General features: G+C 37.8%; 2 protein-coding genes and 1 long non-coding RNA gene across 3 annotated transcripts; 2 read left to right on the top strand and 1 right to left on the bottom strand.

Moving 5' to 3' along the window:
- Window positions 1-19,221: 19,221 nt before the first annotated feature.
- LOC114298694 (MDIS1-interacting receptor like kinase 2-like) lies at window positions 19,222-21,118 on the top strand. The gene is made up of 2 exons (XM_028243314.2): window positions 19,222-20,609; window positions 20,694-21,118. The coding sequence occupies exons 1-2, from the start codon at window positions 20,198-20,200 to the stop codon at window positions 20,819-20,821; spliced, it is 540 nt and encodes a 179-aa protein (XP_028099115.2). The 5' UTR covers window positions 19,222-20,197; the 3' UTR covers window positions 20,822-21,118.
- A 7,013-nt stretch (window positions 21,119-28,131) lies between these two features.
- On the bottom strand, window positions 28,132-29,322 carry LOC145793762 (uncharacterized). The gene is made up of 2 exons (XM_082876633.1): window positions 28,661-29,322; window positions 28,132-28,543 (listed from the first exon to the last, which is right to left on the bottom strand). Exons 1-2 carry the CDS (start codon window positions 29,320-29,322, stop codon window positions 28,132-28,134), a joined length of 1,074 nt encoding a protein of 357 aa, XP_082732759.1.
- Window positions 29,323-34,811: 5,489 nt separating this feature from the next.
- On the top strand, window positions 34,812-36,181 carry LOC145792450 (uncharacterized). The gene is made up of 2 exons (XR_014331850.1): window positions 34,812-34,987; window positions 35,941-36,181. It is a non-coding gene; the product is annotated as an uncharacterized LOC145792450 (long non-coding RNA).
- The last annotated feature ends 35,908 nt before the right edge of the window (window positions 36,182-72,089 follow it).

Here is a 72,089-nt window from a genome sequence, read left to right as displayed (position 1 = left end):
TATCAGTCCGTGGGAAGCATTTTTCAATCACTTTTTCAACTCTCTCTCTCTCTCCAGCTTTGCAAAACCCAAACTTGAGAGCTTCTCATTCTAGATTACACCTTCTCTCTAAGGAATCATCTAGCTCTAGTGATCTTCCACCCTAGTCCCTTTGTAAAAAGTATGGAGCTTGGTGTGGGCTACATTTTGATCCGAAAATCTTTAAGTTTGGAGCACCTTCGAATTTCTTCATCTTCTCCTTTGAGCTCCGAAATTTGAGGTAGGGATTACTACTCATATTTCTGGTCTTTGACATAAACTAGTAGTCATTTTGATTAAATGTTTAATTTGGGAAATTTTGGGTGTTAGGGTTTCAAAATGTATAAAGAAGGGTTTTGTTCTTTTGACCAATTCATGTGTATTTTGGGTCATGAAATAAGGTTATTGATGATATTTGGACCTTTGGGTCAATGTTGAGGAAAATGAGGAGAAAAGCCCTAATTTATTGTTATGAATTAATTGGTATAATTAATTTGTGAAAGTTGTGAAAATATGAAATTGAGTTGGGAATGATGAAAGTGGATAATTATGAGATTTAATGGTAGAGTTGGATTGATTAATCACTCACCCTTCGAAATTGTAGATAATTTATCTGTTTGATGATTTATTATTTGTTTAGAAATAAATGTTTTGGGCTATCGGTGGAGGATAGTCTTGATTGTTGTAGACACTGCATGATGATTAAGTGAATTAAAACTAATCATATGAGTATGTCATTGAATATGACGGATGAGATAACACATTGAATATGTGCTTTGCTTGATCATTGTATATGATAAGTGTTTAAATACATCGCATATGTATGTTGTTTGGGAGAAGATAGGGGATGTAACGACCCAGAACCGTATACCATGATTACCAGTAATTAATTATGTGTTAGTATGATTTAATTGAAGATTATCTGTTGAACTTAGAAAATACCTGTTGAGATTACGACTTCGGGACTGAAATTGATGACCGTAATGGGTTCGGAAAATGAAATTGAACACACCTATGTGATACCGGGAATTTTTAGAACCATTTGAGGAAAAAAATTAAGGACTGAATTTCGTCTGATTCGTAAGTCATGTTTGGCTTAAGTGTTTTGAGCATAATGGTTTATTTTGTTATATAATAGATAAGGATGGATGTTTTGACTCATTTGACTCAAACTAAAGAAAAAGAGAATATCTGGGGAGAGAAAGAGAGAGAACTCGGGGAAGAGAGAAAGGAAAGGGAAAGAAGAAGAGAAAAGGGGGTTAAGCTCAAATCTTCTCCAAACTAAGTGGTTAAGGTAAGATTCCCATGAAATTGATTGTTGATTCGTGGTATTTAGCATGTTGAACACAAGATCATGGCTTTAAAATGGTATGATTTATGGTTAATTGGCATTGTTGAAGGAAACCTCCATGGATGTTTCGAAATGAAGCTTTTATGCTCAAGTTTACGATTCTCTATTTTACTCCAAGATTTGATCTTCTATTGTTCCATATGGGTTTTGATTTGAAGTTTTGATGTTGATTTAAGATGGGCTTTATGTATTTTGGGTCTTAGATTTCATAAATGTGGAAAGTGATTTTGTAAAGAGAAAAATGAAGCTTGGAAGAAGAACCAGAAATTCGGATTTTGCTTTGTACGCTCGAGCGGAGGGAAACCCGCTCGAGCGGTGAAAACAGCCTCCCAGCAGTTTTGGGACTTTTTACAGTACGCTCGAGCGGCCAAAGTGGCGCTCGAGCGGGAAGGCCTTTTTCAAGAAAATTTTGGAGAAGTTGCAGACTTGATTTTATCATGTTAATTGCATCATTTATCATCCTATAAACATGAAATGAATATGAATCAAAGTAAAGAAAAGAATGAAGTGCATGAATTACAGGATTTAATGATAATGTGTATTGAGAAATGTATGACAAGTTGATATTTGCAGGTCAAGATTTGAAGACCGTGCATTCGGTTTCGGAAACCCTCTGTGAGTAACATTTCTGTAAAGATATGTTATTATGAACTATGTTTTAAATGTATTACGTTATGCTATGCTTTGAAATGAGAATGTTTTCCGTGAATGAATGTCCTGATTTGCGAATCTAGTATGGCATCCATAGATAGTTGGGTCATGGGGGCGGGAACATGCAAGCCCATGCGTCATGAGTCATGGGGAACAGCATGGAAGGACAAACCCATGACTAGTTACGAGATCTCGTAGACTGTTGACTGATAGACTGTTATGAAAGGTTCTGTGGAGTATGCCATTACGTATGTTCTTATGATGACTGATGACTGATATATGTTTATGATTGATTTATTATGGATTTATGAAAATGTCGGACTTCGTTCACTAACCTCTTTACTGTTATGTTACTTGCTGAGCTCTAGCTCATTGTTTGTAATTATGTATTATAGGTGAGCATTCTGGAAGTCAAGCCTAGGCGGGTTCTCGAGCCGAGCCGCTGTTTTGAAGCCTAACAAGTGTTTTATGTGCTCCGAGCCGGGGCTAGGCCTGGAAGGCCGTTTTGTGAGCTTTGTCTTGTTGTATCTGTGGCTTTTGCCTATGTGTTGTATATGAATTTTGATTATATGTGATGTAATGTAGTGGGTAAATTAACATTTTTGGCATGTAAAGTATGTTCATATAAATGCACAGCTCTTTGGACTATTAGTGGTTATTGTTTTCGCTTCCGCGAGCCCCTTTTATTTATGTTTTGTATAGCAAGGCCTGTGGTAATCTAGGATTACTGGCCGGTCTCGTTGCCAAACTTTTAGGGGCGAGTTTGGGGCGTGACAGGGGATGTACTCCACGATTTGGGAAGAGATAGGGAATGGACTCCTTAACCGGATTTGGGAGGAGATAGGGGATGGACTCCAGTGATAACTAAGTTGGCCGGAGTGTCCAGGGTAAAAGTCTCGAAATTTGAATTACGTTTGTATAACGTAGATGATTGAAGTATTGGAATGATGATAATTTGAATTGTAATCTCATTTGAAATGAAAGTGCTGATGTGTTAATTATATGAGTTGTAGGCTCATCGTGAACTGTTTGGCTGAATAAGGAACCATATTTATGAATTGGTTTGGATAATAAGATGGAAAGCGATATTTGTTTGTTATACGAGTTAAACATTTATCAAATGCCTGTGTTGTAGTTATTGCTCATATTATGTTTAGCATATCTCTACTGGGCATTAGCTCACCCTATAAGGGACATCATTTTTAGGTTTAGGAGCTATGCCACATCCAAGGACGTAGTTTGGATGGTTTTGGGAGTCGAAGACTCTTTTGATTATTTTGTAATTTTGGTGTTACATGTAAATCAAAGCCAAGGGCCTATTTTTGTATAAAGAGTTAGGACTCTTCTTTTGTTGTAACCAAGTGTTGGCTTGGAAAGTTGTAAGCCTACAGGGCATTTACTTTTGTTGTCAACATGTATTACTTTTTGTAAGAATACTCTGATGAATGGAAATATGTTTTATGTCTTGTCCATGTATATCATGAATGTTAGCTTTAAGTGTATTATTTTCAGGGTGTTACAACTTGGTATTAGAGCGTATCGGGTTTGAATACTTGGGTATGTGGGAAGTGGTTAGTACCACAGTGGGTTTGTCTCGCCTGTTAGAGACTTAGATGTAATGTTATGTGTTTATTTGATAACGTGTTTATGTGACTAAATGGATATGGAATCTAGTTTCTAGGATGTTGATTGGCTCATTGGGTTTCTGGGAGTCCTATTGGAAAGGCACTTGAGCACTGCCGTTTCTAACTAGAACTCTAGCAACGCCTCGGGACTGTCATTATCCGAAAATAAAATTTGTAAGTGCTTATGTGATTATGTGCTTACGTGGAGTGAATTACTATTGTCCATTGCATTAGGACGTGAGTGATATAGCTTCGGCACATTTGTAAATGTGCTAATGACTTCGTTACCTTATTAGGATGTCAAGACAAGGACGTGGTGGTAGGCGAGGTAGGCTTAGGAGGCAGGAGATGCCTATACCGGATGAAATTCCGGCGCAACAGGAGGGTATTGGTCAGGCCAATATGGCCGAGCCAGTAGGTCAGCAGGCCATGGGCGCTTTAGCCCGCGAGATGGCAGGAGCGTTGAGGAAATCTATGGGCATTTTGAGGGCTGAGAATCAAGCCCAGGCCCATGTAGCTGAGGCAGGGCTATGACAACCCTCACCACTGTTTACTGATAATACCACTAATTACTGCTAAACTGTGACTGAACATGATAAGTAACTGATTAGGATGAAATCCTAAACTGATTGCATGAATGTGTTATGTTAAATGCATTTCTATTTGTTTGTCATTGATTTATCTGTTCATGTTTTAAGTTTCGAACTGTAATTTGAAGGCCTTATCGGCGGCCGAATCCGGAACTGATTAGTGTTTTGTGTTAATTAGAATTAATGTGATTTTATGGTATGTTTAATTGAAATTTGATTTGGTATGATTAAATTGGATTAAATAATGGTAAATTACATTAGTTGGCTTATTTACCAAAATGCCACTTAGTGGGCCACTTTGTTAAACTTTGTCTAGAGCTTGATTTCATGTCATTTTGCTCATCTTTGAGAGACCAAAACCGTAAGAGAGAGTGAGAGAGGAGAAGTTTGCTTTTATCTAGAGAATTACTTGGAGAACTTGAAGAATTGAAGAGTAGATTGCATAATTGAGCTTCCATTCTTGAAATTAAGGACCTAAGGTAGGAGAATCACCTTCTTGAACTTGTATTTAAGCTGTTCTTGCATGATTCATGGAAGATTAGAGTTTTAAAGTCAAGAATTGGTTTATATGTTGAATTGAGTAGGAATTCATGCATACATGTATGCATTGTTGAGTTTTGAGGTTGATTTCATGGAAATCCTCACATGCATGTCCATATTCTAGCTTTGGTCCATGAATTTAGTATGTTTTTGGAAGGATTGGCTCATTTGATCAAATATTTGAAGTTTTGAAGTTGATTAAATTCATGCATGTTGCATGTTCATCACGTTCTTGAAGTTTTGTTTGGAAATGGGTTCAATTGAACTACCTTTGGGCTTTGATTTTGCAAATTGATCTTTGAAACATGTCATATTATGAGTTTTAAAGTGTTTTCCAGAAAATTAGCTCAAAAGGATCGAATTTGATGCTTTAAATGTTGAGTTTCATGCTTGGAGACAAATCTGGAAATTCCAGATTTTGGATCCATGCTCGAGCGAGGAACTTCACGCTCGAGCGTACACTCTGAGTTCATGCAGTCCGCTCGAGCGAGTAAAGTAATGCTCGAGCGTGAAATGCGTGTATCCAGTACTTTGCATGTGTTTACAGTCCGCTCGAGCGAGGGAATGCACGCTCAAGCGAGGATTTGTGTCTCACGGTTGAGCGTGGATCGAGCGCCCATCGAGCGTGATTTTTGTGCATCCAGTACTTTTACTATAGTTTACAGTCCGCTCGAGCGAAGGAAGTCACGCTCAGGCGGAGCTCCTTTGTCTGCATGTCCGCTCGAGCGTAGAAAGCCACGCTCGAGCGAGACCCCTGTTTTCTGAAAATTTTGAAAAGTGTTTTAAAGTGCATCTTTGTGTCCTCATTCCATCCTAGGCATTCCTAGGCCATGTTTAAGGCATTTTAATGAAGATAGTGCTATAGAACCACACCGAGTCAAGATAGGAACTAAGGTATTGTTTCCCAAATGTGTAACTTAGTGTGTGTTCATTCTGTAACTGTGTAGGGTTGGCATTTGAGGACGCTCTAACCTATCTGTAGCCTAGTGCTCTATGAGTAACAATGTTGTAAAGATATATTCAATCATGAATATTTTCTGAATGATCAACTGTACTGTTTTCTGAAATGATATTTCTTACTAAATGAATGTTTGTCCTATTTGCGAACTGTATTCGTGGCGTCCATAGCAATTTACTGTTACTGTACTGTACTGCTACTGTCACAGAGATCTCTGTCAGTTCCCATGTTGCAACCACTACTGTTTACTGATATGATGGCCATCAACTGACTGTTCGGTCTGTTAAGACCTACTGTACTGTTTTGCTATTGGATGTACCACTTATGACTGCTATGATGGAATAACTGATATACTGTTCAAATGACTATTTTAAATACTGAAAGGACATTCATTCCTAACCTCTTTACGCACATGTTATTCACTGGGCTTTAGCTTACTGTTTATATATATATGTAGGTGTTCAGGCACCGGATTGGAGCTAGGAGCGTTGGGTTTAACTCCATTTTTGTCAAGCCAACCACTGTGCCTCACTGAGAGGTTCCAAGTCCTTCAAGTTAGGGCTTTTGGGGTGTTTAGATTCATCCTTTCTGTCTCTTTTTTTGTATAGATTGACTGTACATGTACTGTACTGTTCTAATAGGGATTAGGTCCCTGTCCTGGATGATTGTATATGTATGTATATACTGTTTTGGTTTCCAATGTGAATATGTATGAAAAGTCTTTTTTTTTTACATACAGACTGTCACAGCTCATTGGATATCTTTTATTACTGTTTTGACTTCCGCCAGCCCCTGTACTCTGTATTACTGTCTTTACTGTTAAGCAGGCCTTCGGTAATCACGGATTACTGACCGGTTACGGTGCTAAACCCATAGAGACGGGTTTGGGTCGTGACAGAGTGGTATCAGAACGATATCAAACCATGAGTTATACCGCACACACCTGTCCAAATGAGCTATAGAATGTCCTAGAAAGTAATTAGGGCATTGCATGAGCATGGAAAGTGTGTGTGGCCATGACATGAATATATGTGCTAATGTGTTAATATGTTAAGTATGCAACTGTCTATGTTTATAGTTGCCATAATTGTCTATAGTGAAATGGATAACGCAAGAAATGCTGATGAACCTGAATCATCTGAGGCCAGAATGGCAAGGCTAGAAAGAACAGTTGAACTGCTAACTGAGGCCTTGAGGCTACAACAGAACCAACAACCCCCACCTCCTCCGGTACAGCCGGAACCGCGAATGATGATATAATTGCTCTAACGCAGAAGTTCAGTAAAATGAAACCACCATCATTCCAAGGAGGCCTCGAACCGCTAAAAGCCGAAGCATGGTCCTAGAGACTGAGAAATTATTTGAAGTCTTTCTGTGTCCTGAAGCACACAAAGTGCTACTAGCTACCTTCTCTTTACAAGAAGAGGCCAGAAGGTGGTGGATGTTGGTCTGCGACACCAATACTGCCATGAATTGGGCTCAGTTTAAGGGAGCCTTTTTTGAGAAATACTTTCCACAGTGTGTCAGGGACCGAAAAGTGACTGAATTTGAACAACTTAAATCTATAATCCAATAGCTATATCAAACAGATTAACAGTTTCTGATTAAAGTCACAATCTATAATCTGTTAAGTTATAATTTATAATCTGTCTTAACAGCTACACCAAACAGGACCAATGGATAGTTAGATAGACATTAAAATATTATTTAATCCAAGACATGTTGCCAAACAAGCTCCACTTAAAATATATTTCTAAGAAGAAAAATGCTTGGGAGCACTAACCTCCCACTAATTAGGTGGCAGTGGGTCCCGCCATTAATGATGTGATGTTTTGGTCTTGGAGTTGTATTTTTTTTTTTTTTTTACTTTTTTAATGCATTAGTGCTATTAGTGGTGATGTTTTTAGTGGGATGAATCATTGTTGTTCTAAGAATGTAAATTCAAAAGAGCAAATAATAAAAATAAACTAAAATTCCATGTGCATCGTCATCATTGTTACGAGTTGATGAATTGTGATTGGATAGTGTCCAATTAATCTATCAAATTTAAAATAAGAGGACTACTATTTGTTTTCATCTTTTTACTTAGGTCTCATTTTTTTGAATTCATACCCAAAAAAATAAGTTCTCTCCATTTTCTCTTTAAGCTCCTACCTTAATACCAACTATATTCCTAACCCCAAACCCTAGCCCCTAACCCTAATCTCATCTCCATCAACTCCGACAACCACCATCATTATCTCCAGTGGCCAATCCGCAACCCCTCTCTACTATTTCACAGCCTAGACCTAGGGTTTTTAATAATCAATAATGTCAACAATAGCGACTTAGGGCAGTGATAACGGCGGTGGGTCACGATTTGGGTTGTGATAGGAAGAAGAAGAAGAGAAGGAGGCAACAGTAGCGATCAGTAGTCCCACTCCTCTAGCGGCCTTCTAGCACCTTCTCAACCGGCAGCCACTCTTCCACAACCTTTGACCACTACGACCCCTTTCCTTTTCATTTTTTTAGATTTGTAGCGGAGATCACGGCGGTGGTTGCGACTGTTGAAGAATCAAAATGGTGACTGCCAATTTTCTCTCTCTCTCTTTCTCTCTCTCTCTCTCTCTCTCTCTCTCTCTCTCTCCCGTGTAGTGGCAACGATGAAGGGCTATGAAGGTAGTGGTGGTTGTGAGATAATATTGAGAGGTTGGTGGCACTGGGAATGGCTGAAGAAGAAGAAGAAAAAAAAAAAAAAAAGAGGCAGTAGCGAGGTAGAGCAGATGAGATCTGGTAATGACAGGGTGTTACCGACTGGAGTAACATAGAAGTGACGGTGGAGGTAGAGATGGGGTTGGGGTTGGGTTTAGGGTTAGGGTTAGGGTTGGGGTTGGAAAGATAGGGATGGGGTCAAAATATAGAAATTAGTGTTAGGACAAAATTGTTATAAAACAAAATACAAGAGGTGAGGGTCCAAAAGGAAAAAATAGGAGTATTTAGCAACCTTCTAAAATGATTCTAAATTTATTCATAATATTACGTTTTAACCCATGCTTGGGACCTCGCCAACTTCATCTCTGTAAATTCTCAAAGGCCATCTCATATTTTTGAGTCCTCAATAATAACTTGACAATCTATGAAGATAGTTTGTAGATTGGATTTGGTTTGTTTCCAGTTGAAAGTTGAACTAAATTAGATAGTTGAGATCTCTAATCGGAAAAAATTATTAAACGGAAGACTTTTACTAGTATCGGTAAAAATCTTTGAAATTTTTTAATGAGCGGTAAGAGTCTTCTTTTTAAAGATTCTTTCCAATCAAAATCTTCTTTTTAATGACTTTTCCTCGTCAAAAACCTCAACTATTTGGTACAGTTGAAATTTCAATTAGAAACAAGTCATTCCTTGTCGATTATAGTTCAAGGCCCCTAATCAGAACAATGATATTGATAGATAGATTCCCTTTTGATGTATCCAAAAAAAAAAATTTGATAGATAGAAAAATATTGAGTAAATTATATTCACCATCCAAAATCTATGAATTAAATTTGAATTAAAGAAAATTATACAATAGTTTTGGAGCATCACGTGGTCATACTCCCTTACAAATTATCATTTATTATGCTCTTCATATTTCTCAACCACCAACACACATAATCAATATTCTATCTTCTCCACAAATCATATTACTATAAAATATCAAGTTATTGTACTCTGCAACTATCAAATAATTATCCATTAAATATTATTATTTTTTATAATAAATTTGTTTATGACTTTTTTGCGAATAACTTTATTCCTACCCGATCATTTAATTTCTAATTTATTGTCGCCCACAACTAGGCAGTAGTATGTGTTGGAAATGGTTTGAAAAATCTGGGTAAAAAATAGATTTTTTCCTAATTTTGGTCTAATATTTAGGTGGGTCCCGTGCGTCGATTTTCGCGAGTCAAAGTGGTAACGCGTTCCATGCCGCGTTGTGATTCACGTGGTATTTTTGGTTGCTCAAAACCATTACTGAGTGAATGGAAAATTGAAGCCAAAGTATGCTCCATGAAAATGGAGTTTTTGTGGAAAATCCTTAAAGGATTGAATAAGGCTTGTCCCACATTGATTTGGTGGGAAGTTTTGAATGGATTTATATGGCATGGGATTGAAACTTGGGATGTGCCTCAAGGGGTACCCAAGTGTTTTAGAAAGGAAGGTTATGGGCAAAATGTGCTAGACCCATTGGACCTAAAAATCACCACACAAGCACGCGGGCGCCGTCGTTTGTCCGATCGGGCTGGGCTGGACTTGGGCGCGGATATGTGGTGTGAGGTTGGGTTGGGCTTGTCCGGCCCAATTCTTTTTGGGTAAAAAATATTTGAATTTAATTTTATTTTTTGGTAAAATAAAATCTAGAATTCAAATTAATTCTGGAAATAAACTGGTCCGGTTTTACTGTACACCCAAATAGGGCCCTTCCCGTTTTTATCTATTTGAATTGTGAACCCAACAGATTCAAATCTGTTTAAATTCAAAACCAAACAGATTTCATACCTGTCCAAAATAGGTTTGCACCTGTTTAATTCAAAACCAGCAGCCACCACTTCACCTATATAAATAGGCAGTCCCTCATTTGGATTTTGGAACTCTAATTTTCGTCCTTCATAATTCTGCAAACATTCTTTTCATATTGCTGCATTATTTTCTTCTGTGAGAGAGTATAAATACTTAGTGTGCTCGTTAGGCAAAAAATTTGTAGTGCTGCTATTGTTTGTAGTTGATCATTTCATCCTGGGAGATAGACGTCCACATTTTGAAAGCACCGCGGAGAGGACGAATCTGTCTTAAGAACACAATGTCAAACACTGTACTTGATCAGAATAATATTCAAGATATTAATCAAGTAAGTTATTTATTTATTTTTTGATTTTATTATTATTTATTTAAATTAGATTTTAATTTTGTTTTGGTAACAAAATAAAATTTGTTTTTATTTATTTAATTCTATTTTTAGTTTAATTTTTGTAATCAAACATTTTTCTCACCTTTCTTTTATTTCTTTATATTCTAGTTGTTGTTTAGTACACAACAGAATTTAATCTATTTAAATACAGTGAAGATTGGCCTACAATCTTAAAACAGATTTATTTTTTGTATCTTTATTGTATTTAATTTTCTGTGTTTTCAAAGTGATATTCTGGTTGGAAAATACAAATAGTATTATAAATTATTTGACAGATAGTAGTAATATACTGTCTATTTTCTTTGACAACTAGTAGTAATATACTGGTGTCATTAACAATTGCAGAATATTATTTGGTGTTACAGAAAATTATTGTGGTATTTTATTTTTCTGGTTTTAGTAACAAGAAAAATAAAATTATTTTGTGTTATAATTTATTTTCTGATTTTTGTAACTAAAAAATCAATTTATGGTATTTTATTTTCTAGTTTAGTAACAAAGAAAATAAAATTATTTTGTGTTACAATTTATTTTCTGGTTTTAGTAACTAGAAAATTAATTTTGTTAATCAATCATGTAACTTTGTGTCTCGGTCACAATCTGTAAATTTTCTACGTGACTTACGGTTTTGTTTGGAAGACCACTTAATTTTGAACCCTTTGTGAAAATGTGTTAATTCTTTTTACTTTATCATAGTTCGTCGTGAGTATACATGGAAGAATTTTTTTCCGGAGTAAAATATTAGTTTTACAAACTAATTTCATTTTTATTACGAAGAAACCTTTGTGGCAAGTTTATTTTCTTTATTGTTTTTTTGAATCATTTTTTTTTCTAATTTCTGTGTGTGGATTTGTAATCGTGAATAGTTTCTACATATGACTAGGAAATATATATATATATATATATATATATATTCACAAGAACATTTTAATGTTTATATATATAATTAGTTTATTTGTGTACAAATCAAACTGATTAAATCAAGGTATGTTTTGTCGGTTTTGGAGTTTATAGTTTAAAACGTGTTGTTTTACTTACGTTGAATTTTTGGGTTGAGAATCTTTTTATCTCATGATGCAAGTTTTGGGATCATGCATGATAAATTTATTTTGTTAATTTATTCTTTTATTTGATGCGTTTGATATGCATATATTGATATCAACTCAAGTTATTTCTTAAAAATAATCTCATGTGATTTGGAATGATAATTGATATGATTCACTTTGTACATAAGTAGATTAATTTGAGTATTTCTAATCAATTTGAATGAGTATTTAAACACCTGAGAAATTTCAATAACATGAAGATTTGAGTAGTTATATCATTCCATTTAATTGGAAGTAATTTTGAGAAATCTTTTATGTAGATTATTATTTGTTGAATTTGTGACATAAGATGTTGTCAATCATTATTTTACTTGTGTAGTAGAATTTGTTAAACCATAACCACTATTTTAATATGGGAGTGTATCTCTTGCATTAGAAGAGATAATTTAGTTTTCTTTTATCGCAAATATTTTTGTGACAGTGATACTTATTCGTAAATGAGTTGCAAGAATTTATACAATCAAATGAGATTTTTGATTTATTCAATTCTTAGGCAAAATCTTTATGAGGATATGATTTTGTCAAAGCATTAATTCTGACTTGTGTAGTCATAATTATTTTGGTTTTTTCTTGAATTTATTTTGAAATTTATTGATTTATATTAGAAATGATAGGGTGGTGAATATGATGCATCATTAAATGAATTTTGTACACAACATGACATTATTCACCAAACAACAGCACCTTATTCTCCACAACAAAATAGAATTGCTGAAAGGAAGAATAGAACCCTAAAAGAAATAATGAATGCCATGTTACTAAGTTCATGCTTACCACAAAACTTGTGGTGGAAAGCAATTTTGTCTGCTAATTATGTTCTTTAAAGAATACCTCCCAAGAAAACCAACAGCACTCCTTATGAATTGTGGAAAGGTCGACCACCTTCCTACAAATATTTAAAAGTGTGGGGGTGTTTGGCAAAAGTTGAAGTTCCTGTTCCTAAAAAGACTAAGATTGGACCAAAAACAGTAGATTGTGTGTTTATTGGTTATGCTCAGAATAGTAGGGCATATCGGTTTCTGACTTTTAAATCAGAAATACCTGATATAAATGTGAACACTATTATAGAGTCAAGGAATGCTGTATTTTTTGAACATGTCTTTCCTTACAAGAAATGACAGGAATTAAGTTCACAGAAAAGAACTTATGATTGTATACAAAGTCAAGAGACTAATGACAATCAAACACAAGAGACTAGTAATGGTCTCGACCAACATGATTTAACTGATGAAGAACCAAGAAGAAGTAAGAGAGCGAGAACATCAAAATCCTTTGGTCCAGATTTCCTAACATACCTGTTAGAAAATGAACTCAAAGCTTTAAGGCAGTAATGACAGGTCCTGAAGCACCTTTGTGGAAAGAGGCTGTTAATAATGAAATTGAATCCATTATGCAAAATCATACTTGGGAATTGGTGTATCTTCGACCAGGTTCTAAACCTCTTGGATATAAGTGGATATTCAAGAGAAAAATGAAAGTAGATGGTTCAATAGACAAGTATAAAGCAAGACTTGTAGTAAAAGGTTACAGACAAGATGAAAGTCTGAACTATTTTGACACATATTTTCCTGTGACAAGAATGACATCCATTCGCATGTTTATTGCTATAGCAGCATTGTTTAATTTAGAAATACATCAAATGGATGTTAAGACAACTTTCTTAAACGGTGATCTAAATGAAGAGACCTATATGGAGCAACCCGAAGGATTTGTAGTGCCGAGGCAAGAAAAGAAAGTTTGTTGGCTTGTAAAGTCTCTTTATGGATTAAAACAAGCACCTAAGCAATGGCATGAAAAATTTGATCATGCAATGCTTACAAATGGGTTTAAGATAAACGAATGTGACAAATGCGTCTATGTTAAAAACACTGACTAAGGATATGTCATAATTTGTCTTTATGTGGATGACATGCTTATCATTAGAAGCAGTCAAAACATGATCAAATCAACTAAGCAAATGCTTAACAAAAGATTTGATATAAAAGATATGGGGGTCGCAGATGTTATGTTAGGAATGAAAATTACTAAAGCATTTGACGGATATACGTTATCTCAATCTCATTATATTGAGAAAATTCTTGATAAATTTATCAAGGATGATTTGAATGTAACTAGAACACCTGTAGACATCAATCTTTATTTATCGAAAAATAAAGGTGATGCAGTGTCTCAGTTAAAATACTCTCAAATCATTGGAAACCTAATGTACCTAATGAACTGTACTTGTCCTGATATAGCTTATGCTATCAGTAAATTGAGTAGGTACACTAATAACCCTGAAGAAGACCATCGGAAGGCGATCATTCGGGTTCTTAGATATCTGAGATTCACCCGTGATCATGGTTTGAACTTTACTCGATATCCAGCAGTACTTGAAGGTTATTGTGATGCAAATTGGATATCGGATACTAAAGATTCAAAATCCACTAGTGGATATGTCTTTACTCTGGGAGGCGCTGCTGTTTCTTGGAAGTCCACGAAACAAACATGCATCGCACGATCCACAATGGAATCCGAGTTCATTGCTTTAGACAAAGCAGGAGAAGAAGCAGAATGACTTTGTCACTTCTTAGAAGACATTCCAATGTGGCCAAAACCTGTGCCAGCTATTTGCATTCATTGTGATAGTCAATCTGCAATAGGCAGGGTACAGAATCATATGTATAACGGTAAGTCACGACATATTCACCGTCAACATAATACCGTTAGGCAATTGTTGTCAAATGAAATAATCTCAATAGATTATATAAAATTTAAAGAGAATATTGCGGATCCGTTAATAATAGGTTTGACAAAAGAGCTAGTGTATAGTTCATCGAAGGGGATGAGATTAAAGCCTATTACATAAGAGTCGTCATAATGGTAACCCTGCTTATATGACTGGAGATCCCAAGAACTAAGTTCAAAGGGACAACTAAGTTATGTGTGGCTCGCCAAAAATCACTAAGGGATTAAAATTCCTTACACATTCCTATGATGAGAGTGATATCTGCAACATAGATTGTCTGCAGGGGTATAAGGATAAGCTTTGCTTTTAATGATTACTTATATCTTGATTTAGGTATAAAAATCAAGACAAGTATAAAGAGATACTTACAATAAGAATCACCTATATGAGTATCGAATTGGGATCGGTTCTATGAGAATGAAGAGGCTAAAGTCTCTAGAAACACTCATGAAAACCAGGAGCGTTCAAAGCCAAAATGAACACAACAGTGAGAACCACGATGTGTTAAAAAATATTTTGTATGAAATCTATTGTCTTGGCTTACACAAACGGCTGAACAATTCAAGGCATCGCGTCCATTGGTTAGCCATTAAGTCCGATAGGTTATTACTAGGGAAGGTTCAAGGCCGAAAGCTACCTATCGTGATGCAAGATATTTTCAACTTATACTCTTTCGATAAAGTCTACATATTGTTGCATTTCCGTTGTCATCAAATTCCATTCATGTAGGGGATTGTTGGAAATGGTTTGGAAAATGTGGGTAAAAAATAGATTTTTTTCCTAACTTTGGTCTAATATTTAGGTGGGCCCCGTGCGTCGATTTTCGCGGGTCAAAGTGGTAATGCGTTCTATGCCGCGTTGTGATTCACGTGGTATTTTGGTTGCTCAAAACCATTACCGAGTGAATGGGAAATTGAAGCCAAAGTATGCTCCATGGAAATGGAGTTTTTGTGGAAAATCCTTAAAGGTTTGAATAAAGCTTGTCCCACATTGATTTGGTGGGAAGTTTTGAATGGGTTTATAAGGCATGAGATTGAAACTTGGGATGTGCCCCAAGGGGTACCCAAGTGTTTTAGAGAGGAAGGTTATAGGCAAAATGGGCTAGAGCCATTGGACCCAAAAATCACCACACATGCGCTCGCGTCACCGTTGCCGTCCGTCCGGTCGGTCAGGCGGGCGGGCTGGGTTGGGCTAGGCTTGGGCGCGGGTGCGTGGTGTGAGGTTGGGTTGGGCTTGTCCGGCCCAATTCTTTTTGGGTCAAAAACATTTAAATTTTATTTTATTTTTTGGTAAAATAAAATCTAAAATTCAAATTAATTCCGAAAATAAACTGGTCCGGTTTTACTGTACACCCAAACAGAGCCCTTCCCGTTTTTATCTGTTTGAATTGTGAACCCAACAGATTCAAATCTGTTTAAATTCAAAACCAAACAGATTTCATACCTGTCCAAAACAGGTTTGCACCTGTTTTAATTCAAAACCAGCAGCCACCACATCACTTATATAAATAGGCAGTCCCTCATTTGGATTTTGGAACTCTAATTTTCGTCCTTCATAATCCTGCAAACATTCTCTTCATATTGCTACATTATTTTCTTCTATGAGAGAGTATAAACACTTAGTGTGTTCGTTAGGCAAACAATTTGTAGTACTGCTATTGTTTGTAGTTGATCATTTCATCTTGGGAGATAGACGTCCACATTCTGAAAGCATCGTGGAGAGGACGAATCTGTCTTAAGGACATAGTGTCAAACACTGGACTTGATCAAAATAATATTCAAGATATTAATCAAGTAAGTTATTCATTTATTTTCTGATTTTATTATTATTTATTTAAATCAGATTTTAATTTTGTTTTGGTAACAAAATAAAACCTGTTTTTATTTATTTAATTCTATTTCTAATTTGATTTTTGTAATCAAACATTTTTCTCTCATTTCTTTTATTTCTTTATATTCTAGTTGTTGTTTAGTACACAACAGAATTTAATCTATTTAAATACAGTGAAGATTGGTCTACAGTATGATCATTGATTAAATTCTCAAAGGCCATCTCATAATTTTGAGTTCTCAATAATAACTTGACAATCTATGAAGATAGTTTGTAGATTGGATTTGGTTTGTTCAGATAGTTGAGATCTCTAACCGGAAAAAATCATTAAACGGAAGACTTTTACTAGTCTTTGAAAATTTTTAATGAGCGGTAAGAGTTTTCTTTTTAATGATTTTTTCCAGTCAGAATTTTCTGTTTAATGACTCTTCCTTGTCAGAAACCTCAACTATTTGGTACAGTTAAAATTTCAATTAGAAACAAGTCATTCTTGTAGATTATAGTTCAAGGCCTCTAATCAGAACAATGATATTGATAGATAGATTCCTTTTCAATGTACCCAAAAAGAAAAAAAAAATGATAGATAGAAAAATATTGAGTAAATTATATTCACTACCCAAAATCTATGAATTAAATTTGAATAAAAAAAATTATACAATAATTTCGGAATACCACATCGTCATACTCTCTTATAAATTATTATTTATTATGGCATTGTTTGGGAACTTGGATTGGGGCTAAAATAGTCATAAAAAACAAAATAGGCTATTTTAGCCACAAAAAACAAAACATCAAATTCAATCTATAATCATTACAATCCTCTCTCACAAAAAAAGTCAAAAAAACCAAAAAGCCAAAAAGCCCTTCCCAAACCAGGTTAAAATAGCCCAGGCTAAAATAGCCAAAAAGCCAAAAAGCCAACCCACTTCCCAAACGGAGGCTATATCTCTCATATTTCTCAACAACCCAATATAAATAATTAATATTCTACTTTCTCCACCAATCATATTATTATAGAACTTCAAGTTATCGTACTCTGCAACTATCGAATAATTATCCATTAAATATTATTATTTTTTATAATAAATTTGTTTATGACTTTTTTGCGAATAACTTTATTCCTACCCGATGAGTTAATTTCTGATTTATTGTCGCCCACAACTAGGCAGTAGTATGGTCAAGAAAGGCGATTTTTTGAAGTCTTTTTCTCTCCGGTTAATCTGGTAGGATCGCTTGATTAGAACAATTCACACTTGCCGATTAAAAACAAAAATAAATAAATAAATAAAGTCAGACTCGCTCCTTTATGTTTTTCCTTTGTAGTGGTACGTATTGTTTTTTTTTATTTATTTTATTTTTTTTTAACTTCTACTGAAATAATTTATATAAATTGATTATTTAAAAGTTTAGAGAAAAATATTTTGAATTCCTCTTTATGATTATCAATTTTTATTTTTTTATAATAAGTTGTACCAATTTATTTATTTTTTTGAATAGCGAAAATTTTTTATTGATACAAATAAACGTACAAGATAAGAACATCAATACGAAGGGTGAAGAAGTATCATAGCAAAATTAAACCATTCTAATTAAGTTGGCATCAAAGGCCTCCACTGTTCAAATGTAGTCATTTATTGGGAAAATTTCAAATCAGTACAAGTCTTAAAAAATAATTATAAATAAGTGATAAATTTTGTAAATATTAATAATTCAAATCATAAGTCTTTCAATGAATTTGTAATAATTTTATAAAATTTCCAATTAATGGTAATTTCCCCTTATTTATTTCAAGATAATTTTGTAACTAATATATCTAAAAGTTATTATGTTACATGTTAGTTTATTATTAAATAATAAGATCTCAAGTTAAAAATAAGCCGTAATGTATTAATTGTATCAGTTAATAAGTAATATTTTTTTGGTTGAACCGATATATGGCTCGCCATCGAAAATTCATGTTGACTGACAATGATCATCAATTCTATGATCATATTTGATTCATAGATTTGAGAAAAAAATTAAAAATATATTAAAAAAATGTGTAAAATATTAGTGAATATGTAGTTATATTTCTAGGGCAATGGTAGAGGGCCACAATTTTTGTGGCTCAAATGGCTTAAAACTGTCAAAACGACGTCGTTTTGAGCACAAAACATGCCAAAACGACGTCGTTTTGACAGTTTTGAGCCATTTGAGCCACACAAATTGTGGCTCTCAAACATTATTCATATTTCTATTCGGTTTGTCCTACCCACGAATGAGATGAGATTTGCTTTTTAAGTTCTAACACAAAAAGCATTTTGGCCTTGTTTGGTTTGTTTCTCGAATAAAATTTTGGAAAAAATTCTTTACAAACAAATTTTCAAGAGTAATCAAACTAAATAAATTTTTTCAAAAAAAATTTCAAAATTTTGTTTGATTACATACTTTTCAATATCACTCTCTCATACACATCAAATCAATCACTTTTTTTTAAACTCTCTTCCCAAAACAATTTTCTAAAACCATTTCTGAAAAAAGACAAATCAAATAAGTTTTCGTACTTTGTGTTTCAGAAAATCAAAAAACCGCCTCGGAGCAAACCAAACCTCTACTCCAAAGCAATGACCAAACAAGGAGGAGCTCCTTGTTTGGTTTGTGTTTACTAAAAATTTTTGAGAAAAATTCTCTACAAATAAGTTTTCAAAAGTAATCAAACCAAACAAATTTTTCCAAAAAAATTTCTCAAAACTTGTTTGGTTTACAAGTTTTCCAAACAAATCTCTTTCTCATACACATCAAATCAATCACTTTTTCTAAAACTCTCTCTCAAAATAATTTTCTAAAACATCTTTTGAAAAAAACCAAACCAAATAACTTTTCGTACTTTTTATCTCTAAAACTCATCTCCCAAACTCAAACCAAACATACCCCTCAGCCTTTTTGCTACCTTTTTTCAGTTGAACCAACTGGTTGTTCTCGACCTTTCTTCTAATCAACTTTCAGGGAAAATACCGGTACAACTTGGAAATTTAACTGAATCAAGCTACTTAAGCTTAAACGCTAACAAACTTTTTGGTCAAATACCTTCACAAATTGGAGCATTGTCCAATTTGGGATATCAAGATCTATCACTGAACATTTTAAGTGGTCCAATTCCAAATCAAATTGGGAATTGCATAAAACTACAGTTCATGAGTTTGAGCAAGAATGGCTTGAATGGTTCAATCCCAGACCAGATTGGTTATCTTGTAGCCTTACAAACTTTGCTTGATTTGAGTTACAATTCACTCACTGGAGAGATATTGTCCGAGTTTGGAAAGCTTGTAAATCTTGAAAATTTGAATCTCTCCCACAACAATCTCTCTGGTTCCATACCCAATTCTCTAGTTGACATGGTTAGCTTGTTGTCCATTGACTTGTCTTACAACGATCATGAGGGTCCTCTTCCTAATACCAAGGCCTTTCATTCTTCTCTGAAATATTTTGCTATTAACAAAGATTTATGTGGTGAAATCCAAGGATTGAGGTCATGTAACACATCATCATCTCCCAAAAATACTAGCCATAAAAGTGAACACACTCGTATGGTCGTAATTGTCATCACCTCTTCCATTTTGTTACTATTTCTCATATTCGTGGTTGTTGGGATCATTGCACTTTACCGCAGAGGACACCAAGTGAGTGTGCAAGAATACCAGTCCCAATCAAATAACGAAGTTTTCAATTTGGAATTTTGATGGGAGAATTGTGTATGAGGACATCATCAATGCCACAGAAGATTTCAATGATGAGTATTGCGTTGGGGTAGGATGGTCAGCAAGAGTTTTCAATGCTAAGCTACCAAGCGGCCAAGTTGTTGCGGTGAAAAAGCTGAGCACCACAACCGAAACAATGGAGATTGAGGATTGCAAGAGCTTCACGAATGAGATAGCCACGTTAACAGAAATAAGGCACCGAAACATTGTGAAACTCTATGGCTATTGCTCTCATGAAAGGCACACATTTTTGGTTTATGAGTTCATGAAAAGAGGAAGCTTGGCAAATGTGTTGAGCAGTGATAAGGAAGCAAAGGAGTTGGATTGGTTCAAGAGGGTGGAAGTTATTAGAAGTGTAGCTCATGCTCTGTGTTACATACATCATAGTTGCATGCCTCCAATAATTCATCGTGACATATCGAGCAAGAATGTTTTGTTGAACTTGGAACTTGAGGCTCATGTCTCGGATTTTTGCACTGCAAGGTTTTTGAAGCCTAATTCCTCACATTGGACCACGGTTGTAGGCACATATGGATATCTCGCGCCAGGTAACTTCAATAAATTCATAAAAATGATATCAGTTCTTTTTATCAGTGAAATCTAACCATTTTATTTGAAATTTTTTATTACAGAATTGGCATACACAGTGGCAGTGATAGAAAAATGTGATGTGTATAGCTTTGGGGTTTTGGCAATTGAAGTTTTGATGGGATCACATCCAGGAGAACTTATTTCAAGCCTAAAATCATTGGTTGATTAAAGACTAGAACTTGAAGATGTGTTAGATCATTGTCTTTCGCCTCCTTCTGGTCAAAAAATTGAAGATGAACTGAATTCCATTGTGAAGCTAGCACTGTGGTGCATACATGTTGATCCACAATCGCGACCTACCATGAATGCTGCATCTCAAGTGCTTGAAAAAAGGTAGGCGATCACCAGGTGCTAAGCAAGAACAATCAAGCTTGGCCAAAGTTAATTTCAAATTTGAATAATTAAAAATGTGTACTTTTGTAATATGTGATGATTGTATGCGTGAACTATGTTGATTCTTTACTTTTTATCTTACGCTTTGAAAGGAATTATCCAAATGTATAATTTTCTCAATAAAATTTTAGATATAAAAGGGATAAATTTATAAATCTATTAAAATCAATTCGGCAAATGGTCTTTAATCGAAGAGTTATTTTTCACCTTTTAATTTTTTTTTTCATTTTATAATTTTTTTTTAAATTAAGGGAAATTTGTGTTTTAATGGCAACAATTCAAAACGTGAGAGTCGTGTTACAATTTTCATTTGTACCCAACGCAGATCGATGTGAACTTCAATAAAAATTGTAATTATTTTAATTACCCAATAATAAAGTAGGTGGATCCCCATAAATTGCAATCATTCCCCTTTAAGCTGAATTGCTATGGGTTCATGAATATCTTATGAATCACATAAATGTGGCAACTCTACTTTTTCTGTTTTGATTTGAAATCAGTGTTGCTCAGTGAAGCAGAATTTACTTAAAAGGCAAAAATCTGAAGTTTTCAAATGAGATTTGAAGTGCAAGTGCTGAAGTATAACATGGATGGTGAGAGATGGTAAAGTAACCTCTATACTGTGTTTGGTTAAGGGATTTGAGGAGGGATTTAGAAAGAGAAATGGAAGAGGTAGGTGAAATATGAAAAAAAAATATGCCTACATTTCACATAGTTTCATACACCTTTTTCCTTTCCCTTTACAAATCCCTCCCCAAATCCCCTAATCAAACACAGCGCTAGTCTCTCTGTCCCTGATTAAAATATTCATAATTTTTAGACCATCAAAAATTTTGTAGTGTGATAATCTTGAGATATAATGGATAAGTGTGAATGTTACAACGTACCTAGCAGGCCTCGAAGCATTTTGTTATCTTCTTCTTTCTTCCATTATTGAAATTCAGCTCCAAGTGGTAGTAGTCCCAAGACTTGTAGCATTAGGCATTTAGCTTATGATGTCCCTCTCTTCAGTAGATGCATGAACTTCAAAAATGACGGAATTAAAAAAAAAAAATTGACTTTTTTGTGCACTGATAAGTCCAAGTCCATGTCAACGCGTGCCGAGCTAGGTAGCTTGTGCAAACGCAATCTATAGTTCAAAAAATTGATTTTCTTTGCACCGAAACGTGTTAAATCGATGGAAAGTGGAAGGCGATTACACCTGGGTCATGTTTGTTTGGGTAGACATGAGCTTGGGATTGGACCAATAGTCCAATAAAATTATTAATCCGATGTTTGGTTAAACAATTGAAGTAGGAATTAATTATTTTAAACTTGACTATTAGTTAAGATAGGATACATAATCCAACAAATTTATAGTGCTAGGACTATTAATCATGGGAATGCTAATCCAGTCCGCCCAAACAAACATGGCCCTGGGGTGTGTTTGATTGGACGGACTGGATAAGGAGAATTAGAATCTATCAGACTTGAGTTCTGGATTGTGAATCTCCGGACTATTTGGTTAGATTGGATATGTATCCTATGTTAGTTTTTTCATGAGATTAGATGTCTGGAAATGACTATTTTTAGTAAATCTAACGTTTGGTTGAACGGACTGGATAGGATAAATGAACAAAAGACTATTTTACCCTTTTTTATTTTTACTGAGTAATAGCAATATTAAACATATCTTTAATATTTTAATTATTTTTAGCTAGATTAAATTAAAAATTTTATTTTATTTTTTACACAATTAAATAAATTTATTTTTTAAAAATTAAATAAATAAAATATCAATAAAAATTTATATTATTTTTTTAATTAAAATTTTAAATAAACTTGTTTTTAAAAATAATAATAATTAAACAATGAAATTAAATAAAACATCTATTAACATTTAAATAATGAAATTAAATAAAATATAAACAAAATTTTAAAATAAAACATCAATAAAATATCTATAAAAAATTATTTAAAAAAATAAATAAATAAAACATCAATAAAAAGTTAAATAAAATTATTTTATTTTTAAATTGAGACATTTAAATTTTATTAAATTTTACAAAATATAATACATAATTAAATTATAGAGGGTCAAAATGGTCATTTCACCATCTAATACCAACAGAAAATAATCCCCCCCAAATTGTCCCACCCCCCTGTAGGATAGTATAATCCCCCATATGGGGAATAAGGAGTCTGGCTGGACTCCATGTCCGGCGGACTAAAAAAAAAACTAACATCAGATTGGATGATTGCCCTGAATTACAATCCGCACAGTAAATAATCTCCCCCTTTATCCCCCCAATCAAACACACCCTCGGGGGTTATAAATTGGGGGGTTGAGCACCATTCTGAACCAATTAAAAAATAAAATGGATTTTAGGAAGTTGGTCGTTTTTTGTAATGTTCTCTTGATTTTTATCATTTTTTTAGGTGTCGTTTGGTAACATACATTTTCAGTTTTCAGTTTATATTTATAAAAATTTTAAAAACTAAAATAAAAACTTATTTGGTAAATTTTTGATTTATAAATCAATGGTCTCAGTTTATAAAATTTGGCCAAAAAATATAAATTCAAAAAATGAGTTTACGTTTTGAGTTTTGAGTTTTTTTTTTTTTTTACCACCCAACACTAGCCACCACCTGTCACAATTTTCCACCATTGTCTTCCGCCACCCCCACCCACCACCCACCCCCCACCACTACCTGCCACCACCACTCATCACCCACTCGCCACCACCACCACCCACCTCCCACCTGCTACTCACCCGCCACCACCCACCACTTGCCACTACCATCCGCCGCCCGCCACCACCACCCGCCACCTACTTGCCACCACCGCTCACCACCCACTTGTCACCACCATCTACTACCCGCCACCCAGCTACCACCACCACCACCCACCACCCACCGCCGCCACCACTACCACCCACCACCCACCACACGTCCACCCACCACCACCACCGTCCACCCGCCACCACCCACCATCACCCGTCATCCGTTACCCACCTGCCACCACCAACCACCACCTGCCGCCGCCGCCACCACCACCACCCACTCGCTACCACCCACCACCACCCGTCATCCGCTACCCATCTGCCACCACCACCCACCACCCGCCGCTACCACCACCTACTCGCTACCACCCACCATCCGCTACTGTCACCCACCCACTCACCACCACCACTATCCGCCACCTACCCGGCGCCACCACCCACCTGCCATCACCCGCCATCCGCCATCCGCCACCAACCTGCCACCACCCACTTGCTACCACCTACCACCTACCACCCGCCACCATCACCCACCCACCCACCACCACCACCCACTCGCTACCATTTTCTACCATCGTCTTCCGCCACCACCACCCGCTATCATTTTCCACCACCGTCTTCCGCCGCCACCAGTCGTCTCCACCCACCACTTGTCATTTCTTACTATTTTTTATATTTTTAAACATTTTGTCCAAACCAAACGCGTTTGTAGTTTATTTTTTTCAAAAAATAAACAAAATCCAGTTTATAAAATTTTTGTAAATATAAATTGAAAACGTAAGCATTACCAAACAGGCCCTTAGCTTTTCAAGTGGCTAGAAGGGAATTGCTTGAGCATTCCACCACTTGTGTCACAGGTAAATTTAAGGAAACTTACATGTAGGTCTTAATAAGTAAATTTATTATCCTATAGGTCCTGTGATAATTAATGATATTTTTTATGAAATACTATTAGAAAATGTCACTAATTGTTAATTTTTAGAGACAGTTTGAAAATTGTCACCAATTATAAGTTTTAGCGACAGCTTGAAAAAAGTGTCACAAAAAAGTCGCTAATTTTTAACTTCCAACAACAGTTTGAAAAAATTGCCACAAAAAAAATCACTAATTGTTAGTTTTAGAAACAATTTACAAAAATCGTGAAAAAAAAAAAAAATCATCAATTGTCCATTTTCAGTGACATATGCAGAAAAATCATCACAAAAAATTATATTTAGCGATGATTTTACTAGAATTTATTTTCAATAGAGCTTGATGGCAATTAAGTCAAACTATTAGGATCTAGTGATAGTTTTTTCTAAAATTAACTTGTTTATGAATCTTATCTGTTATGTTTGGATCTTAAATTTACTTACAAACTATTTTTATAAAATAATTTGTTAAATTCTTCTTTTTTTTTTCTCTTTTGATTTTTTTTTCAAATCAGCTAATTTTTTTGATAACTTGGCTCGGTGGACCAATTAATTTGGGATCAATCCTACCGTTTATTAGTAGAGATCCAATTAAAGTCGAAATAAAGTCCCGTATAAATTGGCCTTAAAAAATTATTCAAACTTAAAAGATTTCGAATGTGAAACATTGAATGAGTACATCCCAAGCCAGGCCAACCCCTTGGATTTTTTATTTTTATTTTTCCAACTTTTTTATTATTTTTTTTTTTTGAGAGGAAGAACGAAAATTTCATTACTAGCCCAAGGCTAAAGCCTTACATAAGCCAACTGGGGGATTGATCACCCAATTGAAGGGGAGAACTCCATTTAAAAAGGCCCTCGCTATCCAATGAGCAGCACTATTAGCCTCACGAGGAGTCCAAACAAAGGAAAGATTACATTGTTTAGCTATGATTCTAATATCCCTGATAATAGGAGCACACTCCCATGGAGGATCATCTTCAGACACACACAAACAAATCACAGATTTATTATCCCCAGCAATTTCCACCTGAGAGAGATTCTGCGACCTAGCCATAAGGCATGCCCATCGAATTGCCAACGCTTCACCCTGCAAGGTTGAGCCCACCTCCTCAAAGCGAGCTGCTCCTTTCACCACTGAGCCACTGCTGTTACGAAAAATCACCGCCACTGAAGCTCTGGAGGTTCCCGGCCTGAGAGCAATATCACAGTTTGCTTTGTATCTGCCCTGCCGAGGGGGTATCCACACTCGATCCGGAGTGCGACGGGAATTCAGCCGAGAGGGAGTAGGATAAGAAGCCTGTAGTGCCAAAGCATGTTCACATGAGTCCTTGGCTGCACGAAATATGACAGAGTGAGGGTCGATGGGCTGTTGGTTGAAAACCATGTCATTCCGACACTTCCATATATGCCAAGCCAACCAAATTACCCGACAAAAATAATCCACCCTCTCAGACTTATTTGAGATATTCTGATACACTTCACAGGTCCATCTTTGAATCGAAACAATTGGGCTCAGATTTGTCGCAATGTTCAAGCTACTCCCAAACCACACCGCCCGCGTCCAATCGCAACCGCAAATCAAATGCTCCACTGTTTCAGTTTCCCGATTGCAGACTGGACATAACGCATCCCGAGCACAATGACGTCGGAAAAGGTTAGCTTTGGAAGCCAACAGATTTTTACACGCCCGCCACCAGAAGTTCCGGAGCTTTGGAGGTATTGGGAGGGCCCACAAGAATTTCCAGACTTGCTCGGGCATCTGAAATGAGGATGACGGTCGAGTGTTGGAGTGGTGCACTGATTCCATGACTGTCACCCGATATCTTGACTTAACTGAGTAGAGTCCTTTCGGATCATGATGCCAAATGAGACGGTCATCTTGAGGCTCAGTCGCAATTGGAATCGAACAAATCTTATCCACCTCATCCTTTGAGATCACACTCTGCAGCACATTTACATTCCAGCAGTTGGTATTGTGGTTGATTGCCTCACTCACTTTCGTTAGCTGACAACCCAAAGGTTTCTGAGATTTGACACAGAAGTTTAGAGAGAAAGCTACCCATTTATCATTCCAAAAATTGATGGATTTTCCATTAAAAACTTGCCACCGAACCCCTTTCTGTAACACCTCTCGACCCACTAGAAGACTGGTCCACGCCCATGATGCCCGCGGTCCTTTTCTGGCAGACCAAAAAGTTGACTGAGGGTAATACCGACCCTTGAAGATTTGAGCACAGAAGGAATTAGGAAACCGACTGAGCCTCCACCCTTGACGAGCTAACAGAGCTCTATTAAAAGAACAGAAATCTCGGAAACCCATTCCGCCTTGGAGTTTAGGCATTGTTAGAGTGTCCCACGCTGCCCAATGAATACCTTTGTTGTCGGAGTCACCTTTCCACCAATAATTGCTCAAAAGTGCATTCAATTCAGAGCACAAATTCTTGGGGAGTAAAAAGCAAGACATTGCATAGGAGGGAATGGCTTGGGCGACTGATTTAAGAAGAATTTCCCGTCCCGCTTGGGACAAAAGTTTAAGCTTCCAACCTTGTAGTTTATCGCGCACCCTTTCCACAATGAAATTATATGTCGCCCGTTTGGATCTCCCCCAGAAAGATGGCAGACCCAAATATCTGGATCCCAGATTAGCAGGGGCAATGCGCACAAGATCAGAAATTTGCCGTTTACATCCTTCACTGGTGTTAGCAGAAAACTGAAGGCCTGACTTATCAAAGTTAAGTTGTTGGCCCGAAGCTTGGCCGTAAATAGCCAAAACTCGGAGGATTTCATGACAGTGAGCCACATCCGCTTTAAGAAATAAAAGAGCATCATCGGCAAAGAAGAGATGTGAAAGTACTGGGCACCCTCGACTGATCTTAACGCCTGAAAACCTACTTGTTGCCAAACTTTTTTGAAGTAGTTTGGATAGCACCTCAATCACCAGTAAGAATAGGTAAGGAGAGAGAGGGTCCCCTTGGCGAATGCCCCTAGAAGGTGTAAAAGTCGTTCGCACAGCCCCATTTACAACCACAGCGAAGGTAACTGTTGTAATACATTGCATCACCCAGTTAACCCAGATATCATGAAAGCCCATCTTACGCAGAACCGCTTCAAGAAAATCCCATTGAACCCGATCATAAGTTTTGTTAAAGTCGAGCTTTGCAACCATGGCCGATTGGCGGCCCCGCTTAAGCAATTTAAGGTAGTGAAAGGCTTCATGGGCGACCAGTATATTGTCTTGGATCATACGACCGGGAACAAACGCCGATTGATAAGGGGAAACAATCTTTCCTAAGATTTCTTTCAAGCGATTAGCCAGAATCTTGGTGATGATTTTAAGATTAAAGTTGCATAAGCTGATAGGTCTAAATTGTGAAAGGGATTTAGGAGCTATGACCTTCGGAATCATAACCAAATTAGTTTGGTTCCACTCTTTCAGCAGAAATCCACCCACAGAAATTTCGGATAGCATTACAGACCTCATTCCCAATTTCAGCCCAAAACCGTTGGTAGAAGAACCCCGGATACCCATCTGGTCCAGGGGCTTTGAGAGAGCCCAGTTGGAACACCGCTGACTTAATTTCGTCATCTGTTACATCCCTGGTTAACCGAGAGTTCATCTCATTAGTGATAACAGAATCCACTCCATCGAAGGCCTCTTCCATATCTCGACTACCGACCGAAGAGAATAAATCAAGATAGTAAGATTGCAAATGGTGGTCAATCTCCTCATCAGACTCCAGCCACACCCTATTTGCACCCTTTAGGTGAACTAATTGGTTTCTCTGACGACGTTGGTTGAGGGTGGCATGAAAGAAGGCCGAATTTCTATCACCAAAAGATAACTAATTAACCCGAGACCGCTGATGTAGGAACATCTCCTCCCTCATCATATATAATTCCATTTCAGACTTAATAGAGGTTTGGTCCTTAATGTTTTGATACGTGGGAGCAAGGCTCTGAAGATAATTCAACTTGAGTTTGCAAGCTGCAATTTGTTTCTTGTTATTGCCAAATTCATGCCGACTCCAGGATAATAGGCCATTACTACACAATTTCAATCGCTGGACCAGTTGGAACACGGGGGAGCCAGTTTGTGGAGAGGCCCAGGACCGTTTAATAACTTCCCCACATTCCGGACTGGAAGCCCACATAGATTCAAACTTAAACACCCGAGGGACTCTTTTAGGAGGAACGCAGCAATTCACAAGCAAAGGACAATGGTCAGAGCCGAAAATGTTTTCATGGAAGACTTGGGCATGAGGAAACTTATCGCACCACTCCACCGAGGCAAAGGCTTTGTCCAACCTCTCGCGAATATTGGCTTCCCCAACTTGATTGTTCGTCCAGGTAAATGCATTACCTTTAAAGCCGAGATCCATCAAAGTACATTCCGATAGCATACCTTGGAACCCGTCCATATGAGATCTAGAACACTCCACACCACCTTGCTTTTCCCACATGTAGCCCACTTGATTGAAATCGCCCACACATAACCATGGATATCGATTTACCCGAGCTTGATGAATCAATAGCTGCCAAAATTCTTTCCGTTGGTATCTATTAAGAGGGGCATAAACAAAAGAAATAGCCCACGCTTTATCCATATTTTCTGTTACCTAAAATGCATCGAAGGAGGTGTTTAGACTTGAATCGAACATCCAAATTCAGCTCTTCCACCCACCAAAGAGCCAACCCACCAGAAGCCCCAATCGGGTTCACATAAAAACTGTGCGCGAATTGGAGTCTTCGACGGGTCTGCTCTAGTTTGGAGGCTTTATTCTTGGTTTCCATTAAAAACACCACAGAGGGGCGATGGGTTGAGCACAACCCTCGGAGGATCTGGACTGTCAGGGGTCGCCCCAGCCCCTGGCAGTTCCAGCTCAAAATCAGCATGGATCACGTGGCTGTTGAGGGTCAGCTACCAGAATCTGTTCTAAAAGGATCGAAACTTCATCCGGAAAGCTACTAGGAACTTGAGAACAGCAGAGCTCCTCACCATATTGACTCCACGAGATTGGAGCCTGAACCAGAGCATTATCATCTAACTTCCTCTCCAAGCTAGCCCAGTGCCGCCACTCAAAACCGAGTGTGAGCTGTGCCCAGGTCGTCTCGACCGTGAGGAATTTGGCCATTTTTCAATTCGATGAGGTTTGCCCTTTCTGTTTGAAGCCACAAAAATTTTGCAGTCATCATGGACGTTATCCTGTTTGAGCCGTTTATGTTGGGTTGCTTCACCAAGCTCGTCCTGGGCCTTCCTTTTAATAGATAAGTCTTGGAAACAAATGGCCATACTCTTATCCAGAGCCTGCTCCATAAAAGAAATGCTAGTTGGGCTAGAACTAGGGCTGATTTCCTCAATTCCTATTTCATAAAGAGGCCCAATTCCACTTCCGTAGCTAGGCGAAGGCCTTACAATCAAAGTATTGTCCAAGGGCTCAGTGACAAAATAACTTGGTCGAGGCCCACCAAGAGATTGGGCTGAGGATATTAAAACTAGACCAGAATGATTACTTCGAGTGGCCTCTGTCTGACCCACAAGGATGGGTTTTTCCTTCAAATTGGGTATAGTAACATTCACCCCTGCCACCTCGGCCTGTGGCAAGGACGTGCCACCAGGGCCACTATCCTTCCCAGGTTCTGACACCACGATTTGCCTTAGAACATCAGCTCGATCCACATTGCCAGCCTCTTCTGGGGTGGGTATGCTCGTGCTGTCCTTGGGAGGCACCGTACGAGCGTCTTCCCTCCGCTCCGGCACCGGTCGGTTACCAACCAGGTTGTGCACCCGTTTCCCCGCTTGGTTCACCCAATGATGGACCTCCTTCAGCGATATATTCAACTTAGGAGCTTTGTTGGTACGTAATTCAGGCTCATAACCAGACTGCTGGCCTCCCGCACGAGACACAAATTTGCAGGAGGAGTTATCATGGCCTATCCTGCCACAATCATAGCAAAAATCAGATAGTTTTTCATAACGATAGTAGATCCAAGATTCCTTTTCCTCATTCCCTGGCTATTGTAAAATGAATCCCAGAGGCAGGGGTTGAGTCACATCCACATCCACTCTAAGTCTAAGGAAGCTCCGATGTAAAAGAAGGCCATCATGAAGGGCCTCAACCCCAATAAGATTCCCAATTCTTCGACCGATAATCTCGCCATTTTTGCGTGTCAGTTTGGCCACTGGAAGACCATGTACCTGAACCCAGAAAGGGCTCCATTTGAACTCCATATCTTTAACCGGCTTTCCGAGTGATAGGGGCTGTAGGACTAGCAAATAACCCATGATAGACCAAGGAGCTTCCAGTAAGACTCGATGACGGTCATCGGCCTGTTCAAATTGAAACATGAAAACATTATCTAACCATGACGAGATCCCCAGATTTTCCCTCGGCTTCCAGGCTTTCATAATAATATTGGTGACTGCAGACTTATTAAGGGTTTTGGGGGCTAAGATCTTCCCAAACAGACAGAGGTGCGAGACATCAACACACTCGGCAGACCCCTCCTGGAGTTCCACAAAGGCCAGTCCCTCCGACGAGACCAGGGCACGATCCATGAAAACTCAAGGAAGAGAGAAAAGAAAGGAGAAATGGAAACCTAAGGAAAAGAAAAGAGAAAGGAGAGAGAGCGAGGGGAAAGATCCCAGCAACTGCACTACGACAGTATAACTCTCATTCTAGAGAGAGATTAGATCTAGTTTGGTTGCTAAGAAAATGTGAATTTTGAATCACATACTTATTAAGCACCCCTATTTATTTTTCCAACTAGTTAATGGTATTTGGTGTTGAGTAGTTGATTTGCAACTTTTTATAACATCAACAAATACAAATATATAGAAAGGTTTCTGCATCATTTTTTAAATCCTTGGAAAAGTGAAAATTGGTTGGCAGCAAGGTCTTCCCAACATTTTTTAAATAATAAGTCTATGAACCCTATTTTAATTATTGTAAATTTACTTTGAATGTAAATGTGTGGTTGAAATTAAATTTGTGTAGTGTACGATCTTGTGTAAAATAATCTGAATCATAAAATGATAATTATGAATAATTTCTGAATTTAAGTTCGAGTTTATAATATTATTATTTTCTAAAAACTGCTGCAAGAAGACTTCCCATCAGTCTTTGAATTGAGTAAAAATTCTTGGCATTTTAGAAACTAAAAAAAAAAAGAAAGAAAAAAAAAATCAGTAGCAAGATTCAGGTGCCAGAAAAAGTTTGCCAATGTTTATTTATTATGTTTATTTATTTAACAAATTTTGTTGCACGGTCCTAACATGAGAATTTGGATGGTAATGGTTGTTGTTGGAAACAGGTAAGATGGATAGGGAGATTAATGTTGTGTTTGATTGGAGGATTTTAGAAGTGATTTGAAAAGGAAAAAGAAAAAAGTGCTTGAAATTAAGTGAAATATATGTATATTTTATTCACATTTCACATTCCTAAATCTTCCAACCAAACCCAAGTGTAAAGAAACCAATAATTCTGATGATCCCTGGGGCCACGGTTATATTCACAATTGATATGATGATGTTTCTTCATCCTAATCTTGTTGCTTGGTGTGGTATTGTATTGAGCCCTTTGTGGTTCACTACTACTCTTTTCATATAATTGTAAGATGGTATTTTGTAAAACCATGATGGGCTATTATTATGAATAAAATTCAACTAAAGGGTTTCCAGGGCTCTTGTTTTTCATGGAAAATTTGTAACAATATAATAATAAAATATAAAGTAAATGGTGGGACAAATTCTTAATTTTAGATGATACTTTTATCTTTTTCTTGTCTCCTTGATTATTATTGAGCATATTTAAATGCTGAATTTTAGTTTTTAAATTATTTAAGATTGATTGAAATGGTGAAGGAAATTTTTTTATTTAATTATTTTTCCTTTTCCTTATCTTGTATCATTTATAAGAATAAAAAAGAAACTAAGTAAATAAATTCACCTTTAAAAAGAGGTTTCTAGTTTTAGGGGTTTTCCCACATTGATCTTAATAATAGAAATTTATTTTGAAAAATACACCAATAAGAGCACCTTCCACTAGGAATTTCATATTCACGATATACTTAACTAATAAGAGGAGCCTACATGGCCTTACAAATAAGAAAATAATGAAGAAATGAGACGATATTATTGAATGGACACACAGCCACGTGATCGTCCTGACTCATAGAATAATTCCTACTAACTCTTAATGCGATGTTGTCATTAGTAGAGGAGGAGTGGGGTCGACAATTTTGTGGTAAGTCATAAAGAACAACATGGGCATGGTGTTTAGTGAAAGGTGAGGGGAAATAGGAAAAAGGTTGGGACCCCCTTTTTGGGAAACCACCACCACCCCCAATGTATTGTCGTTGACCAACTTTTTTTTTTTTTTTTTTCCCTCCTATCTTTGCCTGACATGTATTTGTAAGGATTGTGAAGGTAAAAAAAAATGAGGTATGTATAATTTCTGAGGAGATATAATAGAGAAATAAGACTATATTATTAGATGGACACACGACCACGTGATCATCCTAACCTATAGAATAATTTCTATTAACTCTTGAAGTCGTCCCACAATTTTGTATTGGGTTATAAGGAACCACAACGGCATGTTGTGTGTTGGATCATAGGAACCACAAGAGTATGGTGTTTGGCGATTGATGAGAGGCATTGGCAAGTGGTGCGGTGGACCGCCAAATAATTTTTCCTCATGACACATAAAACGTATTTGTAGGCATATATGGGTATAACACACTAGGTAATTCTAATAAATTCATAAAAATGATATTGGTTCCTTTTATTAGTGAAATCTAACCATTTTATTTGGGGTTTTTTTACTTCAGAATTGGCATACACAATGACAGTGATAGAAAAATGTGATGTGTATAGTTTTGGAGTATTGGCACTTGATCACATCCAGGAGAACTTATTTCAAGCCTAAAATCATTTGTTGATCAAAGATGTGTTAGATCGTCGTCTTTTGCCTCATTCTAGTCAAAAAATTGAAGATGAACTGAATTCCATTGTGAAGCTAGCGCTGTGGTGCTTGTGTTGATCTGCAATCGCGACCTATCATGAATGCTGCATCTCAAGTGCTTGAAAAAAAGGTTGGTGATCATTGTGTGCTGAGCAAGAACAATCAAGCTTGGGCACAGTATAAAATGTGTAATTTTGTAACATGTGATAATTGTATGTTTGAACTATGTTGATTATTTACTTTTTATCTTATGCTTTGAGAGGAATTATTTTTCAATAAAATTTTGGATAATAAAGGAATAAATTTATAGATCTATTAAAATCAATTCTGCAAATGGTCTTTAATCAAGGAGATTTTTTTCACTTTTTAAATTTTTTATTTCATTTTATAAAAAAATTTAATCAAGGAATTAATTAAGGGAAAATTGTGTTTTAATTTAATGGCAACACTTCAAAAAGTGAGAGTTGTGTGACAATTTTCATTTGTATCCGGTAAAGATCATTTTGAATTTCTATAAAAAATTATGATTGTTTTAAATTACTTCTGATTACCCAATAATAAAGTTGGTGGATCCACACTAATCTCTATCATTCCCCTTCAAATTGAACTACTTTTTCTATTTTAGTTTGAAATCAGAGTTATTTTTAGAAAACATAATTTACTTTAAAGGCGAAAATCCAAAGTCTTCAAATGATATTTTTGAAGTGGTTAATTATGAAATTGATATTGACAAGTGGTCAAGTATTCTCAAGGCTCTCCGTCTCCTATCTTAAAATATTTATAATTATTAGATCATTGAAAATTTTAGAATGTAATAATCTTATAACATAATCGATGAATGTAAATGTTACAAATTAAAATGGGTCTAACAGGCCTTGAAACATCTTATCGTCTTCTTCTTCTTTCTTCCATTATTGAAATTCAGCTCCAAGTGGTAGTTGTCCTGAATTCAAAAATGAAGGAATTAATTTGTTTTTTGGACTTTTTTCTGCACTGATAAGTCCAAGTCCACGTCCACACATGACCAGTTGGCTTGCTTGTGGCCCAAACGCATATTATAAGTTGAAAAATTTGATTTTCTTTGCTGTGAAACGCGTTAAATTGACTGAAAACGAAAGGCAACTACACTTGGGTTGGGGGTTATATAAACTGGGGGGTTAAACACCCATTCTGAATCATTGAAAAACAAAAATGAATTTGAGGAAGTTGGTTGTTTTTTGTAATGTTCTCTTGATTTTTATCCTTTTTTTAGTTTTTCAAGTGGCTGCAAGGGAATTACTTGAGCATTCCACCACTCGTGTTACAGGTAAATTTGACTTGGTCCATGAATTTTAAATGTTAGGTTTGGATCTTAAATTCATTTACAAATTATTTTTATAAAATAATTTGTTAAATTCTTCTATTTTCTTTTCTTTTCTCCTCTATTTTTTTATAAGTTTGTTTAAATAGTTTTTTTAATAACTCAGTATTCATCATACTTGACTGATTAATTCGGAAGGCCAATTCTACCATCTACTAGTGGAGGCCCAATTAAAGTTAGAATATAGCCTTATATGGATTAGTCTTAAAAAATTATTTGTACGTAGAAGGTTTTAAATCTAAAATCTTGGAGGGAACCCAAACCAGGCCAGACCCTTGGGTGTTTTATTTATTTATTTATTTTTCCAGGTAGTTAATGGTATAGGAGTTGAATATTTGATGTGCAACTTTTTATAACATCAAGAAATACAAAAGATTTGTAAAAAGGTTTCGGCATCATTTTTTAAAGCGGAAATTGTTTGTCAGTAGTTGGCAGAAAATATTATCAAATTAATGATTCTTTATAAATATTAATATGTAATATTATATATTTTTCATCATTTTATAATTAAAATTTGAAAATATCACGAACATGTAATTTTCTTCTTTTTTTATTTTTTTTTATTTTTTAAATCCTGAAAAAAGTGAAAAAAAAATGGGTTGCAGCAAAAGTCTTCCCAGCATTGTTTGAAAAATAGTGCAGGAAGAGTTCCCATAACTAACTCGAGTGAAAATTCTTGGTGTTTTAGAAACTCAAAAAATCAGTAGCATGATTGCCAATGTTTATTTATTATATTTTTATTCATCTCTGATATGGCATATTGTAAACTTTTATATGTCACTTGAAAAACTTGAGTGTCGCTTATATAAAAATAAAAAGTCTAGAATAAAATTTTGACAATTTTTTTTGCGAAGTCCTAACATGAGAATTTGGATGGCAATGGTTGTTGTTGGAAACAGGTAAGATGGATAGGGAGTTCAAACAAACCAATAATGCTGATAATCCTTGGGGCCACGGTTATATTCACAATTGAAGATGATGTTTCTTCATCCTAATCTTACTGCTTGGTGTGGTATTGAGCCCTTTGTGGTTCCCTACTACTCTTTTCAAATAATTGTAAGATGGTACTTTGTAAAACCATGATGGGTTACTATTATGAATAAAATTCAATTCGAGGGTTTCCAAGGCTCTTGTTTTTAATTTGTTTGTCCCCATCATTTGTTAGGGAAAATATATGATTCTCCACAAGTAAATCAATCAATGGAAATAAAAATTAATGCAAAAAATTAAATCAAAAGCAACACAAGAATTTTACATGATTCCCTCAATGTGAGGTACGTTTACGAGATCGAAATTTGATTCCACTATCAACCAGATAATTTCCAAACGATTACAAACGAGACACGAATGGTTTCACACAACCACCCTTAGGTGAATTCTAAATAATCACAAATAAACAAGAGGAAAGGCCTCAACTAATAGATGAACAAAAATCTTCAAACCAGAGTTGTAGAAGATCCAAATAATAAACCCAAATCAGAACTGAAAACTGAACAAAGCAGAGCACCACTATTTTTGTCACAATGATAACCCACTGAAGATGATAAAAAAAAAAAAGGTTACTGCTGCTGCTCCAAGTCAAACACCAGCCGGATATAATGTTGTAGCCGCTGTATATCATGCTTCAGAATAAACAAAGCCATATATATATATATGGTTGAGTCTTGGATTTTTTTTATAGAAAATTCTAGTTGTTACCAAATAGAATTAGGTCTCCAAACATTAGATATAATATATTAAAATATATTATACCTAAACCAAACTAACAAATCAATTAGGTCTCAAACTCCAATAAGGAGATATACTCCAACAATTCTCCCCTTATCGACTTAGGTGGAGATATCAACCATACCTGCCAAAGTTCGACACTTTAAGTGTTTATCCCTTGACAAAGTCTTAGTCAACATATCTGAAATATTATCATCTGTGTGAACCTTTTCGAGTTGCAACAATTTTGAATCTAACACATCACAAATCCAATGGTATCTCACATCAATGTGTTTTGATTTCGAATGAAAAGTAGAATTTTTACTCAAGTGAATAGCACTTTGATTATCACAATAAAGCACATACTTTTCTTGCTTCAAACCCAACTCTTGCAAAAATTTCTTCAACCATAACTCTTCTTTACAAGCTTCCGTAATGGCAATAAATTTAGCTTCGGTAGTTGAGAGAGCAACACATTTTTGTAATTTAGATTGCCATGCCACAGCTCCCCCTGCAAAGGTCATCAAATACCCCGAAGTAGATTTTCTAGAATCAACATCACCGGCCATGTCAGAATCTGTGAACCTATCAAGCATCGGCTTACCATCTCCAAAACACAAACACGCCTTCGAAGTCCCTCGAAGATACCTTAGAATCCATTTTACCGCTGCCCAATGTTCTTTACCCGGATTAGAGAGAAACCGACTCACCACACCAACGGCGTGAGCAATATCCGGCCTTGTACAAACCATGGCATACATCAAAGAACCAATTGCTGAAGCATAAGAAATTTTCAACATCTCTTCTTTGTCTTTCTCACTTGTAGGACATTGATTCGAACTAAGCTTGAAGTGACCCGCAAGTGGACAACCAACCGACTTTGCTTTATTCATGTTGAACCTCTCAAGAACTTTCTTAATGTAGCTTTCTTGAGACAACCAAATTAGCCCCTCTTTGCGATCACGAACAATTTTCATACCAAGTATTTGCTTTGTCGGTCCCAAATCTTTCATAGCAAAAGACTTGCTCAACTCCAATTTCAACCTGTTAATCATGGTAGAATCTTGACCCATAATTAACATGTCATCAATATAAAGTAAAAGAATAATAAATCTGCCATCCGAAATTTTTTTCACAAACACACAATGGTCCAAAGTAGTTTTGGAAAAACCATTATTCATCATGAAAGAGTCAAATTTTTTGTACTATTGCCGCGGAGCTTGCTTAAGGCCATACAAACTTTTCTTCAATTTGCAAACAAATTTATCTTTCCCTTTTTCTAGAAAACCTTCCGGTTGCTCTATGTAAATTTCTTCTTCAAGGTCACCATGAAGAAATGCGGTCTTCACATCAAGTTGCTCAACTTCAAGGTTCAAACTTGCAGCCATGCCAAGTACAACCCGAATGGAAGACATCTTCACAACCGGTGAGAAAATCTCATCAAAGTCAATACTTTTCTTTTGCCCAAAGCCTTTCACAACAAGACATGCTTTGTACCTCAGATTCTTGCTATCATTCTTTAATTTGAAAACCCACTTATTTTTTAGAATTTTCCTCCCTTTAGGCAACTTCACTAAATCATAAGTGTGATTTTCAAGTAAGGAATTCATCTCCTCTTCCATGGCCTTTTTCCAATCATCTTTCTTTGCATACTCAATTGTTTCTTGGTAGCTCTCAGGCTTCCCTTGATCGGAAATCAACACAAATTCATTGGGAGGACACTTTCTTAAAGGTTGTCGGTCCCTTGTAGATTTTCTTAACTCAAGTTGTGGTGGTGATTCTTGAGTTGGATGCTCTTCCTCAAGTTTTGGCTCAAGTTCATTAGGATTAGTATCATCCTCTGTATCTTCAGTAGGTGGCTGCACATCTCTCCCATTTTCATTATCAACTGAAGATGAAGGAGATGGATCCATGTCAATGAGATCATTAGGTTTTGGCTCCGGTTGATCAACTTTGCCAAAGTCTTCAATTGTTTGGTCTTTAAGAAACACAACATCACGGCTTTGAATGACTTTCTTGTCGACTGGATCCCATAACAAATACCCGAATTCATCATGCCCATAGCCAAGAAAAATATATTGTCTTGACTTGCTATCAAGCTTGGACCTCTCATCATTTGGAATGTGAACAAAAGCTCGGCAACCAAACACTCTCAGCTCATAAGACACATCTTTGCCAGTCCAAACTCTTTCAGGAACATCACCATTCAAAGGATAGGAAGGAGACAAATTGATCACGTCAACCGATGTCTTCATTGCCTCACCCCAAAAGGATCTTGGCAATTTAACTTGTGAAAGAAAACGCCTTGTTATTTCCATAATGGTGCGGTTCATCCTCTCGGCAATGCCATTTTGTTGAGGAGTCTTCTTAACTGTCTTTTGGTGCCGAATACCTTGGCTGCGACAATACTCATCAAATGGCCCAATGTATTCACCACCATTGTCTGATCGGATGCACTTCAATTTTTGCCCTGTTTCTCTTTCAACCATGGCCTGAAAATGCTTAAATACTTCTAGAACTTGATCTTTAGTTTTTAGTAGAAAAGCCCAAACTTTCCTTGAATAATCATCAATGAAAGTAACAAAATAAGGTGCACCACTATGTGTTCTAACTTTCAAAGGACCACAAACATCCGAATGAATCAACTCCAACACATTTTCTTTTCTAGAAGCAACATTTTTATGAAAAGAAACTCTATGTTGTTTACCCGCCAAACAATGAACACAAGTTTTAAGATGTGTACCTTTCAAACCAGGTAGAAGCTCTTTCTTAAACAAAACTTGCAGTCCTTTTTCACTCATGTGCCCAAGTTGCTTGTGCCATAATTCAATAGAAGTATCATCTTCAAGTGCATTGACAACACCTTTACAAATTTTTCCTTGCATCGAACAAAGTGCATGAGTTTTCTTGCACTTAGCCACCACCAAAGAACCCTTTGTGCGCTTCCATATTCCATCACCAAATTTGTTGTTGAAGCCTTCATCATCTAGCTTATCGGTATAGATCAAATTTAGGCGAATGTCGGGAACATGCCTCACATCTTTATGCAACAACTTGTAGCTCAAATTTGTTTCCAAGCAAACATCACTCATGCCAATAATCTTGGACAAACCTTCATTACCCATTCGAACAGAACCATAATCTCCTTTGGTGTAGGTAGTGAAGAAATCAACTCAAGAAGTCACATGAAAAGAAGCACCAGAATCAATCACCCAATTGCTCTCTTGGCCCACAAAATTGATACAATCATCTTCACAAACGACCATGAGATCACCATTGGTAGTCACTATTGTTGTGTCTTATTGCTTCTTATCCACACTTTTGTCATGCCTTTTCTCCTTGTTCTTGAGCTTTCGGCATTCCCTTTTCATGTGCCCTTTCTCATGGCAATAATAGCACTCAATGTCTTTCTTTGAAAAAGAACCATCTTTTGATTTGTCATGGCTTTGATCACGACCATGAGGAGTTCTACTCCTCCCATTTATTTTACTTTGGCCTCTCACAACAAATGCTTCTGAATGAGAGGAACCTGCTGATTTTCTCCTAGTTTTTTCATTCAACAAGCTACTAGTGACTTGGCCCATTGCGACAACTCCATCGGGCGCCGAATTACTAACTGTCACAACCAAAGTCTCCCAACTTTCAGGCAAAGAACTAAGTAGCATCAAAGCCTGCAACTCATTTGTAAAATAAGTTGAGAGAGGGATATTGAGAGAGTATGGTCTTTGTGTTTCAATAAATTTAGAAACTGTAAGGAGAGTCTCCATTTGTAGGAGCTGTTGTACAACATCATCATGTCACAAAAACATATAAAAGAAAAAGGGGCCGAAAGCAGCCGAAAGGGGAAGCCTATTTTAATCCTATAGCTAGCTGGTGATTACATTAATATATTATACAATTAATATAGTTATATATTATATATTACATTATGTGATATATTACATTAATATGTTAACATTACATTAATATATTAACAGTCCCCTTCAAACTCAAGGAGGACAAACATCAACCAACTGGAGTTTGGAGACAAGTTCAATGAAGCGGCCATGTAAATGAGCTTTAGTGAAGATATCCGCAGGTTGATGGCTAAGAAATTTGGGCTAGATGGCTAAGAAATGATGTCTAAGAAACTGTTTAAGGCGAAGAATACCATCAATATCATCACCTGTGATAATCATGTCATCCGCATAAAGCAGAAGCAGGGTGATCCCTTGAGCTGTTTTCCGGATAAAAAGAGTAGTATCATAAGAACTGGAGGTGAAACCACATTCATGAATAGTAGAGCTAAACTTGGCAAACCAAGTGCGTGGAGCTTGTTTTAGACCATATAAAGCACGCTGAAGTTTGCAGACTTTATGAGGTGGATAAGTAGACCTAGGGAGAGGTTGCATGTAGACCTTCTCAAGAAGAACACCATTAAGGAAAGCATTTTTCACGTCTAGTTAATAAAGATCCCATTGGCGGGTTGTAGTAACAGCAATCAAGCTGCGAACAGAGGTGAGACGAACAACATGAGCAAAGGTCTCCTCATAGTCAATACCATATTCCTGGTTGAAGCCTTTGGCAACAAGGCGAGCTTTATAGTGCTCAATAGATCCATCAGAACAAGTCTTGATTTTGTATACCCATTTGCAGCCAATGGCAGTCTTGCCAAGAGAAAGATCAACAATGTCCCAAGAATGAGTTTTGTCTAAAGCCTGCAATTCATCAGTTATAGCATGCTGCCAAAGAGGATTAGAGCGAGCCATACGATAGGAGGTTGGTTCATTAGTAGAAAAAATAGTAGAACCAACAATAAAGTCACGAAGATGAGTAGAAGGTTAGTTACTTGGTGTGGTCGAGCAGAGGGAGGAGGAGCCAGAGAAAGAGACTCAACAGGAGGTGAGGATCCCGAGGGAGCAAGAGCAGGACCACCAGAGCGAGCAGGTGCATGAGAAAGACCAGTAGGCAAGGCGGTCTCGAGAGAGGCTGGCAGGGGCGGTGGAGTAAGCTCATTAGAAAACAGATCTGCGGAAGGGTTAGTAAAAAACAGAGAGGGTGAGGGAACGGACAAGCGGAAGAGAGAGAGTGAGGAAAACATTTTGTATTCCCAAAAGACCACATGACGAGAGATACGGAGGCGTTGGGAGAGAGGATCCCAACAACAATACCCTTTATGTTCAATACCATATCCTAAGAAGCAACAAAGGTAGGAACGGCGTTCAAGTTTGGTACGTTCATGAGGTTGGAGAAGAACAAAACAGGCAGATCCAAAGACCCTAAGGTTGGTGTAAGGGAGACAGGTGCCATGCAGACGCTCATAGGGAGTGTGATTATGAATGACAGGTGTAGGGATACAATTGATAGTGTAAGCAGCAGTGAGAGCTGCTTCTTCCCCAAAATTTTCCGGGCAAGAGGAAGACAGAAGGAGAGCACGAGTAGTGTCGAGAATATGCCGATGTTTCCATTCAGCACGTCCATTTTGTTGAGACGTACCGAGACAGGAACGATGAGGTTGAGTACTATGACTCTGAAGGAAGGAAAGAAAGTCAAAATCTGTATACTTCATGGTATTGTCGGAGCGAAAAAGCTCAGTAGTTTTAGAAAATTGTGTTTTAACCATTGTAGCAAAATTGTAATAAAGTTGTTTGAGCTCAGTGTGATTTTTCATAAGAAACAACCATGTAAAACGGGAAAAATCATCTATAAAAACAAAAAAATAGCGTGCACCTCCCATAGTAGGAGTAGGAGAGGGTCCCCAAATATCAGAATGGATGAGATCAAATGGTACAAGAGAACGGAGTCACTTTTATTAAACGATAAAGTAGGTTGTTTGGCAAGTTGACAGGACAAACAATCTAAATTATCAGAACATACAGGACCTAAATGACCACTAGAAATTAAAGATTTTAAACGTCCAACAGAAAGATGGCCTAAACGACAGTGCCAAAGCTGAAAAGGAGATAAAAGAGGAGTAGTGGTAGGAGCTGTGATCTGAGAAGAATCTGGAACATGAAGATGGATGAGTTCATAGAGACGTCCATGCTTACAACCTATCCCAAGAGTCCGTCCTATCCGAGGGTCCTACACCAAACAACCAGTATAGGAAAAGGTAACAGTTAGACTATGCTCACATAATTGACTAATGGAGATAAGATTTAAAGTAAGAGCAAACATAAGATATACATGGGATAAAGATAAGTGAGAGGCGGAAACAGAACCAACATGACTTACAGACAGAAGAGACCCATCAGCAGTATGGATTGAAGGAACATGAGAAGTAGAAGAGAGAGGAGTAAAAATAGTAGGGTCAAAGGTCATGTGATTGCAACAAGTGGAGTCAAAGTACCAGGAAGTGTTACCTGAGGTGACAGACAAAGTAATAGATGGAGGAGTACTGGAAGTGGAGAGAAATTGTTGGAACATGGCTTCGACATCTATTTGAGAGAAGACTGGAGTGGAAGGGTGTATGGTAGGGGTGGGCAACGGTTTATCCGATCCGCAAGAACCGCCCAACCTGCCCAATCCGCATACAAATGTGCGGTTTCGCAAATACAATACGGGCGGATGCGGTTTGAAATATAGCATATTTGTGGGTTGCGGGTTTAACCCGCACCCACAAGAAATCGCCCGCACTTTATTTATTTATTTATTTATTGTTATTATTTTTTTTTGTATCTTAACTATTGATTTCATTTCTATATCCCACCTAGATAATTTTGTCCAAAACAAAACACCCTTTATTTTTTGAACTTACTCTAGCATTACATTTGCTAATAGTATTATATCAACTGAAACTGAATAAATACTGATCATATTATTATTGTTACATAACTAAATTTGTTTCGAATAAAGTGTGATTTAGAATTTTAAATTCCTTAATGAATATGGAGTTACAGTTTAGGATTTTGAAATATATGCTTGTGTTAGTTTATAATTTGATTTAAGATTTTGAATGATTTGTTTGTGTTACGAATTGATTTTGTTGTATTTTTAATTTTATGAGTTTTAATTCATTAATTATTAATGTTGGAGCATTTTAGAAAATGGGGAGAAATGGGCCCAAAATAAATATTTATAAAATGGGAAAAAAATAAGGCTCAAAAATTATTTTTGAAGAAAAAAGTCCAATCCGCAAATCACCCGCAACCGCCTGCACATTCGCGAACCCTATCCGCACAAATCGCAAACTGCACTGCGAGCGGTTGTGGGTTGTCTTTTTCCCAAACCGCATAGATGCGGGCAGGTCCAAACCGATCCGCAAACCGTCCAAATCCGAATCGCGAACACCCCTAGTCTATGGGGACAGAGGAAGGTAAATCCTCTGAGGCAACAGCAGCAGTGCGATGAGCAGGCATCAGTTTAAACTGAGTCCCAGAATGGTGAAAGTTGCCGCGAGAAAAATTTTCGGGGGAAGGACCATTGCGAGAGGCACGGGCGGGATTGCGGAAGCAATCTTGCTGGAGATGACCAGGGCCAGTCTTGTTGCAAAACCAACAAAGGCGAACTGGACAATTAACCAGAAGATGAGTCGACGGAAGATTGCGATTTTGATAGTAGTTGCAAGTAGTTGACCTCTGTGGGGAAGATGGTGAAGGAGAACTCCGAACCTGGGGAGTAGCAAGAACAAAGTCCACAGGGTACGGATGAAGAGTACCAAACCTGGTTTCCTCGGAAAGCAGTTCAGAAATTGCTTGCTTAAGAGTGGGTAAAGGAGTGCGATGAAGGAGAGATGCGCGTACTGGCTCAAAATGGGGAGTAAGAGCCATTAGAATCTGAGCCAAGCGTTGTTGGTCATGGTAAGTAGTAAACAAGGCAGCATCCTCAGTATGAGGCCATGGAGGTTCAGAAAGAGCGAGCTGATCCCAAACAGAATACATTTGGGAGAGGAAATCATTAATCGTCTGAGTTGTATCTTGGCGCATATGGTGAAAATGACTCAGAAACTGATATTGGTGAGCAAGACCAGAAGTCTGATAGTGTTCTTGTAAAAAATCCCAGATGGCCTTGGCGGGAGAGGAAACAGAGTCAAGTTGGAATAGTCCAAACTGAAGGCTGATAGATGTAGTAGAAGTATTGCGAAGCCAAGTGATGATCTGATAGTTTTTACTATCCCAATCTTCCAGCCGGTCGACATATTTGGCAGTAGATTCCATGGTCTCTTGGACGGGTTTACACACATCCCCAGTGATGATGCGCCAGAGTTTCTTTCCTTTGAGGAAGCCAGACATGGCTTGTGCCCATAAGACATAATTAGTCCTGTCAAGAACAACGGAAATAGGGTGATTAGAGGAGTCCGGGCGATCCATGAGAGAAAAACAGCACGATCGAGGTAGAAGCGGAAAAAACCGAGGGCACCAGTGAATGCAGAAGGGAAAAATTAGTGGGGAACCGGTCTGAGCTGGCCAGAAAAGGCCAAAAATAGGGTTGAACCGGCCTTGGAAAGGTGCTGAGCCGGTTTGAGCTGAACCGGCTGGAGCCGAAGGCAAAGGTGTGTGCAAGGGACGCGTGCCGAAGGTGAAAGCGGCGCGAGGCGTGTGCGGCGCGAGCGAGTGATGCGCGCGGGAGAGACGGCTTAAGCAGTGTGCATACCCGTGTAGCGCGTGAGACGCGGGGAGAGACGGCTTCAATCGACTGGTGGACGCATGAAGCGCGTCTGAGGTCGAAGGCGAAAGCAGGTGACACGCCGGCGACAAAGATGGTGCGTGAGGGCGCGTTAGATAGGATCTGAGGATGTTGTTGGTGGCGTTGGAAGCGTGAGAAGAAAAAAGATGAGAGAGGGATATTGAGAGAGAAGCAGAGATAACTACCAGAAAATATGAATTTTTCTGGTTAATGAGTTATATATTTGAGGCTCTGATACCATGTAAAATAAGTTGAGAGAGGGATATTGAGAGAGAATGGTCTCTGTGTTTCAATAAATTTAGAAACTGTAGGGAGAGTCTCCATTTATAGGAGTTGCTGTACAACATCATCATGTCACAAAAACATATAAAAAAAAAGGGCCGAGAGCAGCCGAAAGGGGAAACCTATTTTAATCCTATAGCTAGCTGGTGATTACATTAATATATTATACAATTAATATAGTTATATAATATATATTACATTATGTGATATATTACATTAATATATTAACATTACATTAATATATTAACATCATCATCAAAAACAATTTTCATAGAAGCAAGTTGGTTAACAATACTCTTTATTTCATTCAGATGTTCCGGAATAGGGCTGCCCTCTTTATATTTTAAATTAACCAACTTACGAAACATAAAAGCTTTATTTGTGGTTGATTTTCTGTCATAAAGGCCTTCCAATTTTTTCTATAAATCATGTGCCGAAGTTTCAGTAGCAACATGATGAAACACACTGTCATCAATCCATTGACGGATAACACCAACGACTTTTCGATTAAGCCTATTCCATTCATCATCTTTCATATCTTCGGATTTGCCACTATTACCCTCAATAGGCCCATACAAATCTTTACAAAATAATAGGTCATCCATTTTAGTTTTCCAAGTTATCCAATTACTTTTATTGAAGGTAGACATACAACCCACATTCCCCTCCATTGATTTACACAAATAAATAAACCCAAATAAATTGTAAGCTCTGATACCAGTTGTTAGGGAAAATATATGATTCCTTACAAGTAAATCAATCAATGAGAATAAAAATTAATGCGAAAAATTAAATAAAAAACAACACAAGAATTTTACGTGATTCCCTCAATGTGAGGTACGTCCACGGGATCGAAATCTGATTCCACTATCAACCAAATAGTTTCCAAACGATTACGAACGAGACACGAATGGTCTCACACAACCACCCTTAGGTGAATTTTAAATAATCACAAATAAATAAGAGGAAAGACCTCAACTAATAGATGAACAAAAATCTTCAAACCAGAGTTGTAGAGATCCAAATAACAAACCCAAATCAGAATTGAAAACTAAACAAAGCAGAGCACCACTATTCTTGTCACAATGATAACCCACCGAAGATGATATAAAAAAGTTACTGCTGCTGCTCCAAGTCAAACACCAGCCGAATGTAATGTTGTAGCCACTGTATATCATGCTTCAGAATAAACAAAGCCATATATATATATATATATATATGGCTGAGTCTTGGTTTTTTTTATATAAAATCCTAGTTGTTACCAAATAGAATTAGGTCTCTAAACATTAGATATAATATATTAAAATATATTATACCTAAACCAAACCAAATTAAAATTCTTTAACAAACTAATTGAGTCTCAAACTCCAATAAGGAGATATACCCTAACATCCTTTGGGCAAGGTTTTGTGTTACCTTACCCTGTTTGGTTTCATTGAAAATATTTGTAACAATATAACAATAAAATATACAGTAAATGGTGGGAGAAACTCTTAATTTTAGATAGTACTTTTATCTTTTTCTTGTCTCCTTCATTATCACAGAGCATATCTATATATGCTGAATTTTAGTTTTAAAATTATTTAAGTAAGAATGAAATGGTGAAGGATTTTTTTTTTTTTTACATTTCATTTTCTTTTATCATTTCTAAGAATAAAAAAGAAATAGCAAATTACGACGATAGTCCTTGTAGATTGATCCGTGTCATTTTAGTCCCTGCAATTTCAATTGGCTCGATTTTGACCTTAAATTTATAATTTTGTCTCAGTTTGGTCCAATTAGTTCCAACGCTTAATATGCACGTAAATATCATATATCATATTTTTAAGGGCATGTTATAAACTTATCAAACTCAATATATTAACCTCAACTAATTTAGTGATAATTTTTCTTAAAATACACTAATGATATTATCAATTTAACCAAAATTACACAAAATTTAAAATTAAGAATCAAAATTGAGTCAATTGAAAGTATAGAAAACAAAAAGACACAAGGAATAAAATATAGAGACCACCAGTGTAATTTGCCCAAAGAGAGACTAAGTAAATAAATTCAACTTTAAAAATAGGTTTCTAGTTTTAGAGAATTTTTGACATAGATCTTAATAATAGAAATTTATTTTGAAAAAATTCACAAATAAAAGTATCCTACACTAACGAGGAATTATCATGTATTTTAGAAATTTCTCGTTGGTGGTATATCTAATCAATAATAAAAAATTAAAAAATTACATGATTATAGAATAAGACGATATTATTGGATGGTGTGTGCGTGAAAATCTGACCACACTGCCCGTCTAGTAATCAGCTGGAGAGCATCGGCAGAATAGATGGGTTCAGTCAACCTGTAATAGAAAGAAAAGGCTCCGGCGGTGGATCTTCCACCCGGGGGCACTCCGACGATCAAGTCAGTATATCTTTCAAAGATAATCAATTGCCAAAATTACTGCTCAGAGCATAAAATTCATACCTTAGACCCACGGGAGTGTCTCTCTTTTATAATTTACTCAATCCTAATCCCACTAGAAGCTTGACTTCTATGGACTCCAATTCAATACTTACTTTGGACTCTTGAAGAGATAAAGATAAACTCCCTAAGAGTTTTATCCTTATCTTGGCTAAGTCTTCTCTTTACTCTAGGACTCTTGTCCTTTATCCGCTTATCTCGGATTCCGATATCTTCGGAGATAAACTCGGCCAAGCCAAGATAACCTCGGCATAACTACCATGACACGTGGCACCTCGGCTGACACGTCGGCGTCACCATGCCACGTGTTGGTACTCAGAAAATATATCCCCACAACTGCCCCTTAGGTTCTATTACCTCGGTATCCTGAGGTGATGGAACCCATATCGATATTTCTTTCTGCATATTGGCTCAAAAAAACTGTTTAGCCAAGATCATTCATTTCAGGCCGATGTGTTCTCTTCGGAGAACAAAAACTCAAACAAATTTCCCCGCGCGCATGAGCTGTCATGCATCTCTTCTCAACCGTTCCCCTTACGTGTTCTATCTTTATTTGCCTGTGTCTGTGACGCGCTTGTAAGCCGTCTTTTATCCGTCTGCGCCGTCTGACGCACACGTTCCTCCAAGCGCAATAAATGCCCTGTTTTGCCGGCGTTTCAAGTTTTTGATAAAACTTTACTTTCTTTCTTCATTTCTTTACTTTTGCACTTCATTTTCTGGCTTTCTCTCTCTCTTAAACTTTTCCAAATTCGCCATTACTCTAGCTTCAAGCTCTGCAACCGTCTTCATTCTTCCATTTCAGCGAAGCTTTCGCCGTTCCGTCGTATCTGTAACTGTTGCCTTACCTCGGCGACTTTCATTCCGGCTTCATTTGTTCTGGTAAGCCTTTGTTCCTCTCATTCCCAATTTCTTCTATGTGTTTTCGTTTACTTACTGCCATTATTGCTCTGTTCAACCTTTGATTTACTGAACTATTCATCTGGATGCGTCAATTCCATGATTTCACTCATATTTTGAACACTTGCATTGTTTCAACACTTTTCTTGCCACTGTTCTTGACCTTTTACTTCTGTATTTCTTTCGCTTCTGAAAACCATACCTCTGTTCTTTGATTCTGAAACGTCGTTCTTTGTTTCTTGTTTTCCAGATTTCTGCCTTTAATTTTTGCTTTCAATCTTTGCCTTCATAGATTTAGGTTTGGGTTTTGTCTATAGAACCTTCAATTTTTAGGGAAAACTGAAATAATCCTTACCAGCATATACCTAGGGTTTCACCGAGGTCCCGATAACCCCTTAAGAGCACCTTCTTTATGAAACCTAGCCCTCTGTCTTTAGGCCGGCGTTATGGGTATGTGGAGACATAGGGTTAATACCCCGACCAAACTTGAGTACTTTAGGCAGGAGTTCTCCGTCCTTGCCGATGTCCACCTGAGACTGACTAGGGATGATGACTCCATCATGCCTACCTACTGAGTGTGGACTTCGGCTTCCACTTAACATTCTTTTTCGCGAGATTCTGCATTATTATAAGTTGAATCCTATGCAACTTGCCATAAACTCTTATCGAGTGATTTTTAGTATCATCGCCTTAGCCAGACAAGAAAACGTTAGAATTACCCTAGCCGACATACAGTATTGTTACACTATGTGCCCCCATAACCTGAAGGAAAAAGGTTACGTTTACTACCTCAAGCCGAGGTCCACTGAATTCAAAATCGTAGCCGACCTCCCAGACTCCAACAAGGGGGCTGGAGATGACTACTTCATTGTCTCTGGAAATTGGGAATTTGCCCCAGACGAAGATGTCCATCTATACCCTCTTCCTCGAACAGTTAAAGAGGGCAAGGGTAAGAGCCCAGTGTTATTTAATTAATTGTTTCTTTTTAAGTCTTCAATATTTTATCTGTTTCTAATGTCTGTTTCTTCTTGCAGACGTTCGCAAGCCAGCGAAAGACTTTCGCCAATCTTACGTTCCTAGCAAGGACCTGAAAAAGCTCCTGGACTTGCCTGTCCACAAAAGGAAAGCACCTCTTCTTCTAAACTTTATTTCTACGTACAAATCCACTCTGCCTGACGTCCCGAAGAAGAAGAAGAAGAAGAGTCTTTCTCCACCTTCTGCCACAACTCTTCCCACTGCTTCCACATCACGAGCAGACCAAGGATCCACTTCTGACCCAGCTGACCTGCCATCTACTTTAGTCCCATACTTAATCCCAATACCAGAAAGAAAACGTCGGCGACGACTTGTCAAGACTGCTGAGATGGGTCGCCCGAAGCCTGCTGTTGTTGATCTCTTAGCCGACCTACCTGCCGACGTTGATGCTGTTCCAACTCAATCCATGCCCCCACCGAATCCAAAAAGAATAAAAAAGGCTTAGCCCAATGCTAAAGCCACTGTAGTTAAGACTGAAGATACTCTGCCAATTTCACAATTGGCTGGGAGTAAGAAGACTTCTTCTGCTCCTGTAAAAAGGTCTGCTGAAACCCAACCCTCTGAGTCCACACAGTCAAAGAAGCCGAGGTCATCGTCTGCAACGACCTCAGGTTCCAGAATACCAAAAGTCCCCTGGACACCTGAGATTACTCTAGAAGATAAGCCTGTCCTTGCCAGTGACAGCGCCGATGATATAAACGTCGGCGTAGCACTCAGTACTGCTCTACTCCTCCCAGGTGATCTTGAGCGGAATGCCAAGATGAGTGAGTATGAGAATTACGCCTTAATGCTCCAGCACTCCGTTCAAGTAAGTGTTCATGCTTCTTGACTTTCTTTCTGTTTCATACTTAAAATATTTTCTAACACCTCTGTTTTCTCTCAGGTCATCCAGCATGCTCATTCGTTTTCAGTGCAATCTTTTAAGAACCGGGAAAGGATGACCGAGATGAAGAAGGAGTTTTCTGCCCTGCAGAAGACCAACAAAGGTCTCCAACTAAAAATGAAGAAGCTGGAAGACCAGGCCGAGGCTGCAACTAAGGCCTAACAGATAGCCGAGGAAAAAGCTGAATCAGCCAAGGCCATAAGGAAGGTCGCTGAAGCAGAGAAGATAGAGGCCAATGATAGAAAGGCCCAAGCCGAAAAGGAACTGCAGGAGGACCTGGCCACCAAGGATGTTGAAATTAAGGAGGCCGATGAAAAGGCATACGCCCAGGGTATGGCTGACGTCACTGAAGAATACAAACTTCAGGTCAGGCAGGCATGCAACAGGGGCTTCTCCCTTGGTTGGATAACCCTGATAAAGAAACTTGATCTTCCTGCCGATTCACCATTCCGCAATGCCGATGCTATCCCTCTTCCCTTCCCACCACATCTACCTCCAAGTCAACCTGAGGATGCTTCTGAATCTGAGGATGAAGATGGAGGTGAGGACGAGGATGAGGCTGAAGTTTTGGTAAGGAAATCCAATAAGGCTGTTGGGGCTAAGTCTCCTTCTATGAATGAGCAGGTCTTGGACCTGACTCAAGATGATGATGGTGATACAGTTGCCAAGGAAGCTACTCCGGAGCAGGGTTCGTCCGACGTTCCTCAGGTCAACAAGAGTATTGACGAAACCCTTGCCGAGATTGATGCTGAAATTGCTGCAGATAAGGAAGCCGAGGTATCTCTTCAGGAGACTTCTGAGGTTCAGATCCAGCCAGATGCTGATGTTGAAAAGTCTTAACTTTCATGTCTTTTCTTTTGCACCCTTGTATTTTGTTTTGTTTTCTGGAGAATGTAAGCTTCCTTTCATGGCCGATGTGCCTTTCTTTGTTACTTCGAGACAATTTACTTCTGGTAGGCCGTAGTGCCTTCTTTTGTATACAACTGCAACTGTTTTTCTATGGATGCTTCAATCTTTTAATTTCTCTTGATTTTCTTCTGCATGGTTCTATACTTAGAATATTTTGTATGTCTTTCATATCTTGCCACCTTTGTGCAATCTTCTCGGGGTCACATATCTCGGGTATAATAACTACAAGCTTTACTTCGGCAAGATACTGACCTGCAAACTTTTCATAAATTTCAACAAGTGTAAAACATATACTATTCAATGTCAACTTTGCGAATGTTTCTCAATGTTTCAATCAAGTGTTTAGACAGTGATCTTAGTCTAAACTACTTGTAAATTGCTACAAATTTCAACAAGTGTTATCACATACTATAAACTTTTCTCAAGTTATAACAAGTGTTTAAGCAATGATCTACTTATAAATTGCTACAAATTTCAACAAGTGTTTAAACAATATACTTAGCTTTTTAATCAACCTGTACATCGTTGCAAATTTCAACATATGATCACATGTCGGCTTAACATTATCTTGTAAATTGCTACAAATTTCAACAAGTGTTAAGCATCTTCTTTGGTTCGGACCAACTTGTAGATTGCTACAAGTGTGCAAACAATAACCTCGGCTTCACTTCGACTTGTAAATTGCTACAAATTTCAACAAGTGAAGAGAAACAGTAATCTCGACTTAACTTCAACTTGTAAATTGCTACAAATTTCAACAAGTGAAGATAAGGAACCAGCTTAACTTCAACTTGTAAATTACTACAAATTTCAACAAGTGAAGATAATGAATAATCTTGGCTTAACTCCAACTTGTAAATTGCTACAAATTTCAATAAGTGAAGATAAGGAACCAGCTTAACTTCAACTTGTATTGCTACAAATTTCAACAAGTGAATTAAGGAATAATCTTGGCTTAACTTCGACTTGTAAATTGCTACAAATTTCAACAAGTGAAGATAAGGAATCAGCTTAACTCCAACTTGTAAATTGCTACAAATTTCAACAAGTGAATTAAGGAATAATGTCGGCTTAACTTCGACTTGTAAATTGCTACAAATTTCAACAAGTGAAGATAAGGAATCAGCTTAACTCCAACTTGTAAATTGCTACAAATTTCAACAAGTGAATTAAGGAATAATCTCAGCTTAATTTTGACTTGTAAATTGCTACAAATTTCAACAAGTGAATTAAGTGTCTCTGTCTTCTCTCTGCCCCCAATGTGAACCTGAGTTCTACTTGGGTTCTCATTATTCATGTCTCAAAAAACAACAATATGTAACTTTATCAATCATATGTGTTTTAAAGAAAATGAAAAATATTTTATTGATGACATCAGCCAAAAATATTGCACATCTAATGATAGAAGAATTTCAAATTACAAGTGTTCCAAGGTCTTGGTAGTGCTTTGCCCTCGTTATCTTCAAGCTGATAAGCTCCATTGCCTAATACTGAAGTAATTCTGTAGGGTCCTTCCCAGTTTGGGCCAAGCTTGCCCTCTCTGGGATCTTTCTTGTTGCCGACGACTTTTCTCAGGACTAGGTCGCCGACTTGAAAATCCCTTGGATTGACCTTCTTGTTGTAAGCTCTGGCAAGCTGTTGCTGGTATACTGCGAGCTGAATTGCACCTTTCTCTCTTCGTTCTTCCAAAAGATCCAGATCTCGGGCTAAGAGTATGTCATTGGTACCATTCTCTACTCCCTAGATTCTGATCCTTGGGATGCCAATCTCCAATGGGATGACTGTTTCTGTGCCATAAGCCATGGCAAAGGGGGATTCCCCTGTTGATCTTCTCGGCGTAGTCTGATATGCCCAAAGTACGTTGGGCAACTCGTCTACCCACTTTCCTTTTGCTGCCTGCAGCCTCTTCTTTATTTCATCCAAAATTACTTTGTTGGATGCTTCTACTTGCCCATTGCTTTGGGGAAAACTTGGTGTTGAAAAGTAATTCTTGATCTTGAATTTCCCACAAAAGTTCTTGATGAGTTTGCTGTCAAACTGTGTTCTGTTGTCGGCAACTATTGCTCTTGGAATCCCAAATCTGGTGATGATGTTTCTCCATATAAAGTTCTTGACGTCCACATCTCGGATTTTGGCAAGAGGTTCTGCCTCTATCTACTTCGTAAAGTAATATGTTGCTACCAGCAAGTATTTTCTCTGCCCAGCTGCCTGGGAAAGTTGCCCAACAAGATCCATCCCCCATTGGGCAAACGACCAAGGGCTGGATACTGGGTTCAGGTCAGCAGCTGGCTGATGTATCAAAGGTGCAAACCTTTGGCATTGTTCACACTTTTTTACGTAGGCTTCAGCATCCTTTTTCATGTAGGGCCACCAATACCCCTGGGTAATGGCCCTGTGGGCTAATGATCTGCCCCCAGCGTGGCTTCCACAAATCCCTTCATGAATCTCGTATAGAAAATCTTCAACCTGCAAAGGGTGTACGCACCTTAAAAGGGGTCCAGTGAAGAACCTTTTGTAGAGATGGCCCTCTGCTGTCAGACTGAATCTGGCCGACTTCAATCTGATTTTATGTGCTTCCTTATGGTCTTCTGGCAGCTTTCCCTCTTTTAGGAATGCAACGATTGCATCTATCCAGCTTGGTCCCAAGTCCACGCACATTGCTTCTTGCTCTGTGCTCTGTGGTTCTATGCTCGGGCCCGACATATAGTCAATCATAATTGTCCTTGTTTTTCCAGTCTGCATTGAACTTGCCAGGTTAGCCAACGCGTCGGCGTGGGTGTTGTCATCTCGGCTAACTTGGAGTAGTCGGCAGTTCTGAAATAGGGCTGCCAATCTAATGACCTCTTTTGCATATGCCGACATCCTTTCGTCCCTGGCTGCAAATTCTCCTATTGACTGGTTAACAATAAGTTGTGAATCACAAAAAACTATTACCTCATCTGCTTCTGCTGCTGCTGCCAGTTTTAGCCCTGCAATTAATGCTTCGTATTCCGCTTCATTGTTTGAGGCCTTGAACCCTAAACGGATGGATTGTTCTATTATTTCTCCATCTGGAGATATCAGCAGTACTCCTGCCCCTGCTCCTTGTCGGTTCGAACTTCCATCGACAAACAGTCTGAATGAGTCGCCGATGTAGATGCTACAGGGTCTGAGTTTTTCCTTCCTTTGCTCTTTTGCCTTTGGCTGGGATTCTCCTTGCTTGCTGGGACAATGCTCATCCTGGCTCAACGGAGCCCGATGTTCGATGGTTTCGGGCGTGAATTCTGTCACGAAGTCGGCCAAAACTTGGCCTTTAATTGCTGTTCTTGGCCTGAACTCCAGGTCATATTGACCCAGGGCTACTGCCCATCTTGCTATCCTTCCTGTTAAGTCTCCTTGTTTCAACAAGGACTTCAGTGGATGCTCTGTTAGGACCACAATCTTGTGCGCCTGAAAGTAATGGTTCAACTTCTTTGAAACCGTTACTAAGGCTAGCATTAATTTTTCTAGTGGTAGATACCTTGTTTCTGCGCTGGCCAAGGTTTTGCTTACATAGTAAACAACCTTTTGCTCCCCTTTTTCTTCTCGGATTAGTACTGCACTGACTGTGTGTTCTGAAACTGCCAAGTACAAAAATAGTTCTTCCCCTGGTTCTGGATTGGAAAGAACCAGAGTTGTGGTCAAGTACTTCTTCAGGTCGGTCAAAGCGGTTTCGCATTCTTCTGTCCATATAAAGTCTGTGGCTTTTTTCACCAAGTTGAAGAAGGGTCTGCACTTATCTGAGCTTCTGCTGATGAATCTGTTTAGGGCTGCGGCCCTTCCAGTAAGCATCTGAACCTGTTTTGCCGACGTCGGGTTTTTCAACTCTAGGATGGCCTTGATTTGGTCTGGGCTGGCCTCAATGCCCTTTCTTGTTACTAGATACCCTAAAAACTTACCTGATCCAACTCCAAACGCGCACTTTGATGCGTTGAGTCGGAGCCGGTATGTTTTGAGTATATCAAAGACCTCTTTTAGGTCGGCAAGATGACCCTTGGATTCCTTGGTCTTCACAACCATGTCATCGATGTAGACTTCTACTGTTTTTCCAATCAGGTGCTTGAACATCTTTGTTACTAACCTTTGGTAAGTTGCTCCTGCGTTTTTCAATCCAAAAGGAATTACCTTGTAATAGTACAGGCCTTTAGGGGTGATGAACGCGGTCTTCTTCTCGTCTGGATGGTACATGGCAATCTGGTGGTACCCCCTGTATGCATCCAGAAAACTCATCCTTTCATGCCCTGAAGTAGCATCTACGAGCTGGTCAATCTTGGGCAGAGGAAAGCTGTCTTTAGGGCAGGCTTTGTTGAGGCTGGTAAAGTCTACACAAACCCTCCATTTGCCGTTCTTCTTCTTCACCACTACTGTGTTGGACAGCCATGTTGGGTAGTGAACTTCTCGGATGGCCCTGGCTTCCAGAAGTCTATCTACTTCTTCTTCTACTGCTTTGACGTGCATCAACGTCGGTCTTCTGGCTCGTTGAATCACAGGTTTTGCCGACCTGTCGACATTCAGTCTGTGGCAAGTGACCTCGGGGTCAATGCCAGACATTTCGTAAGGTGTCCAGGCGAATACCTCTATGTTTGTTCTTAAAAAATCTTCCAGTTCTCTTTCATTTTCTTCGGCTAAGCCTGAGCCGAGAAGAAAGAAGCGCTCTTTGTCGCCCTCCTGGATGAGGATTTTCTTTAGTGTCTCTTCGCTCTTCTCGGCTGGTTCTTTGCCGACGTCTTCTAGTACTTCCATGTCCTCATTTTCAATTTCTGCCTCTTTTGGCTCTCGAACGCTGCAAGTAGACTTCATTGCTGCCATGGAGCAACTTTTTGCTTGCAGTTAATCTCCTCTGACTTCTTCAATCCCATGCTCTGTTGGGAACCGCAGTAGTTGATGCAATGTTGAGGGAACTGCCCCCATTGCATGCAACCATGGTCTTCCCAAGATGATGTTATATGGTGAAGGTGTGTCAATCACCATGCATTCTGTCCTGATCTTCTTAGTGCCAGCTTGTACTTCCAAGCTTGTTGCGCCCAGTGGCCACGTCGGCGTTCCATTGAAGCCGACCATCGGACCATTCGATTGCTCCATGTCGTCTGGGTGAAGGCCTAGCTCCTTGTAACATCTAACGTACATGATGTCACAAGAGCTGCCTTGATCTATTAGGATGCGTTTCACTTGGTACTCCCCAACCTGGAGGGATACTACTAAGGCATCATTATGCGGATGCTGGACCATCTCTAGGTCAGCTTCAGTGAAGGCTATCATCGGTCCTTGGCACTTTTCAGGCCGAGGTCTTTTATGTCCGACCTGGTTCACGTGCTGCAGGTGTTTTACTCTTTGGGTTTCTCCCCGAATGTCGCTTTCGTTCACCTTTGAGTGGATTACATTAACCACCCGTGGTCCTCCTGCCTGTGGTTGCTATGCTGGGGGTGGCGGTGCTGCTGGTGCTTGAGGCAATCTTGCCTGTTCTTCCCTTGTCCTGGCTTCATCAACCAGGTCCCTCAGAAGGCCTTGTCTTACCAGGTCTTCTAAGTGTGCTTTTAAGGCTCTGCAACCCTGAGTTGGGTGCCCTTCTTCATTGTGGTAAGCACAACGCCTACCAACGTTTCTTCCCATGAATTCCCCTGGTGCTCTTGCTGGAGCTCTGAAATAGGGTTAGTTTCGTATTTGATCCAAGACTTTGTGGATTGGGACTCGGAATATAGTTGTTACTACCTGTTTACCCCTCATTTCCGTTTCTTGTTTGGTTGGTCCATTGTTGCCTCGGCTTCGCTTCGGCGAGCCGTTTCCTTTCTCCTGCTTTGTTTCTTTATTTCCCGACGTATCTTCCTCGGCTCTGGCGTACTTCTCTATTCTTACCATGAGTTCTTCCATGCTTTTTGGCAATGTTTTTGCCAAAGATTTCCGTAGTGGGCAGTCATCTTTCAGGCCGTTCTTGAAGGACACGACCGCCACCTCTTGGTTGCAATCAGGTATTCGATTGAACACCTCGTAATACCTTTTTGCATAGGCCCTAAGGCCTTCGTCCTTGGCGATCTTTAAAGCCATCAGTGCATCGACCCTCAAGGGTTGTAGTTTATTTGTTACAAACCTGGCCACAAACATCTCGGCCAGGCCTTCCTAGTTCTTCACGCTTCCCTTCGGTAGTTTATGGAACCAATCGGATGCGATCTCCCCGAAGGATGAGGGGAGTACTTTGCAGAGCAACGGCTCGTTCCCACTATATAACGCCATTGAATTCAGGTATAGTTTGACATGAAAGTTTGGATCTGACTTACCGTCATAAATTTGGAACCTCGGCATACTGAATCTCTTTGGTGCTTTAAATTTGTCCAGTTCCACCGAGAATGGTGTTCTCGGCTTAACTGGGGAAGTCACCTCGGCTTTAACATTCTGCTGCCTCCTTTTGAGGTAATCTCTCAAGTCTTCTTTACTCCTACCTGGAGCTCGGCTATCTCTGGACTTCAATCTTTTTGGCACACTATTTTCGGCCTCGTGGTGGGCCCTTTTCGATCTTTCTCCATGGGTTGTGTCAAAGCAGAGTGCTTGCCCTTGAACATGCCGATGTTCTTTGGGCCCTGGATCCTTCATGTGATGTATCCTTCGGGACTCTTCTTGCCTTGGCTCCTCTCGTCCGACTTCCCTGGAAGGTCGGTGAGAGTGCCTTCCACTCCTGGTGTGTTGAGGGGCTTCGGAGATTGCTTTCCTTCCTCCCTTCTGGGTATTAATTGCTGGCATCGGCGTATCTTGCAGCGGGTATGGTGGCTGCATAACATTGTTTTGCATCATGAAGTTGACCACTGACTGGAGGTCTGCCAACTTGTTTGCCAAGTCTTTTACTTCCTCATCTCTCCGTAGGCACCTATCCCTCCATACCTGAAGGTTATCTTCATTATAATACTTGCTTTGGTCTGTCCTCTTCGAAGCGTCGCCCTCCTGGCCGACGTCTTTCTCTCCGTGGTCCTAGTCATGATTTTCTATACTGTGGTTGTCTCCTTCAACGTCAAGGTCAATTGGTCTGCCACTCCCAGCAGGGGTGTTGCCCCCAATGTTTTCCCTCTGTCCGTTACTGGCCATCTATTCTTCTAAGTTTCCCACAGACGGTGCCAAATTGTGTGCGTGAAAATCTGACCACACTGCCCGTCTAGTAATTAGCTGGAGAGCATCGGCAGAATAGATGGCTTCAGTCAACCTGTAATAGAAAGAAAAGGCTCCGGTGGTGGATCTTCCACCCGGGGGCGCTCCGACGATCAAGTCACTATATCTCTCAAAGATAATCAATTGCCAAAATTACTGCTCAGAGCATAAAATTCATACCTTAGACCCACGGGGGTGCCTCTCTTTTATAATTTACTCAATCCTAGTCCCACTAGAAGCTTGACTTCTATGGACTCCAATTCAATACTTACTTTGGACTCTTCAAGAGATAAAGATAAACTCCCTAAGAGTTTTATCCTTATCTTGGCTAAGTCTTCTCTTTACTCTAGGACTCTTGTCCTTTATCCGCTTATCTCGGATTCCGATATCTTCGGAGATAACCTCGGCCAAGCCAAGATAATCTCGGCATAACTACTACGACACGTGGCACCTCAGCTGACACGTCGGCATCACCATGCCACGTGTTGATACTCAGAAAATATATCCCCACAGATGGGCATAAGGCCTGGTCTGGACCATAGGACAATTTCTACTAATTCTTGAAGTCATGTTGACATTAGTAGAGGGGAGTGAGCTACAATCTGTATTGAGGCATAGGAAACAACAGGGGGATGGTGTTTGGTGATAGGAAATAATAAAGAAATAAGGCCCCGTTTGTTTTGGGAGATAGAATGGAGGGGATTGATAGTGAGGGGATTGTTAGTGAGGAGATTAATAGTGAGGGGATTGATAATGAGGAACTATTAAATTATTTTTATATAAAATAATAAAAAAAATAAAAAAATATAAAAAATTAAACATTATATTTTAAAAAAATTTCCAATATATAAAAAATAAAAAAATTTCTAATCCCCTCACTATTTTCTAATACCATCTCTACCTCCTCCTTACCAATCCCCCTTCCAAGGGTATTAGTAATACTAAAGGACTAATAGTCCCAAGACTATCTCTGCAAACAAACAATGACATTAGTAATACCTTGGTATTACTAATTCTAATACCCTTCCTATAGCCTAAAACAAACGGGGCCTAAGATGATATTGTATGGTGATTAGTAAGATGAATTGGCAGGTGGTGTTCTGAATTATCAAATAATTTAGGCGTAAAACGTATCTACTTTTGAATTGTTACAAGACATTAAAATGCAATAACTTTTGTTTAGATTTTTTTGCTAATTATTGCAAAACATTCAATCGTATCGTCCTTAAAAGTCCAATGTATAATTTAAATATAATTTTCTTAAATAGCTTCTTTTTTTTTTTTTTTTCTTTTTCTCTTTAATGCCCTTAAAATCTTTTCGCATGGCCATCCTGTGAGCACTTTCTATCAATTATTTTAAATGATGACTGATGAAAGAACTATATTAAAAGAATAACTGAAGTTTGAAAATTTAATTGTTACAATTAAAAAATAAATAATTAATTACTTAAAAGTCTTATTTATAAATGTTATGGTAGTTTAGATTATATTTAAGATTTTTTAAACTAATAAGTCTTATTTAATAAAACTGAGAATATTATCATTTTTTTTTTTGAAATTTTAAAACTAAGAACATTTTCAATTTTGTATAGTAATGTTCTAGATAATTGTTTCACTAACTGATGAAAAAAAAGAGCATGAGATTAAATGTTTTTATCCTTCTACTTATTGGTTTGATTAAACTATTTAATAAAATTGAGAATATTAACAGTTTTTTCCAGTTTTAAAACTGAGAACATTATCAGTTTTTTCATTTTTAAAGTTTTTTTTTTTTTTTTTTTTTTTTTTTTTTTTTTCACATCACTGTTCCATCATCATGTTTTATAGAAACAAAATTTTTAGTTTTGCACAAAAAATAATTTAGTTTTTCAATTTTTCCACATAATTTTTTTTTTGTAATTTTTTCAATTTAAAAGTTGATATTTTTAAGTTTTAAAAATCAAAATAAATATCAAATCATGATGTTCCTTTATAGATAATTATAAATGATAAACAATTATTGTTTGAAAGGTAATTCTGACTATTAAAAATTTAATGAGACTTAAAGGTCTAAAGAATCTTAGTTAAGACTTAATAAAGTATAAATTCAAAAATTAGGACTTGGGTGTAAATGTTCCAAAAATAAAAGACTAAAGTGACTATTGAAATTATTAACAAAATTATAATAAAATATACCTAGAGTCACTAAATTATGCGTCTGTAGCAATTTGATCATCAAAATTTTCAATTTTATTACTTTAAGCCCTTAAGGATGATGAAGAATACAAAGCATAGCCTAAGAGTGTTTCCTCTTGGAAATGTGATAAAATTATACATTATGAATAAAAGTGACACAAAAAATAAATAACAAAATAAGTGAAATTTATTATTATTCCAGTTAGGCTTTATTTATTTTAGTAGACTACTTTAGTTTTTGACTAGAGAAAATTATTTATAAGTCCTATTAGGGAGATTTATGCTACATATGGTCCTACTAAAAAACTTATGTTCCCATAAGTCCTGTGGGAAGTTTGTTAACACATTTACGCTCAATATTAGTTGTTAATGTCATAAATAATCGTAAAACCATATATAGGAAATTAAATGTTACCATAGATTATATCTATATAAACGTAACGTAACGTGACACCTACGTAAACGTAACGTGACACCTATACGTAAGGTGACACCTACATAAACGTAACGTGACATATCTTCATAAACGTAACGTAATGTGACATCTACATAAACGTAACGTGACACCTATGATATATGGCAACATTCAATTTCTCATAGATCATATTTATATGAAACGTAACGTGATAACAACATAAGCCAGCAACATTTTCACATTCAATTTAAAAAAATAAAAACTCATTAAGTTTGCGAAACATAACGTGACACGTTACGTTACGTTTATGTAGGTGTCACGTTACGTTACGGTTATATAGGTGTCACGTTGCGTTACATATATGTAGGCGTCACGTCACGCCACGTTACGTTTATGTAAGTGCCACGTCACGTTACGTTTATATAGGATCTTGTGGAATACATTTCTATTAAAATAGGACTTGAGACTCTATAAGAAATTACACAGGACTTTCCCTCGCATAAGTGTCTGAAAAATGACTTATAAACAAGTCTCCCTTTTGACTATTTTAATAGATTAAAATTTTTATGCTTAGGATTATAGTTGGATTTTTTTATAGTTGGATGTGATATTTGTGAGAGAAAAGTTAAAATGATTATAAGTTTGATGTGACTTTTTGTCTTATTAGCTATTTTAATCTATTTTCTCTTTTTTTGAATTTTAGCCAAAAAAATCAAAAATACACTTGCCAAACAGGGCCTTAGTAATATAGGTGTCTGGAACAAGGCCAATTTGATTTAAATTAAAAAAATTTACAACAAAATTAATAAAATTAAAATAATTCAAAAACCATACTTTCCTAATCATATAAGTACTTCTAGTACCAGAGCTTGTACATGAGCTTATCTCTCATCAATTGGGAATATCAATTTTTAGTTTAACAGTTGAAAAATCATTAAAAAAATTTTAAAAGTCAACAAATTATATAAAAAATTTAAAAATTCTCTTTTTTTTTTTTTTTTTTTTTTACTTTTTGTACATTTTCTCATAAAAAATTAAAAAAATTCATCTCAAACATATTAATTTTTTTATTTCATATTTTAGCAAAAAATCAAAAATTATTAAAATAGTTTATTTTTAAACGAGATCTTAATTAAAAATGACGGATTGTTGTTAGATTCTGCCAGTAGATTTTGACACCGAATAGCTTGTGAACCAAGGCACACCACGCCTACCCTATAATTAAAATTTTAATAAATAAATTGACTAAACTACACCAATAATGCTACGTATAAGTAGACTTCATTTTTATATAAATGAGAAATCCTAAAAGCCTTTTTCTGTATCCTAAAAATCAAATATGGCTTCAAGGAAGTTGTTTGTTTTTGGAAACTTTTTCTTGATTGTTTTTCTTCTCTTGGCTTTTGATGTCTTCGCTACAAGGGAACTGCTAGAACATTCCACCACTTCTGTCACACGTAAGTTTGCCTCACATATATTTTTTGGTTCTCAAATTTTATCTTAATACAATATGGTCATATGATTATGTTTAGAGATTTTAGTTTCTTGAGATTTTGGCATGATTTGTCTATTAAATATTTGACAAGTGCAACCAGGTATCCAAAATTAATGTCCAGAAATTTACTCAAAAAAATTATTACGTAATTTAGATTCATATTCCACATGTAGACCTTACTATACGAGATTGAATTTAAAACACACTGTCATCTTGAGTAAATTTTTGGATACAAATTTTGATTCCTAGCTTTATAATTTTATGGTACTTGAGATGGAGGATCTCTTCCCTTCAAACATAAAGACAAGTAAGAGTGAACTTCGTCTCACTTTTTTGTGAATCCGACTTCTGAGTCTAATAATTTTATTCAAAACCGCATGTTTGAAGAAACTATATTTTTGTTAGTGACGGCATGTTTTGTTATTTTATTTTTTTTTTCTTTCTTCATGTTTTAAAAAGAAAATTCTCAAATTCTAAAACACCAATCATTTTAAATCTTATGCAAAAATAATTTCAAATTTTGAAAACACTTGTTTGGTATTTTCTAAAAAGTGAATTGTTTTAAACAAATTAGAAAATAATTTCTAAAAACAGTTCACTAAACAATTTTCTTGTATTTTCTAGATGTTTAAAATCGGAGATAATTCAACCATTAGGTCATTTAACTAATCGCTTAAGGCCCACTTAAAAAATTCTTATTACCAAAAGTCTTAATTTTTTGAAGGTCCAGTAGGCCTCTGTTGGCTACATATTTTGTATAAGCTAATTACAATTCGACGCGTGGCAGAATAAGGGTAAAATAGAAAGACTATTCAAGTTTTCGATCATGATCGTACACGTGGTAGTTAGTAATGGTTATTACGATATCTGAGTAGTATTGGATCAGCAAAGAGATGCAAAGTGATGTGGCTTCAACGGTTACTCACATTCAAATTCAAAATTAGAAGGGAAGTCTAACTGCAAGTGATGGCATAGTGGAGCTAATTATAAGGCAACATGATCAGCGATCATGGCGGAGCAGTTTGACGATTGGAAATGCAGTTCGATGGTCATCCTTGAGAAGTATAAATAGCAGAGAAGGCCCCAGAAAAAACCCGCAGACTCAGATCCAAAAAACCAGTCTTATTCTACTTTATTTCCTTTCCAGTTTTACATTTCTTGTTCTTTACATTTCTGTCCTTTAAAATTCCTGCACTGCACTTCATTCATAGGAGTAGTTTCAAGTAAATTGTTGTTGTAAACCTCTACGAGGCTGAATTGGATCATTGTAATTTTTTCATTTTTACGAAATGCTTCAATTATTCTTCATTAATTATTATTTGCTTAATTCTCCTAAATCAAGCCACCAGTAAAAGTTCTCTTCATTGAGGCTGAAAGAACTAAAACACAATCGTCTGATAATTGGTTGGCAATTAATTTTCTGTAAGGACTGATTGATCCTTGCTGGCACGCTCATAATTACAAAAATAACATTCGAAAGCCAAAAAGCAAACATATATTTTTGGTACACCCAGTGGGACCAATTGAAATGGCTAGACGTAAGAGACAAGGAGAAAATGAACGCTTGTAAGAAGGCGTGGAAGGAGAGGTAGAAATGCCTAATCTAGAGGATAATGTGATAACACATCCTGTAAAAACACCTATTTTATTAGAACCTATGGTCGAACAGACTAGCACTTCGGAACAAGTACCACATGTTCATAATACTGGATGAGGCCAAAGAATTGGACCATCCACTGTTCCATCTACTCAGCCAATGAATCCGTGGGGAGGCCTAGTAGATGCCATGGGACAACAGTTAATGAACACAATGGAGAGATGGACAACATCCTTTTTGGATCGAATGAATACCCATCAACCAACAAACATAAGACAAATGGAGGAAATTTCAAATGTCCCTTAGCAAAGATTGGCTAGAGATAAACAACCTATGCAAATTAATGGACATTCTAATGGTCAAACTAGTAATCAAAACTATGAAAGACCATCACCCCAGTCTTGGTATGAACCTATTTCAAGCCTATAGCAGGTCAAAATGCATCAGTACTTAACAGTGAAGCCATGAAAGTTGGTGGATTAGGCCCAGTACAAGAAAATAGCATAAGAATGTTCCCAAATCCCATGTTCGAAGCCATACCTAGCACGAGGGGATTTACTAATCCTTTATTCGAATTTATGCCCGGGGGGTTGGAAGGTTTTTCTACAAATGGAAGAGACACAACACCTATTCTAGCACCTTTCGCAGGACAGGCTCAAAGGGGTTACCCACACCCTCAACAGCAACCGGCACCACAGGGACAACCAGTCCCAAATATACCACCTTATAGACCAAGAGGACCCCAGGCACAAGGTTATCCACCAAATCCTGTGTTTGTCCTTCCAGTAGTGGTTCAGCAGGCACAAAATATGATCCCTAGGGACCAAATTGCTGATATTGTTAGAGAGATGTATGGACCGATGACTCGGGGGGTCTAGACTCTTGTGTACAGGAAAGCGTACCCAGAATGGGTAGATAGGGTACATGAATACCCAAGAGGTTCTAGGATACCAGATTTTGCCATTTTTTATGAGAATGGAAACCAGTCAACAATGGAGCATATTGCTAAGTTTGCTGCTCAATGTAGTGAATTTACTAATAATGACTATATGAAGTTAAGATTATTCTCAAATTCTCTAACTGGGGGAGCATTTGTATGGTATATTAACCTTACACCTAGCTCTATCCAAACTTGGTAACAAATGGAAGAGGCATTTCATGCCCAAATTCTTCCAATCGGAGCCAGAGGTTTCCATGGCAGACTTGGCAAGATTGAGTCAAAGGCCTGATGAGAAAGCTACTCACTTTATTGCCAGATTTAAAAGAGTACGAAACAAATGTAGGGTCATCCTACTAGAGCTAGAATTCGTGAGATTGGCTCAAAATGGCTTAGAGTTTAGGCTTCGAAAGAAGTTTGACTCAACTGAGTTCAGAGACTTGGTGGAACTAACTTATAAGGTGTCTAGGTATAAAGCATTACTAAAGGAGGAACAAGATCGAAATAATGCATCATACAAGACATATTATAGAGATCCTAATTATGAGATTGATGCAGCAGAGATTGTGGGGAAAGAACCTGTGATCTGTGAGGCATTAATTCATAAGGACACAACAATTGACCAGCAGTTTAAAAAGAAAGACCTTCATAGGAAATACTCTTTCGATTTAACGAAAGCAGATGACATTTTTGATCATTTGCTTGCAGCCAACTTCCTTAAGTTACCAAAAGGAGTCAAAATTCCATTTACAGATGAACTTGAAGGAAAAGTGTATTGTAAATGGCATAATTCTTGGTCTCACTCGACTAAAAACTATATTGTTTTTCGAGATAGGATCCAAGAACAAATTCGGAAAGAAAGTCTAAAATTCCCAGCTAAAGCAGAAAAGGCCATGGGGATCGACAGTAATCCATTTCCAGAAGTTGGAGAAAGTGCAGCTAATGTTGTTGTACTAGACTTCCAGAATTTATCTTTGTAGGAATTGGAAGAGGTCAATGTGCAAATGCATGTTACCAGCCAGGCTACTGTTAAGAAAGACACTAGAAGTCTGCCAGTTGTTGGACAAGGCTCTACAAGTCAGGTAAAAGACTCTGATGAAGAAGCACTGGATAATGATTCCTTAGAGGCAGTAGTTATCCAAAGAATGTGTGCCAGGTGTAGGTTGAGCTATAAGTGGTTGAAAGGGCTCCCGATTGATGGGAAACAATGCTACAGGGATGTGCAGAGACATCCTAAACCAACCAGTGCTTATAACAAAAGGCCATATCCAACTGCTCCCAAGCAGCAGCCATTCATGGCTGAATCAGCAGCTACTAGAGTGCAATTCAAGGGTAAGAGGCCTCTACATGAGTCTAGACCTACCAACTATTACAGAGTGGAGGGCAATCATCCTGAAAGAAGGAATGAAATAAGCTCAAGTTATGGGATCAAAGCCAGAAATTGGCCCCCTAGACCAGCCTCACACAAGATGGAAAGTGAACACCTTCGTAGAAGGCCTGAATTAGGCCCAAAATAAGGAGTCAGGGCTAAGCAATGGCCTTCACAGCCAGCTTCGAAGATGGCTTCGAAGGAGGAAAGAAGCAGTTCAACAGTTGAGTCAGTAAGTTCGTGGGTACCTGGAGTTCCAGACTAGTTTGTGATGTAGAACAAACCTAGGGAAGTGTCTACCCAAAGAGATATTGTTGGAAACCAAGGTAGGATGTTCAAAACTCCTTTGGTGGCTCCAAACAATTGGGTATTACTTAAACACCCAAAAACAAAGGAACCAGATATGATCCTCGTAATTCTAGATCACAAAGGAGGAAGATTCAGCGTAGGTACACTCAGTACCAAAAAGACCTGAAAAAAAGTAGAGAAAGCTCTTCATTGGTCCAGACAGAAGGAAAGAAGAATCCAAAGTCAGACCATACTCCAAAACCAACTCTACATGACAAAATGGGTTGTAGCAGAGAACAATTGGCCAAAGTTCACTTTGAACTAAAAGCCAGAGAAAAGTCCAGTCTAGCAGGATTGGAGAAGGCTTTGATAGAGAGTGATAGCAAGACAGAAGAAGAAGTTGGCCTAGGCCAAAAGAAAGAAATGGCTGAGGAAGAAATGTTCGAAGCCTTCATGGCTGAACAGACGTTTTTGGTTGAAAAGCCAGTCAAAAAAGACCATTCGAAGGAGTTTGTTAGTAATGAAGTGCCAGAATGCAGCATGAAAGATGGTCAAAACTCCTTTGGTGGCTCCAAACAATTGGGTATTACTTAAACACCCAAAAACAAAGGAACCAGATATGATCCCCGTAATTTCTAGATCACAAAGGAGGAAGATTCAACGTAGGTACACTCAGTACCAAAAAGACCTGAAAGAAAGTAGAGAAAGCTCTTCATTGGTCCAGACAGAAGGAAAGAAGAATCCAAAGTCAGACCATACTCCAAAACCAACTCTACAAGACAAAATGGGTTGTAGCAGAGAACAATTGGCCAAAGTTCACTTTGAACTAAAAGCCAGAGAAAAGTCCAGTGTAGCAGGATTGGAGAAGGCTTTGATAGAGAGTGATAGCAAGACAGAAGAAGAAGTTGGCCTAGGCCAAAAGAAAGAAATGGTTGAGGAAGAAATGTTCGAAGCCTTCATGGCTGAACAGACGTTTTTGGTTGAAAAGCCAGTCAAAAAAGACCATTCGAAGGAGTTTGTTAGTAATGAAGTGCCAGAATGCAGCATGAAAGATGGTCAAAACTCCTTTGGTGGCTCCAAACAATTGGGTATTACTTAAACACCCAAAAACAAAGGAACCAGATATGGTCCCCGTAATTTCTAGATCACAAAGGAGGAAGATTCAGCGTAGGTACACTCAGTACCAAAAAGACCTGGAAGAAAGTAGAGAAAGCTCTTCATTGGTCCAGACAGAAGGAAAGAAGAATCCAAAGTCAGACCATACTCCAAAACCAACTCTACAAGACAAAATGGGTTATAGCAGAGAACAATTGGCCAAAGTTCACTTTGAACTAAAAGCCAGAGAAAAGTCCAGTCTAGAAGGATTGGAGAAGGCTTTGATGGAGAGTGATATAAGACAGAAGAAGAAGTTGGCCTAGGCCAAAAGAAAGAAATGGTTGAGGAAGAAATGTTCGAAGCCTTCATGGCTGAACAGACGTTTTTGGTTGAAAAGCCAGTCAAAAAAGACCATTCGAAGGAGTTTGTTAGTAATGAAGTGCCAGAATGCAGCATGGAAGATGCTTCTGAAGTAACTAAACAAGGTGGCCAAGAGAAGAAACAGGCACAGCCAGCCATCTAATTTGTCTCGTTTCCTTCAGTATTAGTGAATATGGTACACATACTACCGCATGAATTCCAAGCTGGAGATGAGAACCAAGAAGGTCAAGAAATTGACCCAATTCCAGTCTCTAGTAAAGACTCATAAGTGAGTATGGTGCAAGATGAATCCGGAATGGCTACCCCAATGAAAACTGAATACGAGAGTGAAGAAGAGGTGAGTATTAACATCTCATATCCTTTTGAGTATCCTTCGAACTCTATGACACAGCATGTAAAGCCTTAGTATATCAAGGGCCTTTGTCATGACCCAAACCCGCCCCCGTGGGTTAAGGACATAACCGGCCAGTAATCATGAGATTACCTGCGGCCTCAAACCAAACCAAACGTATTTTAACAGAGTTAACAGGGGCCAAACGGAAGCAATTTCAAACTTTGTCCATAAAGCTGTGCTTATATGGCACATCATAACAAACCATACATATGTACATTAATAACTCACAGCAGAAGTACAGTACCATAAAGTTCTGTACAGACAGGATCATCCAAAACTACGTTAACCCATGAAAACTATATAGAGACATGTTCAAAGGCTTCGCCAACATGACAGCATAAAACAAATGACAAAAAGGCGAAGACGAGTCTCGTGCGTGAGACGCAAGGGTTGACTCTTCAAAACCTTTGTTGTTCCACACATACTTCACTGGGGCTGGGTTTGGACTTCTCTTGGCTCACCTACAAACACATAAACGAGCGTGAGCGATAGCGATAGCCCTGTGAATAATATCAAATAAAGGATACACAGTGGAATAATATACATCAAACGGCCCTGGGCCCAATTTATATTTCTACTAATACATACATACACAAACATATGTAAGTTAAGTAACTGCGGTTCCAAACACATCATACGGCCCCGGGCCCAATTCATTCAGGTCAAACTGGCCTCTGGCCCATTCGTACTTTCGTTCACGTCGAACTGGCCTTTGGCCCATTCATTCATGTCGAACTGGCCTTTGGCCCATTCATTTATATCAAACTGGCCTTTGGCCCATTCAAATGACAAACTGGCCTTCGGCCCATCATTTCCTTTATATCAAACTGGCCTCTGGCCCATTCAAATGACAAACTGTTATTCGTGCCAAACTATCATTCGTGTCAAACTGTTATTCGTATAAACCTATCATTCGTGTCAAACTCATATCGAAACGGCCTCTGGCCTATTCATTCATGTCAAACGGTCTCTGGCCCATTCATTCATGTCAAACAGCATCTGGCCCATTCATTCATGTCAAAACGGCCTCTGACCCATTCATTCATGTCAAAATAGCCTCTGGCCCATCCAGTCATTCTTGTCAAAACGGCCTCTGGCCCATCCATTCATTCTTGTCAAAACGGCCTCTGGCCCATTCATTTGATATAGCAAACATTGTCCACCAATCGAATCAACGAATCTTATAAAACTTACATGGACGTAAGCAATTGGACAATAACATATTTCAGATATCTTTGTTAGATATTACTCACAGTGATCGGTTGATTGATTTGCCTTGGAGCTTGACTCTACACATCACATAACACATATGGGTCACAACCGATTTAATCCGTTCTTAATTCACATATTCATCTTTAGGCTTAATTCTTATTCTTATAACTCATTTACAATGCTCAATGTATGCCTAAGAGTACTTAGAAGTGAAAGGGAACAGAAAACGGAACATAGAATGCATTTTCAAAATTTTAGGAAACAGGGTCCCCGCTCGAGCGGACCCTTGAGGCCTGCAAAAGTACTGGATGTATCGAATTTACGCTCGAGCGTGAAGTCTGGCGCTCGAGCTGAAGGTCTGTCTACATAGCTCCCCTCTCGAGCGTGAACTTCCCCGCTCGAGCGGACACCATGTCTGCAAAAAGTATTGGGAGCACGTATTTCCTGCTCGAGCGGCGGTTCCCCCGCTCGAGCGGACATCAAAATTTTTAGGTTTTTCAGAACATGTTCTTGAGTTGAAATTGACATTCAAGGGCTCCAAAGCTCGAATTAAGGTACCAAAATGGAGAAATACATCATATAGCATGAGTACACAAACAACATGGGGCCAATCTTCAAAATTAATTAACATTCCTTTTGTATAATTCAAACTCATGTCTTCAAACCGCATACAAGCTCCATATCTTTAATTATTCAAACAAGCATGCTAATCTTGACTTCATTTCTATTCCAAATAATGCAAATGGTGTTCATTCTCATGGAACACAACAAAAACATGCTTGCATGTATGATTCAACACTCATATTTCCATATTCAACTTAATACATGCTTGATTATGCAAAAATCATGGTGATCCTATACATGCATGTGCACATTAACTTCAAATTCATCAATTATAGCACAACTCTTGTTCTTGATCACCAATTAATCTTTAATTCACAAAATCACAAGTTCAAACTCATGAATTTACTCACCTAGGAGCTTTATCTTCCAAGCTTATGCTTAATTCTTGAGTGTAGCTTCAAGATTCCCAAGTTTCTTGACCAAACCTTCAATCTCCTACACACTCTCTCTCAACCGACCCTCTCTTCTCTTCTTAGAGTAATTTTCGGCTCAAATGAACAAAGAGAGGAATTGAGTGTGTAGTGTCCCTCTTTATAAGTCCCATTAGTCACAATTAAATAAGATTAAACAATTGAGCACTACAACACCAATTTAATCTATTTAATTTGATCCGAAGCAGCTTTCAATTAAATTTCACCATAGGCTCTAAAAATTACCCCAATCACAATGGCGCAGTCAATTTCGGGTTCTGTGGCCGATAAGGCCTTAAATTTAATTTCTAAAGCAGATAATCAAACAGATAGTCCTACGATGAACAGATAGAAATTCAAAACCACATATAGTCACATAATTGGCACACAAAATCATATCAGACACATAATCAAATTCATAATAAGGACCCATTAGCATAATACGGAACAGGGTTATTACAGTCTTCTCCCCTTTAGGATGTTTGGTCCTCCAAATTTATTTCACCTTTAGTCGAACACAATTCGGAACACTTTTCATTCAACGGTTCCAATCCTTTTTGATAGCCATTACTTAGTCTCAAAATCAAGCAACACTCTATTCTTAATCAGTTAGAGACTTACCTTTTTCTCTATACAAGGTTTGTATGGCGTCACACCAAAACTAGAGTGTAGGCTGTGGTTATGAGCAAGGTCTGCCAACAATGGATAGATCTTCCAAATT

Source organism: Camellia sinensis, chromosome 6 (assembly GCF_055761805.1).
Source record: "Camellia sinensis isolate YWXY chromosome 6, ASM5576180v1, whole genome shotgun sequence".
NCBI lineage: Eukaryota > Viridiplantae > Streptophyta > Magnoliopsida > Ericales > Theaceae > Camellia > Camellia sinensis.
Note: the sequence above shows the minus strand (reverse complement) of the source record. Positions and strands in the feature narration are given on the sequence as shown.

Excerpts from the sequence above, each read along its gene's own strand:
- LOC114298694 (XM_028243314.2), top strand. The coding sequence starts at position 20,198 with ATGGAGATTGAGGATTGCAAGAGCTTCACGAATGAGATAGCCACGTTA. Across the intron at positions 20,610-20,693 it reads ATATGGATATCTCGCGCCAG|AATTGGCATACACAGTGGCA; the intron begins GTAACTTCAATA and ends TTTTTATTACAG.
- LOC145793762 (XM_082876633.1), bottom strand. The coding sequence starts at position 29,322 with ATGGATAAAGCGTGGGCTATTTCTTTTGTTTATGCCCCTCTTAATAGA. Across the intron at positions 28,544-28,660 it reads CTTCAGAGCCTTGCTCCCAC|AAATTCGGCCTTCTTTCATG; the intron begins GTATCAAAACAT and ends TTTTGGTGATAG.